Source organism: Schistocerca piceifrons, chromosome 3 (assembly GCF_021461385.2).
Source record: "Schistocerca piceifrons isolate TAMUIC-IGC-003096 chromosome 3, iqSchPice1.1, whole genome shotgun sequence".
NCBI lineage: Eukaryota > Metazoa > Arthropoda > Insecta > Orthoptera > Acrididae > Schistocerca > Schistocerca piceifrons.
This window is the reverse complement of record NC_060140.1, coordinates 232,625,916-232,698,004: the sequence shown is the minus strand read 5'-3', so window position 1 is coordinate 232,698,004 and position 72,089 is coordinate 232,625,916.

Genomic DNA, 72,089 nt, shown 5'->3' with positions numbered 1-72,089 from the left:
AACAAGGCCCCGGAAGTAGACAACATTTCATTAGAACTACTGATAGCCTTGGGAGAGCCAGTCCTGACAAAACTCTACCATCTGGTGAGCAAGATGTATGAGACAGGTGAAATTCCCTCAGACTTCAAGAAGAATATAATAATTCCAATCCCAAAGAAAGCAGGTGTTGACAGATGTGAAAATTACCGAACTATCAGTTTAATAAGTCACAGCTGCAAAATACTAATGCGAATTCTTTACAGACGAGTGGAAAAACTGGTAGAAGCCGACCACGGTGAAGATCAGTTTGGATTCTGTAGAAATGTTGGAACACATGAGGCAACACTGACAGGCAAACCAACATTTCTAGCATTTGTAGACTTACAGAAAGCTTTTGACAATGTTGACTGGAATACTCTCTTTCAAATTCTGAAGGTGGCAGGGGTAAAATACAGGGAGTGAAAGGCTATTTACAATTTGTACTGAAACCAGATGGCAGTTATAAGAGTTGAGGGACATGAAAGGGAAGCAGTGGTTGGGAAGGGAGTGAGACAGGGTTGTAGCCTCTCCCTGACGCTATTCAATCTGTATATTGAGCAAGCAGTGAAGGAAACAAAAGAAAAGTTTGGAGTAGGTACTAAAATCTATGGAAAAGAAATAAAAACTTTGAGGTTTGCCGATGACATTGTAATTCTGTCAGAGACAGCAAAGGACATGGAAGAGCAGTTGAACGGAATGGACAGTGACTTGAAAGGCGGGTATAAGATGAACATCAACAAAAGCAAAATGAGGATAATGGAATGTAGTTGAATTAAGCCTGGTGATGCTGAGGGAATTAGATTAGGAAATGAGATACTTATAGTAGTAAAGGAGCTTTGCTATTTGGGGAGCAAAATAACTGATGATGGTTGAAGTAGAGAGGATATAAAATGTTGACTGGCAATGGCAAGGAAAGCATTTTTGAAGAAAAGAAATTTGTTAACATCGAGTATAGATATAAGTGTCAGGAAGTCATTTCTCAAAGTATTTGTGTGGAGTGTAGCCATATACGGAAGTGAAATATGGACGATATATAGTTTAGACAAGAAGAGAATAGAAGCTTTCGAAATGTGGTGCTACAGAAGAATGCTGAAGATTAGATCAGTAGATCACATAACTAATGAGGAGGTTGTTGTTGTTGTGGTCTTCAGTCCTGAGACTAGTTTGATGCAGCTCTCCATGCTACTCTATCCTGTGCAAGCTTCTTCATCTCCCAGTACCTACTGCAACCTACATCCTCTGAATCTGCTTAGTGTATTCATCTCTTGGTCTCCCTCTAAGATTTTTACCCTCCATGCTGCCCTCCAATGCTAAATTTGTGATCCCTTGATGCCTCAAAACATGTCCTACCAACCGATCCCTTCTTCTAGTCAAGTTGTGCCACAAACTTCTCTTCTCCCCAATCCTATTCAATACCTCCTCGTTAGTTACGTGATCTACCCACCTTATCTTCAGCATTCTTCTGTAGCACCACATTTCGAAAGCTTCTATTCTCTTCTTGTCCAAACTAGTTATCGTCCATGTTTCACTTCCATACATGGCTACACTCCATACAAATACTTTCAGAAACGACTTCCTGACACTTAAATCTATACTCGATGTTAACAAATTTCTCTTCTTCAGAAACGATTTCCTTGACATTGCCAGTCTACATTTTATATCCTCTCTACTTCAACCATCATCAGTTATTTTACTCCCTAAATAGCAAAACTTCTTTACTACTTTAAGTGTCTCATTTCCTAATCTAATTCCCTCAGCATCACCCGATTTAATTTGACTACATCCATTATCATCGTTTTGCTTTTGTTGATGTTCATCTTACGTCCTCCTTTCAAGACACTGTCCATTCCGTTCAACTGCTCTTCCAAGTCCTTTTCTGTCTCTGACAGAATTACAATGTCATCGGCGAACCTCAAAGTTTTTACTTCTTCTCCATGGATTTTAATACATACTCCAAATTTTTCTTTTGTTTCCTTTACTGCTTGCTCAGTATACAGATTGAATAACATCGGGGAGAGGCTACAACCCTGTCTCACTCCTTTCCCAACCACTGCTTCCCTTTCATGCCCCTCGACTCTTATAACTGCCATCTGATTTCTGTACAAATTGTAAATAGCCTTTCGCTCCCTGTATTTTATACCTGCCACCTTCAGAATTTGAAAGAGAGTATTCCAGTTAACACTGTCAAAAGCTTTCTCTAAGTCTACAAATGCTAGAAACGTAGGTTTGCCTTTTCTTAATCTTTCTTCTAAGATAAGTCGTAAGGTTAGTATTGCCTCACATGTTCCAACATTTCTATGGAATCCAAACTGATCTTCCCCGAGGTCCGCTTCTACCAGTTTTTCCATTTGTCTGTAAAGAATTCGCATTAGTATTTTGCAGCTGTGACTTATTAAACTGATAGTTTGGTAATTTTCACATCTGTCAACACCTGTTTTCCTTGGGATTGGAATTATTACATTCTTCTTGAAGTCTGAGGGTATTTCGCCTGTCTCATACATCTTGCTCACCAGATGGTAGAGTTTTGTCATGAGTGGCTCTCCCAAGGCCATCAGTAGTTCTAATGAAATGTTGTCTACTCCCGGGGCCTTGTTTCGACTCAGGTCTTTCAGTGCTCTGTCAAACTCTTCACGCAGTATCTTATCTCCCATATCGTCTTCATCTACATCCTCTTCCATTTCCATAATATTGTCCTCAAGTACATCGCCCTTGTATAAACCCTCTATAAACTCCTTCCACCTTTCTGCCTTCCCTTCTTTGCTTTGAACTGGGTTGCCATCTGAGCTCTTGATATTCATACAAGTGGTTCTCTTCTCTCCAAAGGTCTCTTTAATTTTCCTGTAGGCAGTATATATCTTACCCCTAGTTAGATAAGCCTCTACATTCTTACATTTGTCCTCTAGGCATCCGTGCATCCGTGCTTCCTGTCGATCTCATTTTGGAGACGTTTGTATTCTTTTTTGCCTGCTTCATTTACTGCATTTTTATATTTTCTCCTTTCATCAATTAAATTCAATATTTATTCTGTTACCCAAGGATTTCTATTAGCCCTCGCCTTTTTACCTACTTGATCGTCTGCTGCCTTCACTACTTCATCTCTCAGAGCTACCCATTCTTCTTCTACTGTATTTCTTTCCCCCATTCCTGTCAATTGTTCCCTTATGCTCTCCCTGAAACTCTCTACAACCTCTGGTTCTTTCAGTTTATCCAGGTCCCATCTCCTTAGATTCCCACCTTTTTGCAGTCTCTTCAGTTTCAATCTGCAGTTCATAACCAATAGATTGTGGTCGGAATCCACATCTGCCCCTGGAAATGTCTTACAGTTTGAAACCTGATTCCTAAATCTCTGTCTTACCAGTATATAATCTATCTGATACCTTTCAGTATCTCCAGGGTTCTTCCATGTATACAACCTTCTTTTATGATTCTTGAACCAAGTGTTAGCTATGATTAAGTTATGCTCTGTGCAAAATTCTACAAGGCGGCTTCCTCTTTCATTTCTTCCCCCCAATCAATATTCACCTACTATGTTTCCTTCTCTTCCTTTTCCTACTGACGAATTCCAGTCACCCTTGACTATTAAATTTTCGTCTCCCTTCACTACCTGAATAATTTCTTTTATCTTGTCATACATTTCATCTATTTCTTTATCATTTGCAGAGCTAGTTGGGATATAAACTTGTACTACTGTAGTAGGCATGGGCTTTGTGTCTATCTTGGCCACAATAATGCGTTCACTATGCTGTTTGTAGTAGCTTATTCGCACTCCTATTTTTTTATTCATTATTAAACCTACTCCTGCATTACCCCTATTTGATTTTGTATTTATAACCCTGTAATCACCTGACCAAAAGTCTTGTTCCTCCTGCCACCGAACTTCACTAATTCCCACTACATCTAACTTTAACCTATCCATTTCCCTTTTTAAATTTTCTAACCTACCTGTCCGATTAAGGGATCTGACATTCCACGCTCCGATCTGTAGAACGCCAGTTTTCTTTCTCCTGACAATCAGGAGGTATTGAATAGAATTGGGGAGAAGAGGAGTTTGTGGCACAACTTGACTAGAAGAAGGGATTGGTTGGTAGGACATGTTCTGAGGCATCAAGGTGTCACCAATTTAGTACTGGAGGGTAGGGTGGAGGGTAAAAATCGTAGAGGGAGACCAAGAGATGAATACACTAAGCAGATTCAGAGGGATGTAGGCTGCGATAGGTACTAGGAGATGAAGAAGCTTGCACAGGATAGAGTAGCATGGAGAGCTGCATCAAACCAGTGTCAGGACTGAAGACCACGACAACAGCAACCACAAGAACAACAACAGTAAGCACTTCACAGTGGCAAAACATTGCCCTCATGTTTTGCTGAAAGTCTTCTTTGGATTTCAGATAAACCTTCAGATCACAAATGCAGGGTAAAGAATGCCATTCAGAATTGGAGTAAATAGAGAATGGGAAACTATGCTTATTTTGCAAAAGCACAAAGTGAACTGATTTGATAAATGTTGAAATCTTTTTGAGAATGAAGAGAACTGTAGCATCTAGCAACTAGCAAGTACATTATACCATGGGTGATAATCTTGTGTGTCTCTTCTACATGGATAAATTGGTGAAATGTGATACAGAGTTCACCTCACTCACTCAGTGATATGCCATTTACTGCTGCATATCTTTTGCGTTTATTTACTATTATTATAATAGCAGGTGGACACAGAAATGTAGCCTAGATTAATGATGTTACAATTTATGTACATTTTAGTTCGGACTCTACTAATTGACTGGAAGCAGGATGTTGTATTCATAGTGAGATCTTGCATGAAATTCATACACAGTTTTTTAGGATTTTTAGCTATGAATGGTTATTCAAATAAGCTCTTATTTCACTAAAAGTTTGTTATTTATAGTGAAAGTTGTATGTTATGTTACTAATGTCAAATCTGACAGTCCCACTTATTTAATAATACAAAAATATCTCTACAATAATGAGAAAGAAAAATGTTCGCAAATGATTCCTAAATAAGTTAAATAATGCCAGAATGATTACCCATTCTATTGACTCCGTGTAACTGGATGTTGCAGATAAGCTTCGTTGACATATTTCAACTGTGCATCTTCTTGTGTCTTCAAATAGTATTTTCACTTCTCTGTAGACAAAAATATTAAAAGTAACGTGGGCATAGCAATAACAGACAAATACTCGTATAAGGTTCAACTTTTGCTTACCCTACAGAATGAGGATTAACTATAAATTACAGTTATTAAGGTGTGATATTTAAAGCACATCAGAGGTTTCTTGCTTTCCTGATGCATGGAGATAGAACAAGAGTAAATATCTAAATGCTATTTTTGTATATAAAATGTGAAAACATTCACAAATTTTATTTACTTTTCTTCATTTTCAGGGTGGCTATCAACTTCTTTCACAGGAGGAACTGTCCGTAAAGATGTATCTTCAGGCTCCTCTTTACGATCTTGATAACTTGGTTTGTGGAGTCCATGGAATGCCTCCAAGTGGAAATTTTGGTTAAGGTTCTCTGAATCAATGTCTGAACTCAGACGCATCACTCCAATGGCTAAATGATCATTATCCTGTACAAACAAATGTTAATTGTTGTGATATCTGTTAGAATTAATAACATTATTATTATAATATTATATTTAGACTCATTGATATTTTAGGTCATACACACTTATCGATACTGAATTATAACCAGCTGTCCAGTCAGTTAAGCTGTCCACATATCCATGACCATGAACTATAATAAAACTGCATAGCACACCATGGTAAGGCTAATCAGCAAAACCCTAATCAGTAAACAGGTAGTGAGTATTATAAAGGTGCAAGGAAATTAAAGGTTCTATCAACGTGTGACAAGGGCAGATCAAGATGACTTAGAATACTGCCTCATTGATCTCACAAAAGACTTCATCTTAAAAGTTGGAATGTAGCAAAGAGGAAGTCTTCAATTTCTATAATACGGCTCCTAATACAAATACTGTTTTTCCCCCCTATTCTGCTCTCTTTCCTGCAGATATGTATACCATGCAATTATGTATTCTCCAAATTCTTTTCTAAACTATAATTTTCCAAATCTTATTTTTCTGTGTGTAGTTTTCAGGCAGCTAATAACTACAGTATAAATAATTCTTGAAATGTTTTCCTCAATGAAATACTAAAAATTTACAATTTGCTACAATGATGTGCACTTCAATTTCAATCCTACTAATAATTCTCTAATTTAAGATTGACATACTTTATCTAAAGGCCCACATTTTTTCCTCTGTAAAAAAACATCTGACCTTTTTCAAAACTATGTATTTAAAAAGTTATATATAAAAACAAAGATGAGGTGACTTACCGAACAAAAGCGCTGGCAGGTCGATAGACACACAAACAAACACAAACACACACACAAAATTCAGGCTTTCGCAACAAACTGTTGCCTCATCAGGAAAGAGGGAAGGAGAGGGGAAGACGAAAGGAAGTGGGTTTTAAGGGAGAGGGTAAGGAGTCATTCCAATCCCGGGAGCGGAAAGACTTACCTTAGGGGGAAAAAACCTGCCAGCGCTTTTGTTCGGTAAGTCACCTCATCTTTGTTTTTATATATAATTGTTTCCCATGTGGAATGTTTCCTTCCATTATATTTAAAAAGTTATCTTTATTCAAATTTATTGTTGACATAAGAATTCTAGAATGTTTGAGTCTCAGAATGCAGTACTTTCAAAAACCTTTGCCATAGTATTGCAGACCTGCCTTCTTCAGGTAGAAGGGCTGAAGGGGAAGGAAGAAGGATGAAGGAAAAGGACTGCAGAGGTCTAGGAAAAAGGGTAGATTTTTGGAAAGTGGCTCAGAACCACGGGTCAGGAGATAATTACTCTACAGGCTGAGAAGGAAAGTCTTTCCTTCTCATTCTGTATGGTAAGTCTCCCCTGACCCGCAGTTCTGGGTGACTGAACGTCTTTTACTAGAGCTCTATTTGGATGTCTTGTTTTGATGTACACAGCATGCTTGTTTTGATGTACACAGCATGATCATGTTGTGCTGTGTAATATGTGCAAAATAAAGTGTCGCATACTTATTATTCGTATTTTGTGGTTACCAGTAAACATTCATACGCAAATCCATTCCCATTACATGTTAGGGATTCAGCACCAGTGCTGTTTGCAGACGACACAAGTCCATTGACTGAAGTAAATAATGAAGAAGATCTTTCTGCATCTGCAAAGGATGTTATAAAAGAAGTGAACAAATGGTTTACCAGAAACACACAGATAGTAACAACACAGAAAACAGTACTCATGAATTTCCATACACATCAAAATAAAAATGCAGCACAGCCACTTATATATATGGGTAAGCTAAATACTAGTGCTACTACTGAAACTAAATTTCTTGGGATTCATATCAAAGAAAATGTTAAATGGACCCCCTCATATCACATCTCTAAATTCAAAACTAACAAAAATGAGCTATGTAATAAGAATAGTTTGCAACAATACTAGTGCTGAAACAGTTAGGGTTTTATACTTCATTTGTATACGTTCAATACTGAGGTAGAATATAATTTTATGGAGAAATGTACAGCAGATCAAAGCCATTTTCAGGAAACAAAAGGTGATTATAAGACTAATGAAACAAGGAATCAGCAGAAAACCATGCAAGCCTTTCTTTAAAGGTCTAAAAATCTTACCACTGTCCTGCATTTATATGGTGAAAGTAGTTGTGCATGTCAAAAAAAGGATACTGAGGAAAGAAAACCTTTTTGCTCAAAACAAAATTGTCCATGATTACACTACCAGACCACACAGTGACACCACATTATACCTAAAAGGTGAATATCATGCAGTAACAAAACTACATAACAGCTTACCCAGAAATATAAAACCTCTTTCTGAAGTATATAACTTTAAAAAGTCTGTGACAGCTTATCAGCTACAAAACTACTTTTATTCTCCCTTGCAGTACCTTATGCATGAAAACATGTAATTCATACATTTAACTGTAAAAGTACAGTGTGCAGTTAAATTTGTAATTATTCAATGTATGAATCCAATTTGCTATAAAAAATTTAATGACATTTGTCTGCTAGTTGTGAAACCAACAAATAATAAGATTTTTTGTCTGACTCATTCCACATGTTTACGATTTATGGTGAAATGATCCATGGAACATTATACTGTCTCACTAACTAGCTAACTAAATAACTAACACCTAGCAGTTGACAACTGACTTTATAAGAAAATGAATAAGAATTCAGAAGAAAGTGATTAACACATCAGTGATCAACAGACTGTAGTTAAAGTATTGCTGACACTAATGTCAATTCCTGAAATAAAGGAATCTTGAACATAACCATAAAACAAGCTGAAAAGTCAATAGATAAGATGAATCATGTGTTCAGCGACTTGTGACTGCTGTCATAAGTAGCAATAGACAAACCAACATGTCCTTTCTGATAATGAACAAAATCACAAAGTTTTAGTTATCATCTCAAAAAAATAATGTTACACATTTCATTTGTTCTTCATTTGTAAGTACATTCCTGCAGACTCATTCACATTGAAATCTCTACACCAAGTACTGTTGCATGCCACTAGAGGATCAAATCAAAATGTACAGCCCACTGAAAAAGTGAAGATGAGCTGAGCCTTTTTACTTTGGCACCTCTACTATTGAGGTATGCTAATGTGATATGGAGATTTTATTGTGTATGAGGACTGCAAATAAACAAAACAATAATTATACAATGGAAAGTCCAGGTTTGAATATCGACTATATGACTACCCTACACATTCCTTTTCATAAAAATTTAATTATGTAACTTAATAAAGAAGGGAAAGCAGAAAGGTGGAAGGAGTATATAGAGGGTCTACACAGGGGCGACGTACTTGAGGACAAAATTCTGGAAATGAAAGAGAATGTAGATGAATACGAAATGGGAGATACAATACTGCATAACAGTTTGATAGAGCACTGAAAGACTTGAGTCGAAACAAGGCCCCGGGAGTAGACAACATTCCATTATAACTACTGATGGCCTTGGGAGAGTCAGTCCTGACAAAACTCTACCATCTGGTGAGCAAGATGTATGAGACAGGCGAAATACCCTGAGACTTCAAGAAGAATATAACAGTTCCAATCCCAAAGAAAACTAGTAGAAGCCAATCTTGGGGAAGATCAGTTTGGATTACGTAGAAATATTGGAACATGTGAGGCAATACTGACCTTACGACATCTTAGAAGAAAGATTAAGGAAAGGCAAACCTACGTTTCTAGCATTTGTAGACTTAGAGAAAGCTTTTGACAATGTTGACTGGAATACTCTCTTTCAAATTCTGAAGGCGGCAGGGGTAAAATACAGGGAGTGAAAGGTTATTTACAATTTGTACAGAAACCAGATGGCAGTTATGAGAGTCGAGGGACTTGAAAGGGAAGCAGTGGTTGAGAAGGGAGTGAGACAGGGTTGTAGCCTCTCCCCAATGTTGTTCAATCTGTATATTGAGCAATCAGTAAAGGAAACAAAAGAAAAATTTGGAGTATGTATTAAAATCCATGGAGAAGAAATAAAAACTTTAAGGTTCACCGATGACATTGTAATTCTGGCAGAGACAGAAAAGGTCTTGGAAGAGCAGCTGAACGGCATGGACAGTGTCTTGAAAGGAGGATATAAGATGAACATCAACAAAAGCAAAATGAGGATAATGGAATGTAGTCAAATTACGTCGGGTGATGCTGCAGGAATTAGATTAGGAAATGAGACACTTAAAGTAGTAAGGGAGTTTTGCTATTTGGGGAGCAAGATAACTGATGATGGTCAAAGTAGAGAGGATATAAAATGTACACTGACAATGTCAAGGAGATCGTTTCTGAAGAAGAGAAATTTGTTAACATCAAGTATAGATTTAAGTGTCAGGAAGTCGTTTCTGAAAGTATTGGTATGGAGTGTAGCCATGCAAGGAAGTGAAACATGGACGATAAATAGTTTGGACAAGAAGAGAATAGAAGCTTTCGAAATGTGGTGCTACAGAAGAATGCTGAAGATTAGATGGGTAGATCACATAACTAATGAGGAGGTATTGAATAGAATTTGGGATAAGAGGAGTTTGTGGCACAACTTGACAAGAGGAAGGGACCAGTTGCTAGGACATGTTTTGAGGCATCAAGGGATCACAAATTTAGCATTGGAGGGCAGCGTAGAGGGAAAAAATCGTAGAGGGAGACCAAGAAATGAATACACTAAGCAGATTCAGAAGGGAGTAGGTTGCAGTTAGTACTGGGAGATGAAGAAGCTTGCACAGGATAGAGTAACATGGAGAGCTGCATCAAACCAGTCTCAGGACGGAAGACCACAACAACAACAACTTTATAACTACTGCTCATATGAGCTGCTGCACTAAATACCCAAGTATTAGCCTTATCTGACATGAATTTTTCGACAGAAGTGACTCAACCGGTGCAATAAGCATCTATGTAGTATGGTTGATAACTGTAGGCTGATCAGGCAAGTAACAGTCTTCATCAGCTGTGTGGATAGATGTATGCGTCATTGGAGTCATGAGCATGAGGCTGTTGAGATATGTTTCAGGTTGTCCAATGTGCAAACTTCTGTTGCCAGTAATATGCTGTGAAGCATATTTAAATGGAAGATGTTAAATTTTTGCCAGCACTATACATTTGCAGGAACACTTCTAATATTACAATCCCACTGAAAGCAGAATACAACACTGTATTTTTTATGAAAAGTGATGGAGTCATTCAAAATTACAATGTATCAATGAAGTGTATTATGTGCAGGTATGACTTGAAGACCAATGTATGGAAAAACAATAAGCTTAAGAGACTACCCTTCACTCCCATATCTCAATTCCATCGAGAATTGGTGGAACTTTCTACTATGGTTCATTCAGTCATTCAAAACATCCTTAACGCCCATACTGATTTGAAGGTTGAATTACACACAGCAAGGTTGACCATGTCACATCTTTACTACTGGGATACGAAATAAGCACTATTTACTCACTTTAAATTTGACAGCATGTCCAATGATATTATTTCTGAACTCACTACCTCTATACACTCAGAGACTCAATTCCTAAGTCTCCACTGCCACCCATGTTAATTTATTTACATATTTAAGCTCTATTCAGAGAATGTCCAATCTACTACAATGACCTACATGTTACCTAGTCTGGCAACATCATGAGAAAACATTACATAAGAATTTAGTGAATTGCCTAAATGATGATTAATAATTACAATAAATTAACCATACTTGTCAAAAAAGTTAGAAAAATGAATAATAAGCTGTACACCTCACTTTTACCCCACAAATGCAAGCTGCCAAGACCAGAAGGCTGCACAAAGAGCACACTTTTTGGTCACAGGGACATACCAGTGTCGCTGCTCTGTACCCAGTTTTCATTTCACATTGCATACATATTTTCTCAAGGTGAAAGTGGAGTGAACAAGAACACAATCACATTGTTTGCACTGGATGAAATTTGTTTCTGTCCGAAGCATGCACTATAGCGTCAGTCTTATTCCAGATATCATTCTTCCTCTAACAGAGCACATTTTCAATCATATACACTGCATAATTTAATGTTTGTCTTACCCCCCCCCCCCCCCCCCCCCCACACACACACAGTCTCACAAAAAACAGGCTCCCACAGTCTCACAGAACACAGCTTTGTTAAAGGCAATCTCGTCCAACAATCAGTCAATCGCCCTTTCACTGCCACTTTACAATAGCAAGCTCATGCAGTCAACTTTACTAAGTCATGACTAGTGTCACATTCCTGTTCACCTCAGTAAAAGAGAATGAGCTGGTGTGTAGGAGTGACAACAATGCCACCATTCTTAGACTTTCATACCCAAGGAACTACAACAGGAAGGAAAGAAACCGGTATAGCTTTGATGTAACAGCAGTGTCTTGATTTCTGCTGTATGCAACCTTCAACAGGAGACTTTTATGCACTACATTTCTGATCCCTACTTATTGCTAGCACTTCATTAAAACAATGGTAAAATTGATTGCTGCTGTTGTTGTTGTTGTTGCTGCTACTGCTGCTGTTGATGATGATGATGATGATGGTAATTGTGTAGATGGTAGTATGATGTTCACTGCTTCACATTTCGGTCTTTAGCACCACTACCAAAATATATGGAGACAAATGTAAAAGCTGGTGAAAAATAAAAAAATGATACTAAAGCAAATGCAAAATGGCCAATATGGAGAAAAATAAAACACAAAAGCAGCTATAAATCCTTAGCATAGCGTCCTCTAGCATGGCCACTGTGTTTCTTATGAATTTAATGAAGAAAACAATGGCAGCTGTTTTGGTAAGTTCCTCCACAGGCTGGAAAATTGACACAGCTTCCATCCATGTATCCAGAAATTGTCCTGTTTACCACATAAAGGTATATGGATCAAGGACAATTTCTTTAGCATTCCTCATGAACAACTGGAACATGTACTGGATTCGGTTCTGATTTGCTAATGCACTGTACAGCATAGACAATACTGATCTTTGCACCTACATGAAGAACGGACAGTTGTAAACTTCACTGTTAGTGGAACATACATCCCAACCACTCTTCTCAAAAATAAATTGACTATGGTGAAAAGCTGTATCTCTGCTGGCAGTACACCTACATCTACATGATTACTCTCAGTGGACTTCTTTCAGGCAATGTTCTGTTTTGTAGAGGCATACTAGTCGGGAAGCTGTTGATAAAGCATAAATAGCTGACCAGCCCCCACTGACAAGTTTGTACCAGGCCCAGAGAGAACAATGAAATATTAATGGTCAATAATTACCCCATATTAGTACTAAACTGTGTGCTCTGCCACATGTTCATAACAAACTTACATTACATTTTCTTGTCTGAAAAATATCATCAAAAGTATTTCAGTGCAGTATTGGGCCACATCCAGTCCTTCTTTCTTGCTAAGCCATAGATTGTCAAGGATACATCATGTAGGGCAGTTGGAACATTGTAGAAGGTGTTCCATGTCCTGGCCTTCACCACAGACACATCTATTATTTGCTTTGTCTTTCAGGCACTATTTAATTAGATTTGTTTGCCTGTTCTGGAGCAATTTAATGTTATCCAAATATTTCAGCTTGATGTACTGCCACTGGGCAACTCTTGTCAGGCAGCATAGTACTTTGGGGACTCATTTAGGTAGGAGGTGATGCTCATCAAAAGTATGTTTAAATTATTCCACATACATACCATGTTCTCACTACATGAAAAACACAACGAACATTCAAATCTCCTGTATTTTCTGCTATAGTATTATGTACATCATTCACCAACCATCTGATGTCCCAACCCCATTTCAGGTTTGTTTACATGCCATTCATTTGAGTTTGTGACCCACCTGGAAAGGTTTGTCTCTACTGTTGTGCTTGTGGCCTTTGATAATACTGTACTACTGTACCCACCCAGAGGGTACCATAAAAATATGGAGTCATGTTAAGTTCACTTCACTATAAAATGTGTCGGCATGCAGCACAATGCTGGACACAGCAGTCATGTTCGACAGGAGCTCCCAAGGCTTCGCTCAATGGCAAACACCCGTAGTGCTCAAGCTATTCCATTTGTCTGTCATAATGCTTCCACCTGGGAGAACTTGCACTCGTTACCATAGTGTCATTTCTGAAATATAGGTGACTCATATAAACAACTGCCCTGTCACTACAGTTGAGAGTTCAACTGTACTGTCTGAATGCCAGGAAGTATCTCCTTTTCAGCTCAAAGAGTTATCACTCTGTGCTATTCAGTCAATTCTGAAACAAAGGTAACTCATCAAGAACTATTCATCACAGCTGTAAAAAGAAAGACAGCCTTTCCATGTGACTGCTCAGAAGTCACTAGCTCTCCTCTTCACTCCCCACCCACACCCCAATCATATGGACCTTTCCATATTCAATGGCATCTTCAGCAATGATACTGAACAACAGTGCCAACCTTTGGCACGTACTGCCACCCCTCACCCCCTTCCCCTCTATTGCTTATTGAGGTCCCTTGATCAAAATTTAAGCCACAGGACAGGAACTTGACTTAATATGAGAGATAGAAGCATGTACAGTACTCCCCTTCTCCAGGTCCCACAAGAATACTGTCACCAACATTATAGATTTCTGAGTCTCAAGTAGCCTGTTGAATATGGGCAGGAGTTTTTTTTGTAACTGTTTCACTCTTTCAACTAGATGCCCAAAAATTCCTCACAAAATCCTGACTGTCAACCTGGTATGGGTTTTGCTGCCATCCCCTATTGAATTGCTGGTTCTGAATTTGATGTATTCTCAAAATATTCCTCTTTGACCCTTTTCACTGAACAGCCAATTGCTGTGGATCAATTTTTTCTGGCAAAAGGTCATTAATAGACCAAAGGATGCTCAGTTGGGTGGCAATCCTAAAGCTCAGCAGTAGCTCTGTAGGAGTAGAGTTAAGGCTCTCACGTTTTTCCATGTTAAACACAACCGTCAACCATGGGAGCATACAATCATATTTCTCCTGATCCCTACTATGGTAGATTATCAGTGCTGCCTTCAAATTCAGGTTCACATTTCCTACACATGAAGGAGTGGGATGCAAGAATATGTGATTCTATGCCTGATGCCCATGCCGATGCAAATATTTGTAAATCCACCTGATATAAAACATGTTGCATTATTACTTACAATGTATTGAGAAGATTCGAAAATGCAAAAAAATATTTTTCAAATCCTTGCATTGTTTTTGCTTTGGTGGGGTAAAGCAAGGTGAGCTGGGTAAACTCATCAACACACACCAGTATGTATTGGTGTCACCTTTTAGATCTTAGCAAGGGTCACACAAAATCAATGAATAATTTTTGGAAAGTGTAGATGTCAACCATCCCACCTTAGCATTTTATGTGACTTTAGACATAGCACAATCCTTACAACTACCTACTCTGGTATTAATATTGCTGTCCATCCTTTTCCAAATGAATTACTTTCAGATTTTTGCTCTAGTTTTAAAGACACCTGAATGTCCACCCACTGGTGACGCATGGAAATATTTAAACAACAAGGGAATTGATTCCTGAGGCATGACTATCTTTAAAGTCTTTTTATAATGTGCACGGCAAAAGAGGACATTACCTTTAACAATATGCAGTTTGACAACCTGTTTCTTCAAGATTTTATTCATAATAGCAACCAGCTGCTCATCCTTCTCCTGATATTTTCTTATATCTCTAAACAACTGTTTCAAATGTGTTAATATAAAGCTTATGCGGGGGTAATTCTTCAGTGACTACTTGGTTACCATCCTCCCACTCTCCCTCCACCCCTTCCCTAAATATGCAGCTGAAACCATTTGCTGTCTGATTCTAGGACCCTCTTATGTTCCAAACTTGAAACTGGAATGTCGAAATTCTAGTCATCCACAGAGAAATTCTGCCTACTTAATGAATCATTATCAATTTCCAAGATGAACTGGGCATGCTGCAGATAGTACTTAAGTTTCTCCATCCAAAATAGTACTGCTAGGGCTTCTAATTTGTATACTGAGTATGCCTTTTCCAGTGGGTTCAACGTTCTTGATGCATTGCCACAACCAGTGCTGTTACTAATGCTTGTTTTAGTGGCACTCAAGCCATCCCCTGTGAGGGATTCCACGCAAACTTATGTCCTTTTCTACACAATTCACTCAACAGTCCAGTGTTCTTGGCAAATCCTGAGATGAATTTGCGAGTCAGCAGGAGACTACTGGCCTCCTGCACCCAATCAGAATTGATTGTTATCCCTTCCAGAGAAACAGTATGCCCTAAGAACTGCATTAACTTACAAGCCAACTTCACCTTGACTGTATTTACAGTTAATCCTGCTCTTCTAAATCTCTCAAAAAGTTCTCTTAAGTGCTGAACATGCTCACCCACTGAACAACTACAAATGGCCAAGTCATCCAGGTATTGGTACACAAATTGAAACTTTATGTATGACAAAATGCCACCCAGTAATTGGAAGGATACTGTAGGACCCATAAACAGACCAAAAGGAACCCTATTTCCCTCACAGATGTTCCAATTGGTTGTAAATGCTGTGATGGGTGTAGAACTTTCTGACTGGGAAATTTTATACTGGGTCTGGCTAAGGTGTAACATGGTAAACACCCCTGCACTCTGAAACCATCTGAAGCAAGTATGCAGATCAGGCAGTTGTACCAAACATAATATCACATTTTTATTTAATTTGCAATAACCAGTTGTCACTGGCTGATATTCTCCATTTGACTTTGGCACTAAAAATATGGAGGCTACATATGTAGTCTTGGAAGGCCGAATAATACCATGTCCAGCATCTGTTTAATTAATCCTTTCAATAACTTTATTCTAGGAGAGATCAAGCAATATGGTGGTTTTTAACTAGAATATTACCTGATAATTCAATATCATATTCCACTAATGAGTAACTCCTAATTTAAGTGTCAAAAGATCTGGGAATTCCAGACACAAGCTTTTTATTTCTTGCTGTGGCTCAGGATCCAAGTGCCCCAACTGTATACCTGAACTCTCTTCTCTTGCCCTGTTATGACTTGTCCACTACTTGCTACTACCATGGCAGCCCAGTCCTCACGACTGAAAAAGGAAAAACTTTCCTGTGGTGTGAATATTATAAAAAAAACTCTTGTCCCCCAGTCAGTTACCAAACCAGTCATCCAATTATGTCTGCTCCTAAAATACCAGAAGTAGCCAACTTGCCAATAACCTCCATTCTCACTTTCCAAGCAAAATCTTTTGTCCTAAGCTTCATGAACACTACCCCATTTACCTTGATGACAGACTACTGGCCTTATACTCTACATTATCATAATCTATCGCTGAAATGAAACTTCTTGAATCTAGCAAAGTGCAAAGGAGTTCATCATTAATGTTGCCACACATAAATGGTAAGTTTTGAAGCTCGGGTGACATCATTGCATGGGCAGCCTTGAGCATCTGCCTCTTTCCTTTCAGCAATTGTGAGGACCCCTGCACCCCTTTCCTTTTCTCACAATTCCTACTTACATGTCCCACTACATTAAAATACCATCACCTTATCCCATTTTACTTGTGATCCACCTTTTCACTCCCTACCTTCCTGTTACTGATTCTCTGCTGATCACCCATACTACCAAACTGAAAATTCTTCCTATTCCAACTCAGGCCCTTTTCTCTGTCACCTCAATCACCTTCTGTTCCCTATTGCATCATTTCATTTTACTTCCTTTACTCCACATATTCAGCAGCCTGAATATTGTGCACCAACTCCTCCAATAGTAGAAAGGCTGTATGTATTGTACAAAAGACTGCTCTCCGCCTGTCTCCAGGCGGCAACCCATGGATAATATCCTGAACTATTTCTTCTCAGTATGTCACAAAAAATGTAACACTAATGCCCCTTTTCTTACTATTTCTGCATATTTAATAACGGTTTCCCAATTATCCTGTTCCCTTCCATATTCATTACACACGGTCAAGTCACATTAGGTGACCACTGCCTCTGTTCTGTATCAACATGCAATAACTACTCAAGATAGCAGGTGGCAGCACTAGCAGTGGAAGGTATATAAAGCATGTCAGAGGGATGCAGAAAACAGTACAGCCACTGTCAAAATGAGGAAATGGAGTAATTTATCTCATGTTCAAAAGGCACGGTCATTGGCTTTTGGGCCAGCAGTGGAAGCATTTCTGAAATGGTCAAGTATGCAAACTATTGTATGCCACTGTGGTTGTGGCAAAATGGCCATGGCTAAAAATGGTGCAGAGGCAACTGTGGTGCACCACAGGTGCTAGATGAGAGGGCTGAACTATGGTTGCAGAGCTGTGCAGGAGCAAATAGGCATGCAACTGACAACAAAGATAAACCAGGAGTCTACGAACAGTGAATCATTAATGACCGTTTAGTGAATGTTGCTGCATATGGGCCTCCACAGCAGGCACCTGATTCTTACATCCATGCTGACTGCTGTTCATTGGCGACAAAGGCTGGAATTTGCACACCAATACAACATCCAGACACCCACTGAGTGGTGACACATGGCCTTTTCAGATGAATCATATTTTATGCTCCATCAGACAGATGACCGTTTGCATGTACAGCATGAAATATGTGAAAACTAACAACCTGCAACAATTGTCAAAAGTGCCCGTGCCAGAGAACATTCCCTGTGTGATCTCTCATCATTCTGGAAGGCACAATGGATCAACACAAGTACCGTATGCCTTTAACCTTATGGACCATATTGACACCTAAATGCAGTCTGTTTTTTCTGGCACAATAGCATCTACCAGCAGAACAATGCAATGTGTCACACAGCTAGCAGTACATGTGCATGGTTCAAAAAGCACCAAACACGCTGGATTTAAATCCAATTGAGAATCTGTAGGGCCACCTTGATCAGGCTGTTCGTGCTTTAGATCCTCAACCAAGAAATCTAGCACAGCTGGCCGCACTACTGGCATCAGCATGCCTCCACAACCCTGTCAGTGCCTTCCAGAACCTCACTGACCTCTTTCGCTGTGCCTTGCACAATGGTCTTTGCTACAAAACGTGGTTATTCAGGCTTCTGACAGGAGATAACATTAACACGACTGGACAGTGTAAATCATTTACTGGAGTGCTCATCGTGGAATAAGTCTACATATTCTATTATAGTGTAGCTTTCCTGTACAGCACCCAACATCCATTCCAACAAATTACCGTTAACCTTCCCCATTAGTAACTTTAAGATGTCCGTATCCACTGTATCAACTGCTCTAGCTTTCTGTTGAAATTCTGCAACAAAATATAGAAGCCTAATAACTCCCCAACCTAATTCAATGATAATCTCTGCACACTTCCAAACATCCTTGCAATGGGTTTATTAGCTTGGCAAATGGTTTACCTGACATCACATCTCCCTCAGCTAACATTGCTCACCTTACCCCACTATGCTTCCAGTCTCACTCCATGCCTGGCATATACTTGCAAGCCAATCATCAATCCTTTTTCTGTGACCTTTCATTCGCTTTTCTTCCTCTTTCTCCATGCCCACCAGATTCTGCAAGTTATCAACGTAAATCGCATGTCTGGTTTGTTGGTCTCCTAATCTGATTATCTGTAAGCAGGCCACAATATTTAAAGGCTCAATAGTGTTCAAATGCACCTCCTTCCTTTCAGTGATCTCCCATTTTATTGGCAGTTGCATGTTTTGCCTTAACTGTCCTACCAGTTCTGTTATGTTTTCTTTTGATGCCATGCATATTCTTTGGAATTCATAAGACAGCTCACTTCTCCTCAGATAGGCTGCATCCCTAATACCCCTGACAGGCGTTCTAGAACAGTTAACAATTCAATATCAGATCACAGTACTTTTATTTGGGTTGTGCCTCTCCTCACCTATCAACCACGCTCTCTGGTACCACTTTTGGGGCAAAACTGAGACCCTATTGCCAGTAGCTGATTAGGAAAAAGGACAGACACAAAACCATGGTTCCAATAACTTCTTTTAAAAACAGTAAAATTTTAATTCTTTGAAATGCAAGAACCATTGTAGAATAACAAGATGTTATTACCAATTTAACAGAATTAAATAAAAACACAAGGAACTCTGCTAATGAAATCTTTATGGTGATCAGTTTACAAGAAATTACATTTTTATAAAAAAAGGAACAAGGTAAGTCAGCTACACACAAGTAATACTATTAAGATATTATTAATGCTGTCTAAAGCCTGAATATCAACCCTCAATTAAAACTCAAATTCTCTAAATGAAACAAAAACACAATAGTTAAAGTACAATCCATAAAAAGGTTACCCATATTAATAACAAATCCTTAGTATCATTCCCTCTTATAGAAATTACTTCACATTGACTTTGGAAGATTTGTGAGTTGGGATCTTATACTTTTGGTTGTCCACACTAACAAGAAGCCATGTCCATGGCCTGCCCCTTATACACATGAGCAAGACTGTTTTCTTATTAAAGTGCAGAAGTTTTGCTGAAACTTAATTACCTTAGGAACAATTCGAATTATTGTCTTACACACACCTACAACACAGATTCAGTACTCTCAAACAAGAAATAAAAACCCTCTAAATGCTTGCCATTATAAGAGCAAAGCTGCACAGATAATCATGAAGGTAATCACATATAGTTGTTAGTTATTCTAGTCTGACAAGGCAACATCCATATCAAAAAACTCCATAACTTGCACTGCCCTACATACTCTCACAAAATACCACTAATGTTTGACACACAGAAAGCAGCATGAAAATACAGAGTCATGTTGAGCCCACTTCAATATGTCTGCATCAGTATGGCACACAATGCTGGATACACCAGTTAATCTCAACAAACCTTTCAAGGCTCTGCTCAAGGGTGAACGCCCTTAGTGGTCACACCATTCCAAATGTCTGTCATAGTGCTTCCACACAGAAGAAGTTACACTCTGTGTCATACAGTAACTTCTTAAACATTGGCAACTCACGTAAACAACTGCCAAGATGCTGTAGTTGAGAGCATCATCCATACTCTCTGGAAGCAACTCCTTTTCAGCATGTAGACTTATCACTCTGTTCCATCCAGTCACTTCCAAAACATGGGCAACTCATAAACAACTACTCAGATGCCACGGCTGCAGCAGATGCTGGAGGACCAGGGACTGGTGATTGTGTGCAATGGAATTTGGTATGGTGGTACCGTATCTGTATTGACATCAATGGTCATCACATCAAGTGCTACTTGTTAAGTGGACACAGGGAACCCATCAGCAGGAGTCAGAGAGCAATGTGAGTTGTGTGGTATTTTGCGTGTAGTGGAAAAATAGTATACTTCCAGGCATAAGTTCCTATGCTAAACTTAACTGTCTTGATTCCCACAACAGGTCCTCAATTTCTGCGAAAGGAATTTAATCACCTCCTATATAGCTTCCCTGCTGGTTTAACAATGAAAAGAATCAATTATGATAAAATTATTTAATTTGATAGATAAATATCTTCTCACCAAGTGGCAGCAGCACTCACATAAAAGACTGCTGTGATTGGCAAGTCTTCAGAGCCAGTGGGTAAGTCTCCCCAAACCCACGATTCTGGGTGACTTTCCCAAAATCTACCCCTTTTCCTAGACCTCTTCAATCCTTTTCCTTCACCCTTCTTCCTTCCCCTTCAACCTTTCTGCCTGAAGAAGGGGCTTAGGCAACTGTTCTTAATACAGTTGGTCGGGTTCCCCATTGATTATTCACTACTTTCCTGAGGCATTGTTCCTGATGGCAACCTTTTGGTGTGTCTTCTTGGAATGATATTTGTATATCAGAGATCTGTCCAGTGAGACACCCAGTTATGTTTGTTTGTCTGTGGTTCCATCTGGAATCTAAATGCTGGAAGAGAAGCAAGTTTTTTTCACATAAATTATAGAGAACTGTACAATTATTACTTAAAGTCCAGTCACCTTTTCTCTGCAGAGCAAGTTTTAGTTAATTATTTATACCCTGATCACCTATCTTAATATCTGTTAATGGTAACAATGGCCACTGCAATGAGACTATTATTTTTGCTGTATGTATCCTTTGAAAATAACTAGTGGCCTCATGCATATTTTTAAAATATCAGTAGAAGAGAAACAGTGGCTGGATAATATAGCTTGAAACAGCAACTTTTTGAAGCAGGAGCTTTTGTCACAACTGTATAAGACATTCATTTGTAGCCTTTTTGAGCAGAGGGAAAAAAACCCTGCTGTTTATGAATATTAATAAATAAAAGAGTCTCGAGATGTAGTTTATGAAAGTTACTTTTCTCATCATTGTGCACACTGTTATTTGAAAATCTTGAAAGCTCTCCTTCAGATGTGATCTAGAGCAGCGTTTCTTAAACTGTGTTCTACCGAACCTTGGTGTTCCCTGGAGATCAGTCATGGGTTCTGTGAGAGTTACAATGCTTTTCTTCATAAGATTTGAAGTTAACTTAGAAAAAATAAAAAAATTACACCTCTACAGAATTTTAGAAAAAGACCATAACTACTAACTCTCACTGATACTTACTAATTTGGATGATGATGATGAGGAGGAGGAGGAGGTCCCATACTCTGAGGAGCGTAGGGGACGATGCGGGAGACCTGCACCACTGACTAGGCCACTTGGCGGAGGTAGTTTGTCATTGCCTTCCTACAACCGTAATGGGGGCGAATGATGATGATAATGATGAAGACGATACAACAACACCCAATCATCTCCAGGCAGGGAACATTTCTGATCCCAACGGGAATCAGACCTGGGACCCCGCGCATGGGAAGCAAGAATGCTACTGCAAGACCATGAGCTAATTTGGATAGTCAGTATTAATGCAACATCAATGGCAAATAAGATCATATGGCAATCTTGCATATGGGAAATTCATCTGCACAAGGCATGATTGTAGAAAGCCATTCAGAGTGCCACCATCAATAGTATCACAAGTCATCTGTCAAGAGAAATTTGAGACACACTATGCATTGTAGCCTTAATTTATATGGGGTGTCCCAGCAGGAATGGTCAATATTCGAAGATAGGAGTAGTCATGTAAAGCAAACAACTTCATATAGACATATGTCCTACTCTGAATGGTTTCTGTATTTTTTTTAATAACTCTAAAACCATGACCACCAGCTAAAATCTGCTGAAGTGCAAAATTAACTACATTATATTTCCTTCTAAGAAGGTCCCATTCATTTTTTATCCAGAACTAATGGTTTGGACAAAAAGAGCAAGGGAATATTGAAAATCTCAATCAATGTGCATGTACTGTAGCATAGGTAGTTTTTGTAGACCAATTCAAGGTAGTTTCCCAACTTGACAGACCTCAGCTCTTCTGCATCAAATTGTTCATCTCAACTTCCTCTACACTACTGTGGCACACTGTAAATGATTACAATGTAGTGAGTAATTCAGAAAGTAAATACGAATGTATATTAAATGAATTGTATTTTGCAAACCATTTGGAATAGTGCATATATCCAAATCGTTTTTTGCTTCAAATGATCATTTCTGTCATATTGCTGAATACTGAATGTTCCTCCTTTATAAACAAAAAAGAGTGTCTGCATGTTTCTTTGTTATAGTAATGCACAGTTTTATTACAAGCTTCAGAAAATTTTGTACACATCATCTAAAAACAGTAATACATTTTAGAAAAGTCCATATAAAATTTTGAAACTATCCCCCCAGCTTCCTCCACCTTTTCTCTCCTTACAGAAAATTATATAAAATGGAACACTTGTTTGAGTTTTTTATTCCATTGTTAATAATATCATCAATATGAATTTCATATTTTGCTGCAATATGGAGTGGTGGCTCAAAAAAGGCTCTCTAAAGCATTCTTTTGCAGAATGTTATTCTTCTGCTTCATCCTCAACTATTTCTTTTGTAAAAAGGTAACTATGGTAGTAATGAGAGCAATATCAATGAAATTGCCTCAGAATAAATTAGGATGACTTGGCATCTCTGCTATATGGAGAGTAGCAACTTCCTTCTCATATTATTACTAGGACAGTTAATGCTTTACAGTAATCAACTGTAGCAGTTACTAAGAAACCTAGGAAGTATAATCTAAGTTATAAATCTTTAGGATTCATGAACAGTAATGATAATTCTCTAGTGATAATTCTCTAATGATAATTCTCAGTATCACATATGCAGCAAGGTTCTCCCAAATAGATCTATGGCTATACTATTCTGCTCCAACTGGATTAAGGCAGGTGTCATAATGTCAACAAAGAGAAAGAGAGGACTTTCCTCCCTCAGCATGACTGACGTTGCAAAAGTGAACAATGTAAGAAGTACTTCACTCCATACAAAAGAATATTTAGAAATGTGCTGAATATTGCAAACAAATTACTCAGTGACACTCTTCTGAAATCTTCATATAATAAAAGCAAATTCATGTGGCAAATAATTCATGTAAAAACAGGTAGGAATAGGAATAGTGTTAGTAACATTAAACTTGATTACTAAGAGGAAGTAGCTCAGGAATTTAACTCCTACTTTACTGAAACTGTAGAAAAGCTGACAGAACTCACAGAACATCTAAGACAATTGCTCTTCTCAATCAGTCCTCAATACCTTCACGAACCTCCCCCCACCCCCCCCCCCCCCACCCCAACATCAGGAGCAGAGATAAGAAAGATAATCCATAATAAAATAAAGAAAATTATCAGCAAGAGAAGACATGATCCCCTGCATCCTTTTCCACAGATGCAGCAAACTTATTAGTGAGCCATTGTCCTGTAATAAATGCTTCATTTTCAGATGCAATCTTCACAAGAAAACTTAAAATTGTAGAAGTCATATCCATACATAAAAAAGGACCCAAAGAAGATCTCAGCAACAACTGTCCAGTTGCACTGCAGTCTGTATCCAGAAAAATATCTGAACATGCAATGGTTGCCAGACTAAAATCATTTCTTAGAAAAAAATAACATTATTTCTTCTACTCAATTTGGTTTCCAAGAAAATAAAACCACTGCTGATGCAATGTACAATTTTCTTGATAATACTCTATATCTTGTTGACAAAAATGCCAGCTATAAGCGTCTTTCTTGATGTTACAAAGGGCTTTTGATATGGTAAATCACAACCTACTTTTGCAAAAGTTGGATTCTTATGGGATAAGGGGAACTGCCCATGGCTGGTTCTGTAATTATCCCAAAGACCAAGAACAGTACATTCATATAAATAAACCCAATCAATCAGGAATCCTAAATGGGGTGCACTAATCTATACAAGTCATTAAAGGTGGTGAGTGACAGGGCTCAATTTTAGGTCCCTTGTTAATTCTGCTTTATATAAATTATCTCTCCTCCAACCTACCCACTATTAAGGCATTTCTCTGTGCTGACGGTATTAGTACTGAATCTCAAATACAGATGAATCTCTCCAGTCAACAGTTACATCTACATCTATATTTACATCTACATCTACATTTATACTCTGCAAACGACTGTGAGGTGCACGGCAGAGGGTACATCCCTTTGTATCATTATTACAATTTCTTCCTGTTCTATTCACATATAGAGTGCCAGAAGAATGACTGTCTGAATTCCCCTGCTTGTGCAGTAATTATTCTAATCTTATTCTCATGATTCCTATGTGAGCAATACACTGGGGATTGTATCCATTCCTAGAGTCATTATTTAAAACCAGCTCTTGTAACTTTGTTAAGAGACTTTCTCGGGATAGTTTATGTCTATCCTTATTAGTTTTCCACTTCAGTTTCTTCAGTATCTCTGTGACACTATCCCATGGATTAAACAAACCTGTGACCATTCACACTGCCCTTCTCTTTATACATTCAATATCCACTGTTAGTCCTATTTGGAATGGGTCCCACACACTTGAGCAATATTCTAGAAACAGTCACACGAGTGATATGCAGTGACTCATAACCATATGATACCATGTTTTTTTAAGAAATCTCGTGTTAACGAAGAAATAAAAAAACTAACAGACTGCTTCACAAAATAACAAAGTGCTACCCAAATTCAACATTTGTCCAGCGAGATTTCAGAAAACAATATTTCATAAACAGTAAAGATCTCCTAAATAGAGCAGGACAACTGTATGTCTGCGCTCAAATTATGAAAACAATAAATAACCTCAATGATTAACACAAGCTGTCTGGTATCCTCACCATAGCAGTAACTGAGCAAATGGAAATTTGCAAGGAAACGTCTAAGATGAGAGAGATACCTAACATACCAGTACCAGTATCTGAAGGAGTGGTAGAATATGGGGTACCAGCAGAAATGTCAGGAACATCCAGCAGAGTTGAAGAGGAAACAATTTCTTCAGATGAGAAAGCCTACAAACCTAGTGTAAACTCATGTGCACCTGAAACCTCCAAGGATAAAGTTGTCAGCACATTCCACACACTTAATGCCTCATGCTCCCTTGTAACTAGGACTGCAACCACACCAACAGCCAAGAACCATTCTACTATATCCAGAAACTCATCAGCTGCTCTGCAGACATCTCAAAGGAAGAGCCTCAGGATAAGAAGAGCTGCTGTGCGTGGTGACTATTTTTTATGGGATCTTTGCAATTCAAAGAAGAAGAAAAGGCAGAATATTTACAGTGTCAGCAACAAGAAAGTACAAAGGTAAATAGTGCAGCAAATCCACTACATGAAACTTTAAGAGTTGTATACCAAAATGTGCAGGGGGTAGAAAGCTGAAATAGAAGTTCTATTAACTGGCTATCTAAAAGACATTAACATACTATGCATAAGTGAGCACTGGGTAAAAGAAATGTAAGCGTCTAGCATAATTATTCCAAATTTTGAAATTATTTGCTAATTTTGTAGAATCAACCATAAAGGGGGTGGGACAATTATTTATGTTAGGACAGGGGTAGAATCAAAAGAAATTAAATGTAAACTAAAATGGATAGAAAAAGATTTTGAATAAAGTATATGTGAGCTAACCAAATTAAAAATTACTATTGTGTGTTTGTACCGATCGCCATTGGGCAACTTTGCCATTTTTGTGGAAAACCTTGAGGGACTACTGAATGAACTTAAACATAATGTAATTGTTCTTGGTGATTTTAATGTTAACTTTAAGAATGATTGTAGTAAACAACATCAACTGTGCAATCTGTTTTTGTGTCATAATATGATGGCAACTGTAAATGAAGTTACCAGATGCGGAATAATGTCTGAAACTATAATGGATTAAGTATTTATACACAAGGACAAGTGTGAATATAACACTGAAGTAATTGACACTGGTTTCTTGGATCACAAGGGTATCAAATTGAGTTTAAATGTCACATCTTACAAGGACCCTGTTATCAATAACAATTACAGAGCAAGCAGATTTATAAATGATGACAGCATAAGAATTTTTAATTACATTCTGGAAAATAACAACTGGGGTAGTGAATCAAGTGGTGATGTCAACACAAAGTTTGACTCATTCCTTGAAAGCTACAAATACTGCTTCGATGTTGCCTTTCCTATAAAAAGAGTCAAAACTAAACATAAAACCAAAACATGGGTTACACAGGGGATTAGAAAGTCATCAGACACTCTCAGAAAGTTAAATAAATCAGCCAGGAAGAATGTAGCACTGAAAGCACATGTGAAACGTTATAGAAGTCTGTACACAAAAATAATAATTGCAGCTAAGAAGCTTGATAATGATTCATATATTGAGAAAGGTAACAACAAAATGAAGTCAACTTGGGAGGTAATAAATAAAAATATAGGTAGACACAAAAGAAAAGATAACAGTTTGTCATTAATAGTGGGGGTAAAACTGTTAAGGACCCACTTCAGATTGCCAACATATTTAACAAACATTTCACAAATATAGCCATAAATTTAATTAAAACTAAATGCGATTCCAATAGCAAGGTAAAAATCCCCATGAATAACGTGACAATGTTCCTTTACCCAGTAACTGAATCAGAGGTACTAAATGCTACAAATAAGTTAAAAAATAAAATGTCATGTGGGAGTGATGGGATTCCTGACAAAGCCATCAAGCAAAGTGCAAGAAACATAGCCTCACATCTCACTGAAATTATAAACGAATCTTTTAAGACAGGGGTGTTTCCATCAAAACTTAAAATGTCACCTATAAAGCCACTTTACAAGAATGGTGATAAATATGATGTTAGTAACTTTAGGCCTTTATCAATGTTGTCAGGTTTCTCAAAAATAATAGAAAGGATAATGTATCATAGACTATACAAATTTCTTATTAAGAATATAATATTGGTTAATGTGCAAAATGGTTTCCATAAAAATAAATCAACTGAAACAGCTATCTTCAATTTTTTGCAACTTGTTCTAAATTCCATAAATAGAAAGGAATTAGTGATTCTTGAGTTTCTCCCAGCGTATTTGATAATCAAAATATCCACAGGAATGCTGCCAGTCTATAGTGTCCAACGGGCACAATAATTCGGCGATCATACATGTCGCCATCATCAGGTGAACTGATGGACTGAGCTCCTGGGAACGTGCCGGCATGGAGATCCGTACGCTATGGCTGCTCAGAGGGAACTGGGTTCGGTCACAGCGGCGGCCGATTTAAATACCCTCCGCCCGCGGCGCGCTCCCTCCACCGTCCGCGCCCCGCGCCACAGTCGCGCGGTGGAACAGATTGCGACGGCGTCTGAGATGACGTCGGTGTGATGGCTCTGTCCGCCATGGTCGTCACAACTATACGTTTGCTCGATTTACTCTTGATTAACCCAATCGCTGGTTCCCAAGCCCAAGCGCGACCGTGGCGCTGGGCGCGGACGGCGGAGGGAGCGCGCCGCGGGTGGAGGGTATTTAAATCGGCCGCCGCCGCTACCGAACCCAGTTCCCTCTGAGCAGCCATAGCGTACGGATCTCCGTGCCGGCACGTTCACAGGAGCTCAGTCCGTCAGTTCACCTGATGATGGCGACATGTATGATCGCCGAAATATTGTGCCCGTTGGACACTATAGACCGGCAGCATACCCGTGGATATTTTGATTAGAAAGGAATTAAATTGTGGATTTTTATAGACTTATCAAAGGCCTTTGATGTCATCGACCATAAGTTTCTGCTTAGGAAGTTATATGCCTATGGGATATGTGGAGTTGCCCACAAATGGTTCGAATCATATCTGTCCAACAAGTATCAGAAGGTTGAGATAAGCTATGCAGATAGAACATATTCATCAAGATTCGAGAGAGTTTTGTACGGAGTAACACAGGGATCTGTATTAGGGCCATTACTGTTTTTAATATTGATCAATGACCTACCAAGTCAACTATCTGAAGCAGAGGCAGTACTGTTTTCTGATGATACAAGTTTATTTGTTAAAGCAAATAGTGAAGCTGACTTACAGGAAAAAGTCACATTAGCAACAGATGGTTTAATGAAAACAGACTCATTGTGAATGCCAAAAAAACAATGTGGATCAACTTCAGACATATTACAAATAAGATAAAAACTAACCTTACAGTAGAACTGGGTAAGTGTAAGATTGAACAAGCATCATACACTAAATTATTGGGAGTATGGTTTGATGAACACTTAAGATGGGAAAAGCATGTAATATCATTGAACAAAAAATTAAGTCAAACATGTTATATACTTAGAATGCTTAAAAGCTCATGTAATATTAAAACAGTGTTATGTGTTTATTACTCATTCATGCACAGTTTATTAAGATACAGTGTACAGTTTTGGGGGAACAACAGTCTAACAAAACATTCATTTAGACTACAAAAGAAGGTAGTCAGAATAATAAAAGGTATAGGATATAGAGACTCTTGTAGGCATGCTTTCAAAGAATTAAAAATCATGACACTACCATCCTTATACATATATGAAAGCATATGTTTCTTAAAAGAACATGAGGAATTTTCTACACTAAACAGAGAATTTCACAACTACGAAACAAGGAATAGGAATGATTTCCACAGAGAAATTCATAAAACAGCTATGTATCACAAAAGTGTACTATACCAACCCAAAATCCGCTACAGTGCTCCCCCCAAAGAACTAAAAATAATACCAAAACTGCACATATTTAAAAGAGAATTAAAAAACATATTATTGAGCAATAGTTTCTACAGTATTGAAGAGTTTATGAATCATTGACAATAAAAGCACACTTAATATTTCCCTGACATAATAAATATGTGTAATTGCTCACATTTAAATGCTTGCTGTTTCTATGAAAGTGTGAAACACTGTTAATGTATGAATGGAAATAATCTTTTTGTACATTGTTATCCTACTTGTATATTTTTATGTTAATGTTCTTATAGCTCTATTGAAAATGTAATGCCTAATTGACAAATAAATTCAATTATAAATTTTCATGTACATGTATTTTAATTTGTAATGTTTTATTGACAAGTCCTATGTCATTTTGATGATGTACTACAAGGGCACTAATAAACTGAATTGAATTGAATGTTTTCTCATCTTGTGAAGTGCACAGTTTTACATTTCTGATTGTTTAAAGCAAGATGCCAATTTCTGCACCACTTTGAAATCTTATCAAGATCTGACTGAATATTTATGCAGCTTCTTTCAGATAGCACTTCATTATAGATAACTGCATCATCTGCAAAAATCCTGATGTTACCATTAATATTGTCTGTAAGATCATTAATATACAACTTTAACAGCAATGGTGCCAACACACTTCCCTGGGGTACACCCAAAGTTATGTCTACATCTGAAAATGACTCTCCATCCAATATAACATGCTGTGTTCTCCATACCAAAAAGGTCCTCAATCCAGTCACAAATTTTCTTGATACCCTATATGATCATACGTTTAATAATAAGCATAGGTGCAGTACTGGGACAAATGCTTCTCAGAAATGAAGAAATACTGCATCTACCTAACTGCCTCAATCCAAAGCTTTCAGTATGTCATGTGAGAAAAGTAAGTAGGGTTTCACAAGATCGACGTTTTCGGAATCCATCCTGGTTAACATGGAGGAGGTCATTCTGTTCAAGATACCTCATTATGTTTGAACACAGAATATGTTATAAGATTCTACAACAAATTGATGTCAAGCATATTCGGCAGTAGTTTTGTGGGTCACTTCTACTACCCTTCTTGTAGGTGGATGTGACTTATACTTTTTTTCCAAGAATTGTGCACAGTTTCTTGTTAAAGGAATCTACGATAGATTATAGTTAGAAGAGGGGCTAACTTAGTCACAAATCCAGTATAGAAACCGATATGGATTCCATTGGACCCTGGAGTTTTGTTCAGTTCTAATGGTTTCTCAACACCACTGACACTAATACTTGTTTCAGTGGTACAAGGACGAAACTGGGGCAATTCTCCTGGGTTTTCCTTTGTAAAAGAACATTTGAAAATGGAGTTAAGCATTTCAGCTCTTGCAGTTAATAGAAATACAGTCCAGCTAGACTAATCCCCAATGACTGAGTGCCTAACCTTCAATATCATTTAGAACCCAAGTCCCCAGGTTCCAACAGTAACACTAAGTGGAAGTACTGCAGAATTTCTCAATTAGATAAAATTGTTAGGAATTCACATCACTGATACATTCACATCCAAAAACTACACTGGCGTGATTATTTCCGGGCTAAGCAACGTTTTTTTATGCTCCAATCAGTGAGGGATGAGCTAAATACAAGCACAGTGACATGCATGTATTATGCTCTTTTCCATTCAGTACTACACTACGGAATTATTTTTTGTGATCATGGTACTGAATCGGTGAAATTATTTATAGTGAAAAAAGCAATTACAATAATCATGTATAAACAGCAAAGAGAGACATGTAAACCACTCTTTAAAAAGTTAAACATACTGCCTCTCCCTAGTGGTATATTTGAACAGCTCTGTTTTATTAAACAAAACATCAATAGAATGCACAGGAATATGAACAATCACTAACATGACACAAAGTCAATAAAACTGTTAAGACTAGTTCCCCATTCTACTAAACTGTATAATAGTAGTGTTAAATGTAAGGGAATCAATCTGTACAACCACCTCCGAAAAGTAGCAGAAAGTATTCGAGGACCAACAAAATTAAAAAGAAAAAAAACTGAAGAGCACTCCTAACAAAGCATTGCTTCTACAACAAACAAGACTTTCTTGAATGTGATCTATAATACACTAAATTATATATTTTGATTATCTTTCAAAACTAAACAGTTTTATTAGAAATAACCTATTGTCCATTAATGAAGTTTTGCTGTTTATTATGACCAGCATTATTATTTCAATTTTTTTCTTTATTACTATGAATACATACACAATATATCTTTATTGTGACATTGACTATAAGAAATAATGTTACGTATATATATATGTTCTCATATCATCTGTTTTATCATATTCACTGTAAGAAAAAATATGATGTATATATAGTTCACAATAAGAAAAAATGTTATGCAAATATGTATGTTTTCATGTCATCTGTTTGACTTGTCCCATATCATGTTGTACAATTCCATACATTGAATGACTGAGTGGATCAATAAAGGTAAACTGTGTCATCCTTCGGAAAATTTTCATGGCTTGCTTAAAGATAAAAATGTTGAATCTTGTCATTCAATATAATAGAGAACTTTTTGAAGTCCAAACATTTATGATTCATGTGAGGTACCAGTTTACAGGTGACCAATACAAGAACTGGATATCTGCTAAAGAATGTGTTGCCATGAAGAAAATCCAGTGGGTGGTGGTATCATTTCAATTGTTCAACTCAGCAAGACCAGACAAAATTTTTCCAGGACTACTGCAACAAGCAGGAGAGGAATTAATCAGACTCCTATCCAGACTGCTTAAGAATCAATCTCACAGCAGGAGTCATTCCAAAGCTTGGAGGAGAGTGGTGGATGTTTTCATTTCAAACCCAGGATAACTAATTGTTCTACTGCAAAGGATATGAGAACAGTCACTCTGTCCTTCTTTCTTTTAAAGACATTAGAAAAATTGGGTAATACACATATAAGGGAAAGGATGCTGACTGAGTTTTCTCTACCTGAAAACCAACACTTTCAAGAAATTGCACTCTGCATTTTCTTGGATATTGAGGGGGCTTTTAGTAATATGCTCTTCAAATTCACAGTTAAAGCTGCAGAATAGTATGGCGCCAAGACCAATACATGTACATTTAACAAGACCACACTGAGTAGACAAAAAACAGCAGCCACAATGATGGATGTGAAAGTCGTGATTGACATCACCAGGGGGTATCTGCATGGTGGAGCTTTCTAACCATTACTGTAGAACCTAGTAGTGAATTAATTAATTAAAGGGTTAAATGTTAGAGGTTACTTTTGTCAAGGATATGCAGATGATTTAGTCATAGTAAAACTTGGCAAATTTGCAAGTACAATTAGAACATTGGCACATTACACTCTGAACATTGTGCAGACTTGGTGTAAGTAACAGAATCTAAGTCCAATCTTGGGCTTGAAGAAGAGATGAATTAAACTCATGATAAGTTTAATGACAGGCCATGCAAACTTCAAGAAACATCTATACATGATGAGAACAGAGAAAGAAACACCTTTTGTTTCTCTAATTAAATCAAATCAAATCTGGACTCACAGTTTTATTTTAATATTTAAGTACCAGCAAGAAAATACATCTGAAGGATATCCTTTTATGCAAATATTTTGTTACTGGAGTAGAAATATTTGGTATGTTAAATTCTTTTCCAAATGATTGCATGATTCATAGGCAGGAACTTGCAGCAAAACAAAACAAAACAAAACAAAAATTCTGAAGTTATAGTAATGACTTAATCAAGTTGTCAATATCACTAACTTCATAAAATCTCAGATAATGAATACTCATTTATTCAAAACACAACAGAGGATATGAGAAGTCATCTTTTACATAATGAGTTCAGACAGTTGTCTCAAGGAAAGATATTAACCCATATTCTTGAGCTGAGATAGGAGGTGTGAGCTTTATTTTTAGAACCAAAGTTTCAAATTGAAAGGCTGGTTATTTGACAGAAATTGACTGCTTAAAATTTCCTATTTAAATGACTTTTTTACAAATGTCAATTGACATAATTTAATTCTTCCTGGCAACCTAGCAAATACTTGAAAAATAAATTCTTCCTTACAGATTAAAAAAAGAATTTTGGACAATTTGTATGCACTCCAATGACTTTAGATTTGCTTCCCTACAATAAAAGGCTTTTTAATAGAGAAAGGGGTTTGAATAGGAGAGACATTTATTGAAGTTATTTAGCATTTGAAATGCTTGAGTGAATCTTTTAATCAGTATTGTCCGATTGAACATCAAAGATAAAAAATAACTGTGGATTAAAATCATTTATATTATCGATATACAACCTTCAATTCTGTCAGCAGAATAATAGGAAGCTTCTATTAAAGTGACATCTCATTCATCATTGGAAGTATAATTTAAATTAATATTGTTATGAAATTCTGGCACAATTCATGAGATGAACATCTTCAGTAGGCACAAAAGGCCATGATGGTAATTTTATTTGCAACTGTGTATAGGTATGAAACAGTGGTCTCAACTTATGTGTTGACAGAAAATAAATACCACAACAGACTTAATGCCTAATTTGTCATAAGAATATAGTTTTCATCCATAAAGCATAATATTAAGTATGTCTGCAAAAATAAGAACCAACATCATACATCTCATTAAAATTCTAATTTAAGAATCCTGTTTGATTACATTATTTTAAACTTATTTTAAGAACTTTTCGGTTAATCTGAAATTACTTTTTATAGCAAATAAATGTTATTTGAAATAACTCTCATTTTGTTGCAAATAATTCATTTGAAATTGTTGAATTAAATAATGCTATGGAAACAAACCAGGGGTCCACAATAAACAAAGGACTTAAAAAAGGGTTCCACTTACTGAAAAACTTAAGAAATGTTGATACAGAGAATGCACTTTATAAGTTATATAAATTAATAGACAATAGCACCCATAACCTACATTGTAGCAGAGATAATAATGTAATAATGTTGATTAGGGTTGTTAGTAATACAGTGAACTTGCAGAAACTATGTTCAGAACTTAGTTGCATTAGATCGTGGTTTTATTAAATATTTTGCCACTGAGATGGTTCTTTGAAGGCAGCCGTTGCCAATTACTTTATGTAAGTGACTTAGTGCTACATGTATAGGGATCACACATCTAACTGGTCAAGTGTTTGCAGTACTATTTATAGTGACTATAATAATCTATTGATATTTATTTTATAAATACTGACCTCAGCAACAATCAAAAAACTCTTATCATCATCTTGATTACATAACTCAGCAAAATAATACTCTCCATACGTATCATGTATAAACTCAATATCATTAAAAATTTCCATTAAATCATCATTGTCATCTTCCCTGAAATATTAAAAAATGTCACACTTTTAGATGTCATATGCAACATTTGTTGAGATGGAAATTAGAACGAGTACAAATGACAGATGCAATACTTTTCTTTGGTGTGAGTTTACTGACCAAGAAAATAAAATATAAAGCCAGTAAATCATTAACAATATCTATGGCTCTCAATTTCTTTTTAATGATCTGTCATGGATTCCTGTTGTGGAAAACTTTTCTTTTATTGAAATGCTTCAGTCTGGTTATTTTTCTATATTTTGGCAATTATTGTATAATTTGTGTGAAATATGAACATTAGGAGCCTTTCAGATGATCAAAAATGTCAAGTTATGGTTCAATTTATCAAACTGATAAATACCTCTTAAAGTAGTTACCAGTAAAGTATCAAAAAATGGAAAATCCAGGATTGAATGCAACAATATACGCGCATTCACACACACAAACAATCAACGCAAACACATCTCACACACATGTGAGCACAGTCTCTGGCAGATGGAGCAGAAAAGCTCATGCTGCCAGGGACTGTGGTCATGTGTGTGTGAGTTGCATTTGCCTTGAGTGTGTGTGTGTGTGTGTGTGTGTGTGCACTTGTGTTGTCTATTTTTCACAAAGGCCTTGTTGGTCAAAAGCTGACTGTCCAGTGCTCTTTCTGTTGTATCTTTCTGCAACTCAGCATCTCTGCTATGTGCTGAGCAGCAACTATCCTTTTCATAATACTGTACGACTGAAGTATTTCATTTCATAATGAAATCTGTTCATATAAGAGCTGTGCTACTGGCAATTAGTAATCATTATATTATTATTATTCATACAAAACACTAAAGAAACTAATTTGCTGTCAACATAACAGAACTACATGAGAGCCGATGTCTGAGCAGTGAACGAAGGACCTTCTTTGTCATACAGCAATATAGGTTTCCATGACCAGTGTAAATTTCATTAACATTCTTCTTGAAGCATTGCCACATGAATATGCAAAATAGAAAAATAGGTAATATATGGCCATATTGGAGTGGACTCCTTCAGGACAGATGGAGGGTACTTGCACATTTGCATCTCTACCTGGATTGCATGATTACTGATATCAGTAATCTAAAGCTTTAATGGTCCCAAAATATCAATAGTCTGTTAAAATATTCAAAGATTCAAAAGCTTACAAATAAATGGTAATCCACTATGAGCAGACATTTTACATTATTTAGTATTTTAAGATAGGCAGTGCTGACAATGTAGTTTGTTTAGGCAATCATTAGTGTCCACTGAGGTTGCACCTGTCATCTCTCACAGTTAAGGTCGTCAAGATTGCTGGCAACAAATATGTTGGGAGCCTATAGCCATCCTCTCTGTGAATATTGTTGGGCTGTTATGATTTCATTCATTTCTCTTATGGTGCATCTGCACCTGATATACAAGCACTCCAATCTCCTAGAACTAGGATTTGCACACACATGATGGGTTTTTGTCATTGCTGATTTGTTGTGCTATCCCCTTTGCACATAGTATCCATATTCTCTTATGCATATGTTAAATGGCTTCAATGTTTCCCTGATGTAGACAGCACCACACTCAGAATATGACTGACACATATCTGAAGTTCCTTGGTTGACACTGATGTTCTGGATCCTGCATGACATTGGCTCAATGAGTGAAGCATACTGCTTATTCATTTGCCGATGTATGTTGTATAAGGTAAGTACATTAGCAGAAGCTATTTGTCAGTGTCATGTTCTTTGTTTTCATTTCTACTGAACTTTGTAGTCCAGTCCTTATTATCATTTTAATATCGTGAGGCTCAGACACTACTACATAGTTATCTCTGTTCATGTTTGATGTTATCCTGGGTCATTAAACTGATGCAACTGAGAAAGCATGACATTACTTTAATAATCTATAGCAAAACATCAGCATTAATATAAATTCTCAGATGACGTGAGTGCTTGCAGCTGTGGATTTGACAACATACAACACAAGCAGTGATAGATCTCATAAAATGTAACAAAATTAATAGAGAATCAATAGAGAATATGACTGTAGCTTCTGTGTTATGTCCTATTTGCCAGACAGCTTCGTAAGAAAGCTCCAACGGGTTACTGAGCAGCTTCCTCACTAGGGACATATTTGTAAACCATCCAAACTGCACAGGTAATGATGCAGTTACTCTATTTTTTGCAACTGTGTAAAGTTTCTACATCTACATCTACATCCGTACTCCGCAAGCCACCTGACGGTGTGTGGCGGAGGGTACCTTGAGTACCTCTATTGGTTCTCCCTTCTATTCCAGTCTCGTATTGTTCATGGAAAGAAGGATTGTTGGTATGCTTCTGTGTGGGCTCTAATCTCTCTGATTTTATCCTCATGGTCTCTTCGCAAGATATACGTAGGAGGGAGCAATATACTGCTTGACTCTTCGGTGAAGGTATGTTCTCGAAACTTTAACAAAAGCCCGTACCGAGCTACTGAGCATCTCTCCTGCAGAGTCTTTCACTGGAGTTTATCTATCATCTCCGTAACGCTTTCGCGATTACTAAATGATCCTGTAATGAAGTGTGCTGCTCTCCGTTGGATCTTCTCTATCTCTTCTATCTACCCTATCTGGTACGGATCGCACAATGCTGAGCAGTATTCAAGTAGTGAGCGAACAAGCGTACTGTAACCTACTTCCTTTGTTTTCGGATTGCATTTCCTTAGGATTCTTCCAATGAATCTCAGTCTGGCATCTGCTTTACCAACGATCAACTTTATATGATCATTCCATTTTAAATCACTCCTAATGCGAACTCCCACATAATTTATGGAATTAACTGCTTCCAGTTGCTGACCTGCTATTTTGTAGCTAAATGATAAGTTTTATTTGAGTCAGATGCATTTCATTTTATTTAAAGCAGATCAGCATTTTCACTCCTACATTATTTCCATGCATTTATATAAACAGAGGAATTTGGTTTTTAGCATACTGCATGTACTGATACACAATATTTTTTCATGTACATGTCTGCATATCGGTATCAGCAGAGATCAGTGTGCTAAAAATGGAATGCCTGTGTATAGAAGAACACATTAAAGTACTGTAGGAACCAAAAAAATGTTCATCAAAGATGCTTTAAATAAAGTGATATGCATCTTGGCCAAATAAAGCTTTACATGGTACCAAAAACTGGAATAACTCCCACACTACTTGTAAAATTGTGATTGTGAAAGAGAAGCCTCAAAAACAAAAAGACAACATATAACTGCAGAGGTATTTTTCAGTGATAGCAAGCAGGAAAATTCATCTCCCAGTAGCTGATCATCTATCACCAGTGGGCTGTTAATTACCAGCAATGCACAATTCTTGAATAGCCTTCCATATATTTTCTTCTTCTGTTCACATGAAATCAGTGATTTTTAAGGCATATAAAAACTATGAATGATGACACTGGTAGTCTTATGAGCTTGTCAGATCTCCTGCTGCGCTCAGAAGAAAATCACTATAAAATTTCCAAAACATTGGTCACTTTAGGTATTTTATTTTGTGATGTGCTCTGTATACCAAGAAGGATTTTAGTGAAAAAGTCTGCTTTGTTATTTTGAAGATCCAATACAAAACAATTTCAGCATCAAGACTTACCATGATAAAATACTAAGAAGCTTCAAAATCATTTCAAGAACTTTGAAGATGAGTTAAAGACACTACATGTAAAGTAAATAAAATAGATTTTATTCGAAAGAACTGTGTGCTACAAACATGACACAAAGTAAATAACGACAGAGGCCATTTTGAAGATCTCTCATGTTTACTTCACAGTACATTTACTGAATGACAGATTTTAAATTGATTGTAAAGATCTGTTTGAGTTTAACTTTGATTTACTGTGTTGCAATATGACACCAAAAACAAGAGTCAAGCAGACTTTGCTTTCTTGTCTCAGGTTCAATGTGGAGTCAAGAAAATTGAAAAATCCATTATTAGCCAGTTTTTGTACAAACTGTCTGAATATCTAGATTCATGGCATCAGAATTACTGTTACCTACATGGCAAGTGGTAGTGCTCATTGAAAAGCTGCATGACATATAGTAACATATATTAAACAGAAGTATGTTGTTATAGACTTACAGATGTGAGTGATCATTGTTCATTTATCTTATTCTTAGTCAGCCCTTCCTTCTTGTGGAGTCCAGTTTTTCTTTCATTATTGCTTTGGAAAATCTGTCTTCCTCTTCTTATGTTATAAGCAGGGTATTTACTGAGATTTGAAACTGTTGACTATATCTTTCACTTGTATAAGGTGCTATGGTGCTTAGTTATGTCTTTATCTCCAACCGTTTGCCTCTCTCTCAGTCGTATATGTTTCCCAGAATATTTTTCATTTCAAGTCTCTTATGTTGTTTATATCCACTTCTGGCACCTTGTATTCTTATCATACATCTGTAACAACTGGTCATACAAGGGAGTAGCGTACTCTTAACGTTGTTGTTGTTCTATATAAAGAGTTCTTAAATAGCTGTAGGTTTGCAACATTGGCTCAATTTCCTGCCTGCATTATTTCTGCAACACAATGTCTCAATCTATTATCACTAATCAAAGGACACCTAGCTGATGCCTTTAAAACATTTGTTAGAGGGCTCCAGGTCATATGGTGTTCTTTTGTCCTTAGAACTGGACATTATCATTTGTTTTGTCAATCCTCACCACATCTGTGGCACTCAATAAGCTACATGTGGCTCCCAGATCATACCAAATGGCAAGCACCTCAGGTGGCTCAGTCTCTGTTGGTTGGGCATAGGTTTCGTGAAACCAGAGTTTCTAAGCTGACTGTCCCCTCCAACCATAAGCACAGGGCATATTTAAGCGACCACCATGCGGTTCAGCAGTGGAATGTTGTTTGTCACTAGGAATAGGGATCCTGGCTTAACCACCTGGAAAGTGAGGTTGATACAGTCCTCGGTAAAACAAAAACATCAATCTGTGTCCCAGTAAGGTGAACTGCTGTTGAAGCAAAACAGTTGTTAGTGGGAAACATGTGAAAAACCCACCACACTCAGTTGTATGAGATTTACCAGGGTACGTGAGGCTCCACTTGGGTGGACCATTACTCCACCAGCTGCTCATGGGATGCCAGTGGAGTCTACTAATTCTACAAAGTGCACTCCAGACAACTGGGTGGACCACAGATGAGCAGTTACATCCAATCAAAAAAGAGAACTCAGTTTTGTAGCCTCCTGCAACATGGTAAAAGCAAAGTGAATTGTAAACTGAATAGTAGCAATCACATTCGCACATCTGAGAAGCTGTTCCTCTTTTTACATTCAGAACACATTAGAGACAGTGATAAATGACTGCAAGAATGTAAAAGGATGGAAGTTGCTTCAGTCTCTTTTCAATGTCAACACAGTAGCAGGCAGAACGTCTTCTTCAATGCAAGAAACTGGGAGAACATACAGTTATTGTTGAAGAGGAAAGATATCATGCCATGCTGTAACATTATGTCAGTTGATGTAAGTGAGCCCCAAAAGGAATGGTCTGACAAGGGTGTTACAAAAGTGAGGTTGAAACAGGTAAAAGGTCACCTGGAAAAAACTGATATGTTTATTGTAAAATGTATCTCACCAGTATCGGCAGCATATATAAAGACTACTTTGCTCTCTCTAAAAGTACAGTCATTCTAATTTCAATGTGTTGATATAAACAACAATGCTATGGGCAACAAGTCTTCAATTGTAAATGCAAAGTAACATGTGGTAGACCTGGTGCAACAGACAATGACAAAGGAGTCATGGGCTCACTACCTTCAGACTGTACAAATTTATTGGGAAATTATGGTCCTTTGAGCTATGAGTGTCCATGGGTCTTTGAAGAAAAAAGGAGCAGGAAATATGGGTAGCAAAATGGATTTCTTATACTGAAGTGATAAAGGCCTACAATGCACAGTTGAATCTTGCTTTTACAATATCCTTCACTTCAGTTGCAAAGAAAATAGTACTGAAAGTAGATGGTTCCACTCACATTGAAACAAGTAAGGTCAGCACAAACACCTGTGCTTGCACATACATCTGCTAAGTCGGACTTATACAACAGCAAAAAAATGTTTATACAACATTAAAAGATATAGAAAATACTAACATTCATTTTAGAATGTTTCTAAACATGGTTATCGGTAGCACACCACATGCAACACCAACATGACTATTAAGTGATAAACATAGAAAGAGAAGAAGGGGCAAAAACCAATAAAGATGACTACAAAATTGTCAGAAGGCCTAATGACAACCCACCTAATGAGTGATGGAATTGGACATAGGTCTGTTGGAACCAAAAATCCTTCTATAAATCCCCTGACAATTACAAAATCTCCAAATTTATTTAAGGGAAAAGGTAAAGGGAGTGATGTAGACAAACTGCACCAATGAAATGGTTCCCATTCTATAGTGGAATATGAGTGAATTCAGGAATCACATGGAGAAACTGAGATTTGGAGCACAGGAGAAACCCTGTCTCTGTGTCTTCAGGAAATCAATTTCAAAGAGTCTGACACCTCTGTGCTGAGGGGTTATAGTCACCACAGAAATTACAGCCTGAATGGGAAAAGAGCTAGAGGTGCTGTAGCCATATTCGATGAACCTTTCCCCCTACCAGCTCACAAGCAATTGCTGTAATAGTGCACATTCCATATGAAGTGACTAGATGTTCTCTGTACCAGCTCCTCAAGGAAGATCTAGAGGTAAACATTCTCAAGAGCCCTATAATACAACTACTCCAGCCATTCCTCCTTTGTGAAGCATTTAATGCACACAATGTGCTACAGGACCCGGGATCCTGGCTGACTAAACTGTGACCCTTTCCCTAAAACTCTCCAGTCCTTTTCCTTCACCCCTCTTAGTTCCCTTACAGCTATTATGCCAGAAGAAGGAGCCACTGGCTCTGAAAGCTTGTGTGTGTGTGTGTGTGTGTGTGTGTGTGTGTGTGTGTGTGTGTGTGTGTGTTATCCTGCTGCTGCTGCTTGGTGAGAAGATTTCTTACCTATCCATTTACATTATAGAGTTATAACTAGGCTGGGCATCCAGGACAAAGACTTGGGACCCCAAAGTACAAGCAAAAGATAGGAAAACATGATACAAAATGGAAAATAAAAGTGGAAAAATAGCAAATACAATATGCATCAACAAACATTCACAAATGTACACGGCATCATGGTATTCAACAGTTTAAGTCCAGAATTAGTGCTTTGGATGTGAGATAAATGGATTTTTACCTGTTTAGACTGCACCAATAGCTCACAGCCAATTGACAAGAATATGACACATGCTTACCTTCCATCAGTGTATCACACTTTCATGGGAGGACATAGACAGCTGCATGTAGATTGATAGGCTTCAGTCCCCTACCCTAGAAGAAAGCATTACTTGGCACCACAACATATTTGTTGTGAAGTAGACAGTTGTGTAGGGAGAGCTACAGAAAATTGTGTGTATCAACTAAATAGTGCCCATTGTCAATTCTATGATCAATAGAATGTCTCTGGTTACTCACATTGCAGTCACTACAGAAGCCTTGATGCAGCAGTCATTTCATTAATGTACTCAAGCTCTCTGCTGACCAGTCCTGTCATGATCTCCACATTATCAGGACTATTTGCTTACATGGTGTAAGTGCTCCCACTGCCAGGGGCTTTCAGAAATTGATGGACTCATTTTATAATTGTATCATGAAAAAGTGATTGTGTGAAAAACAAACAAATGATACCTCACAAAATTCTTTCTCATTATCAACATGGATGTATCAACCAACAGAAAAAGGCAGGCTCAAGATTCAGCACATGCCCCACAAGTAAGTGTGATTTTCAATGTAGTGCTGCTACAAATGTGCACCATGATAACACCAAATAAACAAAAACTCCATCCCAAAAAGGCCTTGAAGTCCCAATGGTACTGACAGGCAGCTGCACCATCCTCAACTCATAGGCATCACTGAACACAGGTAGGGAGAGGCATGTGGTCAGCACACTGCTCTCCTGGCCATTGTCAACTTTCGTGACCAGAGCTACTACTTCTCAGTCAAGTAGCTCTTCAATTGGACCCACATGGGATGAGTGACCCCACTTGTCAACAGCACTCAGCAAACCTGGACAGTCACCCACCCAAGTGCTAGCCAAACATGACAGTGCCTGAATTCAGTGATCTGAGAGGAACCAGTGTTACCACTGCACCGAGGCCATTGACATTTGGTAACACCATGGGTTCAGCCCATTTGAGGTAAAAATGAAAGTTGTCTTGTGATTTCCTAGTGGTACTTCTCATGAGAAATGTATTATGACTTCATATCTTTTATAGTTTGTGTGTTACACATTGTCCAGACTGTTTATATAAGTTGGAGAGGAAGGGGGAAAGCAATGGACATTCTGACTAGTACAGTAAATGTGAAGTCATTGGCTTGATTCTTACACTACATGATTCATTTTCAATCCCCAAATTACATTGTAAATCTGTAAGAACTACACAAAGAGCAGAAATTAAGTGAATTTTATTAGATTATTTGAGAACAATGTATGTCAGCCCAATATCTGTCAAGTCTGTTGATACACTGACAAACCAAGACAGTATTCCAATGCCTCTTCCTTAGACTGGTCAGGTTCATCCTACTGGTAGTTTTTCTGAGCACCTCCTTGGTGTGAGTGTTCCAGTTGAAATGTTGGTCTAGTGTGATGTTTAGATATTTCTGTTGACCATATTCATTTGAAAACCAAAGCTAGAGGTTTGGATTCTGTAGTAATAAATAATTATTAGGGACATGTGAATAGGTTCCTGCTTTTGCTGCAAATCACAACTTTTCTCAATTTCTTAACCCACAAGTTCTTCATATGGAAACATCCACAAAATCATTAAACATGTCATTGGACAATGAGACTAATTCATCAAACACTAGTTTCATAAAATGCAATGTTTATGTGTTGATACTATGCATGTTCGCTACGGTCTGGAACTGCGTGACCACTACGGTCACAAGTTCGAATCCTGCCTCGGGCATGGATGTGTGTGATGTCCTTAGGTTAGTTAGGTTTAAGTAGTTCTAAGTTCTAGGGGACTGATTACCTCAGATGTTAAGTCCCATAGTGCTCAGAGCCATTTATGCATGTTCAATTATTTTCGTCTTGGCCCTAGTGCTTAATTCGAATGTTTCTACCTCTTTCATTCATTTAGTCCCTAGTTACCTAGATCCACATGCATGCATGCATGCTTGTGCATATATGTGTGTGTGTGTGTGTGTGTGTCTGTGTGTGTGTGTGTGTGGGTGGCGTTTCAGGCCCACATGTGTCCATTTATATGTCTGATATAATATCTTCAAGTTAGTAGAACAATTTGTTTTTAAGTCATGTTCTCTATTTGTTTAAAACATTTTTCAACTCTGCTATCATTTTTTTGTAGGCTATGTGGAAATTTTCTTCAATGGTGGCAACTTTTGTTTAGGCTGCCGATGGATGTAATATCAAGTTTTGTTCTATGTTTGTACAATAATGTTTCTAGATCATTAAATAGCCAACGTATGGGAAAGTGAGACGTTATATTTTAGAGTTTTGAGGTAGTATATACAATGATCTACAAAACTATATCAAGAAATTAGCACCTTGCCGCATTTATCTGTTGTGCAAGTCACAATTTAAAGTTCTGTTTTTCAAAACAATTGAGAACATCTCTAATTTTTTTGGCCACCCTGTGCTATGATGGCATGATTTAAAAACTTGTCCCATTGGCATTTCCAATGTAACACTAAATCCATCAAACCTGTCACACAAGAGTAACAGATACAATAACTGAGCGTAATAAAAGGTCAAAGAGATTTGTTATTCGTGTAGTAATTCAGTACAAAGCACTACAAAAAAATCAGTGGAACATTTAAGGCATTACAATTGCATGTAAACTCTTTCGAATGCCAATATCAGAAATAGCTAGTAGCAAGAATAGCAAGGATTATTCGAGAAGTTGCTGAACACAGCTTTCAGTATCTGTGAAGAATGACAGGCACTGAGTGTAAAGCACCTAACAAATGAATAACACAACAAAGAAACACTTTGACGATCTTGGGGATGACAAGAAGCTGACAGAACTAGTAACTGGACTTGACACTTTTTACACAAAAATTGACATTATTTATTTGCAACAGAATATAAGTTCCAAATCATGAAGTAAGTTATGGATGCATACAGAACAAAACAACCTCTGTTAATATCAACCACTTGCAACAAAAATCTAAAAATGTGGCAGTTAGTTTTACAATGTCACTCTGATGAAATTCTGCTTCTGGTTTCAGCACATTTGATAGGTCTGCACATCAACTGGAACTCGCCACTTTATTCTTTGAATGACTCCATCATAGTACTGGCCTTGTGACTCGTTGAAAAATGCCATTGCTGTCAGGAAACATGATTATCACAAAGGGGTGTACATGGTCTGCAACTAGTGTATGATACTCCTTGGTATCATGGGGCCTTGCACGAGCTCCACTGAACTCATGGCTGCCCACATTAATGTTCTCCACAGCACAATGGAGCTGCCACCAGCTTGTCACTGCCTCACAGTACCAATGTCAAGGAACTGTTCCCATGGCAGTCAAAGGATTCACAACCTCCCACTGGCATTATGGAGAAGGTATTGGGAGTCATCAGACCATGCAATACTTTGACCCTGCACTAATGTCCAGTGCCAATGGCCATGTGCCCATTTCAGCCATAGTTGCTGATGTTGTGGTGTTAACACTGGCACACCCATTGGTTGCTGATTGCAGCAGTCCATTATTAGGAGTGTTCAGTGCACTGTGTGTTGAGACACACTTGTACTCTCCCAGCATTAAAGTCTGATGTTAGTTCCACCACAGTTCACCACCTGTCCTGTTTTACTATCTGCCTGGGCTAAGACGTCTGACATCTGTAATGAGGGGTGGTCGCACAATCCCACGATGTTCAGACATCATTTCACCTTGGTTTTGCCTCTTGTTGAAGACACTCACCACAACTGTCCTCAAACATCCAACAAGTCATGTAGTTTCTGAAATGCTTATGCTGAGCCTCTTGTTGAAGACACTCACCACAGCTGTCCTCAAACATCCAACAAGTCATGTAGTTTCTGAAATGCTTATGCTGAGCCTCCGGGCCATCACAATCTGCCCTCAAACTCTAATAGATCATGTGCCTTCCCCATTCTGCATATGGAAAGCATGTTCACTGACACTACATGCACCATGCGTGTGTATGACTAGCAGTCATTCCTCGCCAGGTGACTCTGCTATCCCCTGGGTGGGTTTGTATTGATAACAGGTCAGTGATTATAATGTTCTGGCTCATCAGTGTAGCTCACAAATATCAAGGTACTCTATTGTACACACAGCTGACTAGATAATCTGAAGTACGTTTGAGTGCTGCACAAACTTCTTACACTCTACACTGATATGGGAAGTGTTAACCGGACTGGCAATACTATCAACAGAAAATGAAAGAGTATAAATTTCTTTTCAAAACTATGCTTGAGAATTTTGCAGATACAAAAGCAGGAAAAATATAATTTAAATAACATAAAAAATTCCACTCACAAAGCATATAGCACATATAAACAAGGTCTGGGATCCTGTGCTCAATTTGTTATGAGCTTGGTGGCCATTGCATCCACTAGAGGTGGGAAAAGCTGAGAGAATTTGCACCTAACAGAACATCAAATACCATAGTGTGCATCGGGAATCAGACTCAACTATAAACATGGGAAATTTTTGGAGGATTCTTGCTATTTTAAACGAAGTGTTGCCAACTAAAGGAAGAAAAGCTAAAGATTGGTCCGGCATGTTCTCCTCTTTATTCACTTCCTGCTTCTTAGTTTTAAATGTTAGTGGCCTGTTGACCTGCCAGATGGAATACCCATTTTTTGCTGAATACTGTCTTTAGATGGGCAAGTTCTTGAGGTAAGCTATCTAGATCTGAGACAGTATGAGCTCTACAAACAAGTGTTTTAAGCAAACTCATGGTTTGCGATGGGTGATCCTCCGAAAACTTCAGGTAAAAGTGGTTTTCCGCCCACCATCAAAGATTGTGGACCTTGTGGGACCAGTTAAAGACAATCTGTTACTATGAAAGGCCAGAATTTACAAGATACCGTGCCAATGTGGTATGGCTTACATAGGTCAAACCACATGCACCATGAAAGAACACTGCACTGAACATCAACATTACACCCGCCTTTTGCAGCCAAGCAAGTCCGTTATTGCTGAACATTGTATTTCTACTGGACATTCAATGAAGTATGAGAAAACAATGATTTTGTCCACAGCAACATCTTTCTGGGACTCCATTATTAAAGAATCCGTAGAAATACGACTGGTGGAAAATCTGTTAAACCGTGACAGTGGCTACCAGCTGGACAGTGCATGGAATCCCACCATCTCCACGATTTGCTCAAATCGAAGATGACACAGTGCATCGATGGCCATGGCAAACAGCAATGCAGAGGGCGACTGAGTTCTGCTATTCCACCAGCGAGGGCGCTGCTGGCGGGCAGTGTGGTTCATCTATCAAATTTTCGACGCATGCGCAGAATAGTTACAGTACTCTATATATTGCAGAACGGAGGACGTTTTTGCCAGTCTGTGACGGCTCACCTGAAGATGACTGGCAGGTGCCCAGTTGAAATTTCGTGTGAAGTATTGAACGACGACTGGCTGCAAGCCCAAAATTTGTTTGAACACTGCTGTAAGTGGTTCTCCATGTGGCAAATATGGGTAAATTTACAATTTTTTTAAATACTTGCAGGGGTTTAGCAGATAAATTTTAGCTTTCGGTGTATTCCTCCAATGTGAAAAATTTCAGGGTAGGTTTTGGCATGTCAGATTGGATCATGTGCTTGTTAACTATAGAGAATTTACTGCTTCATATTTTTGGGTTCCCAAAACAAATTACTACGTTTTTATTTTCTGCCTTCATTTCCCTACTGTTCACTTTTAACTATTCTTAATTTTTATGTATTCTTGTCTTTCAATTTTTCCATCTATTTTTTGTGCTCCAATTCCTCTCCTTGGTATTTTCCCCTTCGCAGTGATTTGTTCAAAAAGCTCATTGTTGATGTTTCATCACAATTGTGTCAAAAACTAAATAAAATCCTTTATCTAAATATCATTGTCCAAACACTGAACTAGAAAAAGAGTGGGCTACTTTTCCTGCCATCTTTTTACACATAGAGGCCTTTCCAGTGCCATTTTATAACTATTACGGTATCTTTAATATTGAAACACAGATAATTATTGTCTACTTTCTTTGTGACTGTTGATCTTTAAGTTATACTAGTATCATTCCTTCTACATAAATTAATAAATGGCTCACAGAAATGTGAGATTAGTGTATTTTTAAAGGATGTACTCACATTGCAAGACGAATATTCAGTTTTGGAACATGCTTTTGCCTCGTGCTCAGGAACAGCCACTGTGCTCTTTGCTTTTCACCCTCACAGGAAAGAGGATATATGCGTACAAAATGCTCATCAAATATATCACCTGAGCAGAAAATGACAAACAGAACAATGTGTGATTAATACATATGACATCAGTTTCAGTTCCAAACATTGTTTCATTGACAACAGGGGATTCATATTATTTAATCTCAAAATATTTATACAGAAAAGTGAGCAATAATGGTTTCTTGTAAAGTCCATTAACATGCACCTTGCAGAACATTATCTAAAACCTTGGTATTCTACAAGTATGAGGTGTATGAGAACGATTTTTTATCTACCAAAGTTTTTATTTTTTTCAAACAACATATTGTCCCCAACAAAGTAGCTCCACTTGGCAGCTATGCACCAGTGGAATCACTGTTCTCAGTTTTGGTAGCAGTGCCAAAAGGCTTCAACTGGTAGGGCCTTTAACATGTCAGTCACATTTGTTTGAAAGTTCTCCAGAGTCTCAAAATGATGACCTTTTAAGACATTTTTCAATTTTAGGAAAAGAAAAAAGTTACAAGGACTGAGATCAGGTGAATAGGGGGGCTGTGGAACAACAAGGGTGTCTTTTGAGGTCAAAAATTCCATGATGGAAGTGGCTGTGATATGGGATGTTGTCATGATGCAGCTTCCACTTGTGTACAATGTCTGATCTCACTCAATTCACCCTTTTCCTGAGCCTTTCAAGGATATCTTTGAGAAACCTAATACCTCTACTGTCAAAAAAGCAAATTAGCATTGCTTTGATCTTTGATTTGCTCATTCGAGCTTTTTTGAGTTGAGGTTGCTTAGACGTCAGGTTTCATGGCACCATTTTGGTACAAACCTATCACATGTACAAAACTTCAGTCAAAATTTGATGTATAGTGAAAATGTTTAAGTTTAACAGACCACTCATTATCCTTAATGTTAAACATCAGTCTGATCTTACAGGAGCACACACATTTGTTGTTTTCGACAGTTTTTCACGTTGAAGGCTCTCTGAGTGAGGTTCATCTTCAATGTGTTCTTGGCCTTCAAAAAATTATTTATGCCAGTGAAAAACCTGTGTTCTTAATAAGGAAAGTTCCCCATAGGCCCGTTTCAACTTTTCAAAGGTCACACTGGCAGATCCTCAAGTTTAACACAAAACTTGGTGACATAACACTAAATTCCATTGTTTCATTTCAGTAACACACAACAAAAACACAACTTCATTTATGGTACTCTCAAAAATTATGTGATGGCTGTAAGAAGCTGAAACTCAGACTGAGCAACTGGAAGGAGAGAAGATACTAGTCTATACAAGAAGAACAAAGTAGTGTTGTCAGTCTCATTACTTATCTCACTCACTCTTTCTTCTCAGTACATCTATTCTTTAAAAGTATGTAGCTGGAAAACTGGTTTCAAATGACTTCTGATACATACCATCAAAATTATAAATCTCTTTCATCCCCTTTCCTTATCTAGTGCAGCCTACTCACTCTACCTTCATCTCCTCTGCTTTCCTTTCTCTGTCCATCTCCTCCTCTTTCCTTTCCCTGTCCATCTCCTCCTTCCTCTCCCCACTGTCTGTTTCCCCCTTCCCCTCTGTCTGTCAATCTCCTCCTCCCCCCTATCTGTGCTCATCTCCTCCTTCCCTCTCACTCTGTCCAGCTCCTCCTCCCCCTTCTCTCTTCATGTTATCATGGTCATCCCAATGGTAGTTGGTAGTTTTTATCTGCACAGTATTTCTTTCTACATTGTAACTAATATGTTTGCTGAATTTGGTTGAAATTGTTCCAGGGGTTAGGATGAGCATTTTACCAATGACTTTGCCATGTAAGCACATTTCAAATATATTGCACATATACTTAACATTTTTCACGTGTATTTCTACAGATATTTCACCTGAATCTCTAGCGAATTTCAACCTACAGTTTCATTTGCAGCCAGCTCAACATCTTATCTACTGAACTGTTTGCTGTATGATATACAGAACATAAAATCCCGTCTGAGGCCTGTGATCATTTTTATGTTAATAATTGGCAACCAATGCTGTACAATTGCAATAAAGTCATGAGATGTTCAATTGACTCTTTTATTAGAACATGTTATGCATTTCGGGATTACACCCATCTTGAGGTACCACAAACTTCAACTCCTTCCTAACCAACCAGACGTACAGCCTTGACAACTCAAAGAATGTGTCGAATAACGTATGACTATGACACAACCAGTCTTGAAGCACATCGTATGTCTGAAGATGGGCGTAATCCCGAAATGGGTAACATGTTCTAATAAAACAGTCAATTGAAAATCTCATGACTTTACTGTGATTGTACAGCATTGGTTGCCAATTATTAATATGTTTACTGTAAAATAATATATTTTTAATACATACAGTGGCACATGCAGACACTGTCTGTGAAATATGTTGCAAGTAGAGCTAGTAGTAATTAAGAAATAAATTAAATCGTCATACATCATGCCACAGTTTTTCACACATCTCAGTATTTGATATCATACCTCCTGAACTAAGTGTCGTACAATGATATATTTAGTTGTACAATGATACATTTGTGTAGGTACATTCAGCAGCAGATATGAATACTGTCTGCAAAAAGTGTTGCAAGTAGAGTGAGTAGCAACAAAGTAATAAATTTGAATGTCTAGTGTGATACAGTAGTTTTTCATGCATTTCAGTGTTTATGACGTCATATCTTCTGAACTGTGTGTTGTACAATGATGCAATTTTTTGTGCATTCAGTGATATATATGAATACTGTTTACAAAATGCTTCATGAACACAGTTAGAAGTAAAGAAGTAATAAATTAAAAGTCACTCTTCATGCAGCTGTTTTAGTGCATGAACAGTGAAAATTTAGTAAGCGATAAACTTTTTTCTTTTATTGTTTTGTGGGACTTCGACTCTGTCACACATACGTCATGATCACTTAAGTTGAATTCTGCCAATGTAACAAGCAGCCCAATCAGTATTATCCTGCCTGGGCTGTGACCCTCCACAACCTTAGTCGCAAGTGCCATTTTGTCACAGTGAAGTCAAAAGTGTCATGCACAGATGTCATGGTTTGCTATGCCCCAAGGAAGTCTGGCAATGTGCCCTCCCTTGAAGAAGTTTTGTCCACTGCCCAGTTGATTGAGGTCTCACACAATCCTGCTCAGCAGCTGGAAACATGATGCAATGTCGCAGCGTTACACGGTGGCCCAACTCTGGGGAGGGCAATGTCGGGATGGTGAAAGCCGGCTGGTCCAGCAACTCCTGCACAACATGTAAACAGCCTTCCACTCAGCGCTCCCTGTTGCCTTTGTGGGCATCTTTTTACCCCTAACATGATAGATGAGAATGTCCCTTGGGCTGGGCTGTCTGTCATAAGTGTCATAAAAAAGGTCACATTGCATTAGTCTGCCACTAAACCACACAGAATGCAGTATCATGGAGCATTGACAAGGATATGCAGGAAGGGCCATCATTAGGGCCAGTTCCCAATCAGTATTATAACAAGGTTTTTATTGAGGTTTTGGTTCTCTAGCAGCAGCTGCACCTGCAGCTTCCCTGCTTAATGCCCAAATGTGTTGAGATCTTGGCTCTCCACTACAGTCAATGGTAAACAGGTGCCTATGGGGATATGGTAAACAACAAATACCCTTGCTTGGCCAATTCATAGCTGGCATTACCTATAGATCAGTGACTTGTTCTATTACCCTTACTGTTGTCCATGATGCTAGTTAAACAAACATTTTCAGGTTTGATGGCTTTTAGGCCTTTGGCTTTTCAGTCACAGACTCCATACTGTTGGCATCTGCTGCAGTCCCTTATCAGTCATCCTTGCTGCAAGAGCTGAAAGCTTTCCTAGGTAAAATTGCCTATTAGCACTGGTTCTTTCTTGGGGCATCCACCATTGCACGCCCTTTCTACCCTCTTCTTCGCAAGGGTGCTTCCTTTCTCTGGTCTCCTGCGTGACAAGGCATTCTTCACACAGAAGGACTGCCTCAGGTTGGCACCGTGTCTAGCTGCTTTTAATCCCAACAAACCACTGGTTTTGCCTACGGACACATTGCAGTATAGTGTGGGGGAAGTCCTCACCCATCAAAATGAAGATGGCTTAGAGCAGTCCCTGGCATTTGCATCCGAAACTCTGTCCAGCAAGGGTCCACTACTTTCAGGTCGAGAAGGAGGCTTTGGCCATTGTGTATGCAGTCACCAAATTTTACATTTTGTTGTATGGCACAAAATTCCAACTCATTACGGACCACAAGCCATTAGTTTCATTCTTTAGTCCGTCCACCTGGGTCCCAGATATGGCAGCCCCAGACTGCCTTGTCCCTCTCCAGATACCACTATGACATCTATTTTTGCCCCACTGGACGCCATGCCAGTGCATATGCCTTATCCTGGCTGCCCGTTGGTCCAAACTCCAAGTTTGACTGGGAGGAGCTCATGTGTTTTCATTTGGTTACTGCCTCCTACAAGGGTTAGACATGTTTCTGATCACTAGTACTCAGGTTACCAAGGCCACAGCACCTGACCCCATCCTCAGGCATGTTGTCTGTCTTGTCAACCAGAGTTGGTCATCTCATCCTCCAGGCCGCATCTTCTTCATAACTACTTTGTATTGCACCATCATCTTAAATAGTTCCCGGAGTGGTTATTCCTGGGAGTCTGCAGTGGGAGGTCTTACAGCTGTTATCAGAGGGTCACTGGGGTGTTTCCCACACCAAAGCCTTGGCTAACAGATATGTATACTGACCCGGCACTGACTGGGAGCTGAGCATTTGGTTACTGCTTGTATCCAGTGTGCTAGTCAACAGGCAGCTACTAAGGCCTCATTCTCACCATGACCTCCAGCAACCCAACTCAGGGAAGCATCCCTATGGACTTTGAGGCTCTGTTTCAGAATATGTTTGGACTGATTGCCATTGACACATTTTTGCATTTTCCATGCAGGGTCTAGTGCCCCTTGACCACTACTGAAGTCACTATTCAGGCTCTCACAAAATTTTTTCTGTCAGAGGTCTCCCAGTTACTCTCATTTCTGACAACATATCTCAGTTTCTGTCCCTGGCATTTAGTGATTTCTGTGTGCAATCAGGCATTTGCCACTGTCACTTCCCCCCTTTCACCATCAGTGTAATGCAGAAGCTGAGCATGTAGTTCACACCTTTAAGACCCATACGAAAAGTTATCCGCTGTATTTTCCCACTAAGGCTGCATTACAGTTTTTCTGACAGCCTATAGAATGACTCCTATTGGTTCCTGTAGCCCTTCTGTGTTTCTCCACAGATGCCAGCTGTCCACGTTCTCGCTTGCTGTCATGTTCTGCTGCACTGCATTTCCCACCAGGGAGAGCAGTCTGGACATTACAGTGAGCTCACAACAGCTGTCCCTCTATACCCTCCAAAGTAGAGACTGGGAGATCCAGAACCATTAAATTCAAGTTGGAGTCGGGGTAGACACCCATCCTCTCATCCCAGCCATACCACCACCTATGCTGGTACCCCATTCACTGGGTTCCGTCCATGTATCAGTGTTCTGATCTCCTCTTTTCTGCTTGCATCAGCACCTCCTCCCTCTTCACAGCCTCCAGCAGTGGCTCTGGTCTTTCCCTGGCCAGTGAACATGCCCCATGATGGTTCTATGTCTCCTATAGTGCTTCGTCCCGCAAAGGAGTCACCTCCATCTCTCAAACTGTCGCCAAAAATCGCCAGGGATCCCAGCTTGGATTGCCCATCACTGTGCCTGTCATCTCATGCCCCGACAAGGAGGAGTTGGAGAGCTCTTCATGCCGACTGCTTTTACCCATATTCTAAGGTCTCCAGTGACCAGGAATTACTCTCCCCTCACATCTCCATTGATGTGGATGCCATCTTCCAATTGTGGTCATCTGCACTGTGCCTGGGGAATCAGTGATGTTCCATCCCCAAGGGGAGGGAGGTGGAGGGGGGGGGGGGGGTGATGGAAGGTGTAGTGAGTGACCTGTGTAGCTTTCACATCCGCAATTACGGTGCCCAATTGTACAGTGTGCCACAGAAGTTAAAAGACCTTAGCACTGGCAGAGGCCTCCAGTCTTGGATGCATGTGAGCCTCTCCACAGTGCACTGTACCAGCTGGCTGACAGCTTACATATTTGGGCCCAACAAGCCTCACTCTCATTCCTAGGTTGACATTCAGCCTGTGTTTCTCAGACTAGTAGTGCACCCACCCCATCGCAAGTGTCTTCTTGTACAACTATTATATACATAATAAAGTTTTGTGTCCATTATGACTCTGTGTTCTTGTGGTTAGTACAACAAACTTGTTCATTAAGCAGCCTCATTACTTTCTTATTAACATCTCAGACTTCATTCTCAAGCTTTATTAGTTTATGCAAAGAAAGGTTTGCTGAACTAAGGCACTTTAAATTTGCCAACAATATCACCAGATGTTGCCTTACCAATGAACAATGTCTCTAAATGATGACTCACAATTTTTTTCTGAGCTGCTGATCAACAGAATACCACTGTTTCTAACTGCTTTGGACCAGCACTGTTGTTTCATGAAAAAACAGTGAATGATACATGTGGTGTCACCGCCAGACACCACACTTGCTAGGTGGTAGCCTTTAAATCGGCCGTGGTCCGTTAGTATACATGAGACCCGTGTGTCGCCACTATCAGTGATTGCAGACTGAATGCTGCCACACGGCAGGTCTAAGAGACTTCCTAGCACTCGCCCCAGTTGTACAACCGACTTTGCTAGCGATGGTTCACTGACAAAATACGTTCTCATTTGCCGAGACGATAGTTAGCATAGCCTTCAGCTACGTCATTTGCTACGACCTAGCAAGACGCCATTACCAGTTACTATTGATACTGTGAATCATGTACCATCAAGAGTGACATTCACCATTAATGGATTAAAGTTAAGTTTTCCACCAGCTACGTCCGTTTTTCTAAATTCTAATTTCCTTGTCCTGTTCCAGACCTCACGCCAGCCTGCGTGAGCTAAAATGCGTGCCTTTCGGCTTCCTCTAGTAACACGGTGTTGGCTCTCTTGCCAACCACAACAATACATATTGTTGGCCACTGTGGCTGAGTGGTTCTAGGTGCTTCAGTCTGGAGCACTGCTGCTGTGGTCGCAGGTTCGAATCCTGCCTCAGGCATGGATGTGTGTAATGTCCTTAGGTTAGTTAGGTTTAAGTAGTTCTAAGTCTAGGGGACTGATGACCTCAGATGTTAAGTTCCATAGTGTTCAGAGCCATTTGAATGATACACATTATTTATGTCATTCAGCAGCTAATTTTTGAAATATGGTTGCTTCAGTTATAATACTGGAATTTAGTTCTAGACAAACTGAAAGCTTGTGGAACAACTCCAGGAAACACAACCTCAAAAAGATTGTGAATGCCTTGACATGAAATGCCTGAATAGTTGGAACAAACACTTTTTAATATCTATATTGTTTCAGCAACATTGGCATGTCCTTGATATCATATAACTTTACTGTTGGAAAACATGGTGATGAACTGAACTTCACAGAAAATGCTGAACTACATGATGCAGAGACCGAGCGAGGTGGCACAGTGGTTAGACACTGGACTCGCATTCGGGAGGACGACGGCTCAATCTCGCGTCCAGCCATCCTGTTTTAGGTTTTCCGTGATTTCCCTAAATCGCTCCAGGCAAATGCCGGGATGGTTCCTTTGAAAGGGCACAGCTGACTTCCTTCCCTAATCTGATGAGACCAATGACCTCACTGTCTGGTCTCCTTCCCCAAACAACCCAACCCAACATGATGCAGACATAAGACAAAAGCTGTGTTGCCATTTTCGTACAGGTTAGTTGTTTATACCTTGATGTCATTGCATATTGTTTCACAGACTGAAAAGCTGTCTTCTCCACATTTATGACAGTATCTCACATGACATAAAGAACTTTATGATTACTGTGTTTTCTGGCCTACTAACACATCTTGACTTGCTTCCATCCCCATTGGGGAACCCGTCATGTCTCAATCCTTGTTGGAGAAACTGTCATGTCTCAAAGAACATTTGCCCACTGTCCTTGGGATGCTACACCAGTGCAATAGGTTGTTACAGAAGAAGATACAACAACTGGAAACTCTGATGTCACATTCTCACAAGACCTTGGATTGCATGAACATTTTCATTTGCAAAGCTTATCACATTCAAATTCGCATACACACTGTTCCTCCAAATCATTTTTTTAATCTCTCTGTCTGTCTGTCTATTTGCTCTGCTACCAGGCTATCCAAATCACCTTAGAATACACAAAAATTGACAACTAGAAGTGAGTTCTAACAAGAAAAAGCAACTAAAAGTGAGCGCAAGGTAAAATGGTGACTGTCAAATTTGTTAGTGACCATAGCCTGAAGAATGTTTCAAAGTAAAGTTTGTGTCAAGTTTTTCTGTCATAACAGATATTCCATTTTGGCTCTTACTCACTTCAGTTCTAAAGGGCAACTCATAATATTTGTAATGTATCAGATGCTTAGTTGCTGTTTGTAAGCAGTTGGAAATCATCCTGACAACTGCCAACTAATTGGGTGTCTTTGGAGTGCTACTGAAAGTCCTGTAACACAGATATCAAAGGTATCTCAAGTACTATCATCTCCCCTGAATATTGTCTCTCCTGCAGGAAATAGGGGATCTTTCAGTACTCATCCACTTGAATGTGAGTGGTGTGTCAATGATAAATCTAAGTAGTGCAGGGAGAATTGAGGATACTGCATTAATGAAGCTGTTGTCTTTCACTGAAATTGAAAGTGAGCCAATAAGACTCCATTTGTTGTAAAACATGTGAGGCCCTTGTCAAGGGGAGGCAAAAAAAGATAGAATTTATTAATTGCTGGCAGTTCACATGTAAGGTGAATAATGGTACCCCTTAGGGAAATGGGAGCAAAGGATGGGTAGGAAAAGTAGGTGCACTCACAGTGTATGCCTGAGGGCCTCAATCAGTACGTGTAAGAGCCTGTTCTGGCAGCCACTGAAGGAACAGGGTGTAAGTAGCTGTAGACTGTGGCTCATGTTAGAACAAATCAGACCTGTTGTCTGGGCTCAATAGTCATGCTTGGTCATACATCTTCCAGTGACTGGCAGAGAGGGTTGAGAATACCATCCTTGCTCACGGAGTTTAAACAAACCTAGCAGTCTGCAACATTGACCCAAGAACAGATCACACTGCTCTGGTTCTCCTCAAGTGAAGGTTCTGTAACAAAGTAGTTTGTTATTTCCTGTACTTACACCATAGGGTTGAGAACTTTAGGAGCTCCCTAAATAGGTCAGGTGTGCATTACACATCAGAGAATGCCGCCCAGACAGCTGATATGCATGGAGTGCAAACAAGGATATTTTTTTAGATGAGGCAACTCTCCATCTAGTCTAGATAATGTAGGAGACCCAGAAGTATGAGTGTGTAAGACCCAAGGAAATGCCCTCTACAGGTGAGAGTATTAAAATCCTAGTGGTTGATTGCCGAAGCATTGACAACAAAGTGTCTCAGTTTGAAGTGATCCCAAAAAGCCATGAAGCTCACCCAAAGCTGGTTAAAACCCAAAATTGAGGGCAATGAGATTATTGAAGCATATAACAAAAGAATACGCTTATGGGAAATGCAGATGGTGTATGTGTCACAACAGACAAGAAATTCAAATCAACTGAGATAGAAATTGAAGCTGCATGCAAGAATGTTTGGGCACAACTCAGTATCAGGGCTGGGAATAAAAATATCATTAGATCCTTCTATTGAATGGCTGACTCACCTCCTTATGTAGCCAAAAACTTTAGAGAAAACCTTAGTTCACTAGTGTGTAAGCTACCCAATCATACTGTAATCATCTGAGGATACTTTAATAATCCAACAATCAATTGGGATGATTACAGTTTTATTAGTTGTGACCATGGCAAGGCATCTTCTGAAACATTACTACATGCCCTTTCTGAAAACTATCTAAAACAGATGGTTAAGAACACCCCCTCATGATGGAAATAATTACATACAATGGCAACGAACAGACCTGACCTCTTTGAGGATTTCCACACTAAAATTGGTATCAGGGACAATGAGACAGTTGTAACAACAAGAATTATCAAAGTATAAAGGCCAACTAAAGCAAGTAAAAAGATTTATATGTTCAGTAAACCAGATAAATAAGCAGTATTTCAGTGAGGCACTCGCAATTTTCAGTTCAGGACAGGAGCATGTAGAGCAACTAAGGCTTAACATTAAAAAAAAATACAGTGGTTGATCATACAATGGTTTGATGTGTACCAAGTACAGCAATTCACAATGGGAGTGACTCTCTGTGGTACACAGTCACTGTAACAAAACTTCTAACACCGGAGACTACCATGTAATGCATGTAGTTAGGTACGTGTTCCATTGATCAGTCTCACGGAACCCATTATGATGTGGAACGTTATAGAAGGACTTATCCAGGAAATATGATTTCAATTTATTTTTGAAACTAATACCCATTTCTGTGCCAAAGATAGGTTATGTAGAGGACAGCATAAGTATTTCTTTCTTCTGGTATTATAATCATGAATGTCACTGTTGTTTTTAAACTGGTCTATGTTGTTGAGAACAAAGTCCATTATTGAGTGAATGTACTGTGAGGCTATTGTAAGAATTCCTAACCTTTTAAACAGATGCCTACAAGACATGTGGCTATGAGCCCCACACATTATTCTAACCACTTTCTTTTGAGCAGTGAATATTTTTTGCATAAGTGTTGAGTTACCCCAAAATATAATTCTGTATGACATCAGAGAGTGAAAGTATGCAAGGTATGTTAGCTTTCTAATTTCTGTATCCTCAAAATTAGCAGTTATTCTGATTGTAAAAGTTGCTGAACCTAGTCACTTTCAGAGATCAAAAATATGAATTTTCCAATTAAGATTCTCATCTCTATGTACACCCAAAAACAAAGCATAGGTATATAGATATGGAGATGTTAAATGGAATGTGTTTAGCCTTTAACAGAGCAATGCATGAAGCCTTTAATGATTACTGTACCAGAATTTTGTCGAAAGATCTTTCACAAACCCCAAAGACATTCTGACTGCTTGTAAAGGCATTAGTGGTACCAAAGTTAGTGACCAGTTACTCACTGATGAGAAAGGAGCTAAAATGAGGGCAGCAAAGCACAAGTGGAAATATTAAACACAATTTTCACATGTTCCTTTACAAAACAGAACCCAGGAGTATTTCCCAAATTTAATTCTCATAGCACTGAAAAGATGAGTGAAAGAGGTATCACCACCAGTGGCATTGAGAAACAGCTGAAACTGAAAAAATTAAACGACATTCCAGGGTCTGATAGAATTCCTATCATAATCTATAGCTATCCCCTCTTTTAACTCTAGTCTACCATAGATTTCTGGAACAACACACCACGTTCAGTAGTTGGAAAAATGCACAGCTCTCACCCATCTACAAATAGGATGACAGAAGCAATCCAAAAAAACTTCTGTCAATACCCTTATCATCAATTTTTTTTAGAATCTTAGAACACATTATGAGCCCAAACATGATGAGGTGTATTGAATAGAATGACATCCTATATACCAACCAGCAAGAATTCTGAAGACATAAGCCACATAAGCGGTAACTCTCCCTTTTCTCACATCATGTGCTGAAAGCCATAGATGAAGGCAGACAGACAGATGCAGTACTCCTTTATTTCAGTACCACACATATGCATATTATCAAAAGTGCAATCGAGGGTATCAAGCAAAATTTGTGATTGTACTGAGGATTCTTTGGTAGGGAGGATGCAGCAGAATTTCTTGGTTGGACTATCATCCACAGTTGCAGAATCACATTTGTTTGTGCCCCAGAAAAGTGTGTTGGGACTATTGCTGTTAATGTTGCATGTTAATGACCTTGCAGACAATATTAATAGTGGCACATCCTGGCAAATTAAAACTGTGGGTCAAACCAGAGTTCAAAGCTGGGATCTTTATGTTTTGTGGGCAAATGCTTTACCAACTGAGCTACACAAGCACAAGTCATGAACAGCCGTCACAGCTTTACTTTTGCTAATACCTCATCTCAACTTTCCAACTTCATAGACGTTTCCCTCCATAACTTGCAGGACTGGCACCTGTAGGACAAAGGATATTATGGAAATGTGGCTTAGTCACAGTCTGGGTGGTGGTTTTCAGAATGAATGTCTGCTTTACAGTGGAATGTGCATTCATATGAAAAATCCTGGCAGATTAAAACTGTGTGCTGGACCAGAACTCGAAACTAGAACCACCGCCTTTGGCGGGCAAGTACTCTACCAAATGAGCTACCCCAGCATGACTCATCTTGTTTCATATCAGTGTACACTCTGCTGAAGAGTGAAAATTCATATGAAATATTAATAGTAACCTCTGACATTTTGCAGATGATGTGGTTATCTATGATGAAGTACTGTCTGAATGAAGCTGCACAAATATTAAGTCAGGTCTTGAAATGATTTTAAAGTGATACAAATATTGGCAACTTGCCTTGAATGTTCAGAAATTTAAAACTGAGTACTTCACAAACTGAAAATAAAAAAAATATATAGTACCCTATGGCTATCATATCAATGAGACACAGTTGCGATTGGCCAAATCATACAAATATCTGCATGTAACAATTTGTAGGGATATTAGACAGAATGATCACATAGTCTCAGTTATAGGTAAAGCAGGTGGCAGGCTGTGGTTCATTGGTAGAAAACTAGAGAAATGCAATCAGTCTAAAAAAAGAGACTGTATATGAAACACTTGTGTGTCCCATCTTAGAAAACTGTTCGACTGTGTCAAACCCACACAAGATAGGACTAACAGGGGATACTGAATAGACACAAACAAGGGTTACACAAATGACTGGAGGCTTATTGAATGCATAGAAGCATGCCACAAAGATGCTGAAAGAATTGAATTGGCAGATTCTGGAAGACAGATGCTAACTATCCCATTAATAGCTACTTACAAAGTTTCTAGAACCAACTTTTAAGCGATGAATCTATGAATATATTACAATAAATTACATATTACAATTACAAAATTAGACTATGAACCATGGACCTTGCCATTGGTGGGGAGGCTTGCGTGCCTCAACGATAGAGATAGCCGTACCGTAGGTGCAACCGCAACGGAGGGGTATCTGTTGAGAGGCCAGACAAACATATGGTTCCTGAAGAGGGGCAGCAGCCTTTTCAGTAGTTACAGGGGCAACAGTCTGGATGATTGACTGATGTGGCCTTGTAACACTAACCAATACGGCCTTGCTGTGCTGGTACTGCAATCGACTGAAAGCAAGGGGAAACTACAGCCATAATTTTTCCCGAGGGCATGCAGCTTTACTGTATGAACATTCCGAAGGTAAAATAGTCTCCCATTCGGATCTCTGGGCGGGGACTACTCAACAGAATGTCGTTATCAGGAGAAAGGAAACGGGCGTTCTACGGATCGGAGCGTGGAATGTCAGATCCCTTAATCGGGCAGGTAGGTTAGAAAATTTAAAAAGGGAAATGGATACGTTAAAGTTAGATATAGGGGGAATTAGTGAAGTTCAGTGGCAGGAGGAACAAGACTTCTGGTCGGGTGAATACAGGGTTATAAATACAAAATCAAATAGGGGTAATGGATGAGTAGGTTTAATAATGAATAGGAAAATAGGAATGTGGGTAAGCTACTACAAACAGCAAAGTGAATGCATTATTGTGGCCAAGATAGATATGAAGCCCATGCCTACCACAGTAGTACAAGTTTATATGCCGACTAGCTCCACAGATGATGAAGAGATTGATGAAATGTATGATGAGATAAAAGAAATTATTCAGGTAGTGAAGGGAGACGAAAATTTAATAGTCGTGGGTGACTGGAATTCGACAGTAGGAAAAGGAAGAGATGGAAACGTAGTAGGTGAATATGGAATGGGGGTAAGGAATGAAAGAGGAAGCCGCCTGGTAGAATTTTGCACAGAGCATAACTTAATCATAGCTAACACTTGGTTCAAGAATCATAAAAGAAGGTTGTATACATGGAAGAAACCTGGAGATACTGACAGGTATCAGATACATTATATAATGGCAAGACAGAGATGTAGGAACCAGGTTTCAAACTGTAAGACATTTCCGGGGGCAGAGGTGGACTCTGACCACAATCTATTGGTTATGAACTGTAGATTAGAACTGAAGAAACTGCAAAAAGGTGGGAATTTAAGGGTATGGGACCTGGATAAACTGACTAAATCAGAGGTTGTACAGAGTTTCAGGGAGAGCATAAGGGAACAATTGACAGGAATGGAGGAAAGAAATACAGTAGAAGAAGAATGGGTAGCTTTGCGAGATAAAGTAGCGAAGGCAGCAGAGGATCAAGTAGGCAAAAAGACAAGGGCTAGTAGAAATCATCGTGTAACAGAAGAGATATTGAATTTAATTGATGAAAGAAGCAAATATAAAAATGCAGTAAATGAAGCTGGCAAAAGGGAATACAAACGTCTCAAAAATGAGATCGACAGGAAGTGCAAAATGGCTAAGCACGGCTGCTTAGAGGACAAATGTAAGGATGTAGAGGCGTATATCAGTAGGGGTAAGATAGATACTGCCTACAGGAAAATTAAAGAGCCCTTTGGAAAAAAGAGAACCACTTTTATGAATATCAAGAGCTCAGATGGAAACCCAGTTCTAAGCAAAGAAGGGAAAGCAGAAAGCTGGAAGGAGTATATAGAGGCTCTATACAAGGGTGATGTTCTTGAGGACAATATTATGGAAATGGAAGAGGATGTAGATGAAGATGAAATGGGAGATATGATACTGTGTGAAGAGTTTGACAGAGCACTGAAAGACCTAAGTCGAAACTAGGCCCTGGGAGTAGACAACATTCCATTGGAACTACTGATAGCCTTGGGAGAGCCAGCCCTGACAAAACTCTACCATCTGGTGAGCAAGATGTATGAGACAGGCGAAATATCCTCAGACTTCAAGAAGAATATAATAATTCCAATCCCAAAGAAAGCAGGTGTTGACAGATGTGAAAATTACTGAACTATCAGTTTAATAAGCCACTGCTGCAAAATACTAACACAAATTCTTTACAGAAAAATGGAAAAACTGGTAGAAACTGACCTTGGGGAAGATCAGTTTGGATTCCATAGAAATGTTGGAACACGTGAGGCAATACTGACCCTACGACTTATCTTAGAAAATAGATTAAGGATAGGCCAACCCATGTTTCTATCACTTGTAGACTTAGAGAAAGCTTTTGATAATGTTGACTGGAATACCCACTTTCAAATTCTGAAGGTGGCAGGGGTGAAATACAGGGAGTGAAAGGCTATTTACAATTTGTACAGAAAGGAGATGGCAGTTATAAGAGTCGAGGGGTATGAAAGGGAAACAGTGGTTGGGAAGGGAGTGAGACAGGGTTGTAGCCTCTCCCCGATGCTATTCAATCTGTATATTGAGCAATCAGTGAAGGAAACAAAAGAAAAATATGGAGTAGTTATTAAAATCCATGGAGAAGAAATAAAAACTTTGAGGTTCACCGATGACATTGTAATTCTGTCAGAGACAGCAAAGGACGTGGAAGAGCAGCTGAACGGAATGGGCTGTGTCTTGAAAGGAGGATATAAGATGAACATCAACAAAAGCAAAACTAGGATAATGGAATGTAGTTGAATTAAGTCAGGTGATGCTGAGGGTATTAGATTAGGAAATGAGACACTTAAAGTAGTAAAGGAAGTTTGGTATTTAGGGAGAAAAATAACTGATGATGTTCAAAGTAGAGAGGATATAAAACGTAGACTGGCAATGGCAAGGAAAGCATTTCTGAAGAATAGAAATTTGTTAACATTGAGTATAGATTTAAGTGTCAGGAAGTCATTTCTGAAAGTATTTGTATGGAATGTAGCCATGTATGGAAGTGAAACATGGACAATAAATAGTTTGGACAAGTAGAGAATATAAGCTTTTGAAATGTGGTGCTACAGAAGAATGCTGAAGATTAGATGGGTAGATCACATAACTAATGAGGACATATTGAATAGGACTGGAGAGAGGAGAAATCTGTGGCACAACTTGACTAGAAGAAGGGATCGCTCGGTAGGGCATATACTGAGACATCAAGGAATCACCAATTTAGTATTGGAATGCAGCGTGGAGGGTAAAAATTGTAGAGAGAGACCAGAGATGAATACACTAAACAGATTCAGAAGGATGGAGGATGCAGTAGGTAGTGGGAGATGAAGAAGCTTGCACAGAATAGAGTAGCATGGAGAGCTGCATTAAAAACCAGTCTCTGGACTAAAAACCACAACAACAATAAACTTCCACATTTGAAAAATTCCATATCATCCTACCCCTCATATTTCTTCCCAGGAGATTTTTTTTCTGTTTCTTAACATCAGAAAAGCACTTGATGGGAAGAATATGTTTGACTAAAATGTGCAAGTACTCTCCAGAGTTGGAATCTCTTCGGGCAAAGTGGATCAAGCTCAGTGAAGATTACAGTGAGAAATAAATTTTGTTATGCAAAACAACACTGTGTCAGATTTTTCAGACAAAATTTTCACATTTACCACCAATATCAATCATTAACAAAACTTCATGTTTCATCACAATTTACAAAATTTGTTGATCCTCCTTCACTACAAACAAACATAACTCCAAGTACCAGTATTTTATTTGTAATTGCCTAAAAGCAAAATGTATATTACTTGGCCAAGAGTATAAAGTGTTTCAGATCAGTCACTGCACTCTACAAGAGCAAGACAGACTCTTACTACAACATTCAGTATGCATGATGAAATTTTGGCAAGCGATTCACATAATGTGATAAGCCATGTAGTGTGTTCTTATTGGCTGTGAGCAAACAGTGGAGACACGTGTTTGCATTCACTGGCCTTCAGTTGATGCATGTACTGGACCTTGTGCAAACACTCTGTTGTATCTACATCATCAAATCCTTTGTTCTGTTGGTGTATGATATTGCATTCAATCTTCACAAACAAAATACTGAGAACAGACCATTACAATGCTAATTCTGTACAGTTTTCAATCCTAAGACCAGCTTTATGCCATCCTTCATCTTTTTCTATCTTGTGCTACCCATCTTATCATCATATAGCTACTAGTTCAAAGTCTGTCTGCTTTAGCTGAGTGGTAATGTGCCTGCCTACCATGCAGCGGGCAAGGGTTTGCTTCACGGCCAAGATGGAGATTTTCTGTGCCCATGGACTGGGTATTGTGTTGTCCTCATCATCATCTGATTTTCATGGATGTGCAGTTTGCCCAGTGTGGCATCACCTGAAATAAGACTTGCACCCAGTGGCCAAACATCCCCGGACAGGGCCTCCTAGTCAACAATGCCACATGACCATTTCATGTTTTTTACTAAAGCAAATAGACCTCATAACTGGTTTTGAATTGTCTACTTCACATTGTTGATTTATTGTGGTCTTCAGTTTGATGGCTGATCTGATGCAGTTCTCCATGCTACTCTATCATACTGTGCAAGCCTCTTCAACTCCAGATAACTACAACAACTTATATACTTTTGAACCTGCTTACTGTATTCATCACTTGGGCTCCATCTACAATTTCTAATCCCCCCTCCCCAACTTCTCTCCAGTACTAAATTGGTGGTCAAGTGAGGTCTCAGAATGTGCTCTATCAACTGATTCCTTCTTTTAGTCAAGATATGCCTCAAATTTCTTTTCTCCCCAATTCTATTCAGTATCTACTCAATAGTTACATGATCGATCCCTGTAATCTTCAGCATTCATCTTCATATATCCCTACAATTTATATCATCTACTATTCTCAAGATACCATTATTAGGTGTCCAGTAGATGGTTGTTTCCTTTGTTAAGGTTTTCTTTATTGGTTTATTAACTCACCTTCTTATAGCATATTTCTCCACTCTGAACTTTACTTTGCATTTCATTTTTAACATTCTTTTGCAGAACCACAATTCAGTTGGTTCTATCAGCATGTATATGGGCATCTTCTTACTCCTTACATTTGAAATCTTTCTGGATGACACGAAATTATTCCAGTGACTTCCTCTCAGGATTTCTCACAGAACTTTAACATAACTGTTGAATTATCAATTTGTAATACACTTATTACTGCGTAACTTCTCATGTATAATATCATTTTCTAAAAGAGTCCAGGAAAAAAAATAATTATTGATTCTACTTCTGCTACCAACTCCATTTGTGAGATAATTTTCTTGAATTGTTAGCTGTTTCATAAATCAAAGATTGACTGCAAGCACTAGGTCTATTCCTAATCACCTGGTTCACAAAGAAGGCGCTCTATTCATCTATTAGTATAATAAAAGTTAGTTCTGATGTAACATAAGAGGCCCTTGTGGCTGTTACATAAAATTGTTTGAAATTATTCGTCTCTTTCCATGACAATCTTTTACTGTGTATTTACTTTATCAGCTTTCCTCATGTGGTTCAAGTTTTCATGTTTGGTTTCTGTGTTGGAAATTATTCCCATGATTACTTGCACATGCTGAATTGACTTTTATTCACAGTGACACAATAGGTTTGTAGGGGATACAATCCATGAGGTAACCTGCAGAACATGACATGACAGCACTGTTCAACATAGATTTTAACACTTTGTTTGAAGAACATTTTGAAGCAGTTGAAGTATCAAAATCAATGCACAAGGTTGAAATACCACGATACAACTAATTTGTTTCATCCAAACAAAAGTTCTAAGTAATATTAATTAATTCAAACATCAAAATAAATGAATTGATAACTTAAAGAGATACTTTGTCCTGAAATTATCCAAGTTCAGATTTGTGAGCTATGATAAAAATGCAATATTTTGTAGTAAATTTCGTTTATGTATGTTTTTAGCCTTTCTAATCCCATGTCATCCCAGTACAGTCAGTATGCCCCATTTTGCGCATGATTTGCTCCCGAGCAAATCACAATCTGTGACAGCCCCTGAATACTATTTTGCTCAATTGAATCATGCTGAATATTGGCCTTCTGTGCCTTTGGAAATTATAGAAACATCTATTTGACACTTTTTAATTATGATGTAAGCCTTGTCTGATGGTGAAGGAATGATGTCACAAGCCATTACAATAAAATAACCCATCTCAACTAGCAGTTCCAACAGTTTGTTTCTGCTAAATAGTATGCTGGTAGCTCTGACCAATGACCACAAGATAAGTATAAATACCTTCATGACAGTCATGGATTTTAGAATCTACTGGTGGCTCAAAATTAATAAACAAGACAACAATGTATAGATCTCCAATGGTGGTTTGTCCACAATTTGTTTTCACATTATTATCAGCTTTTACAATGTGTTGCACAAGAAAAACTCCTAAAGTGAAAATCCATTGAACATCATGGAAAATGGAGTTTGCCTACTCACAGTGGTTAAATTTTGATACCTGAAAGTTGTTACTAGCATTCTTCATACTAGACATAACAGAGCAAGCAATTTCTATGGTTTTTATTCTTTTTGAAAGTGAACTATTGATTCATGTGAAGTCAAGGAAAGTGTTACAAAGGCTAACACTGACATAAAAACAATACAGATACTGGGGAACAGGAAGAGAGTAATGTAAATTTAGGTGAACATATTATTACTGTTCAAGCAAGACCAGCTAACCTTTCTGATGATTAAATGTTTATTATGGCCTCCCTCTCCCTCAAATAATTAAAGACTGATAATTAATGCTTGTCATATGAGATGATCTATTGTATGATCGAAAATGTTAATGCTGTTAAAGAAGAAACTGATTCTTTACATGCAGCTTAGAGAAAAGCGTTTTGTGAGAAAGCTGACAATCTATCATTCAAAGTGAAGAAGGTAGAGAACAGGATGGCTGGGGTGGAAACTTGTTTAAAAGCTGATACTCATGCTATAGGGAAGGAATGCTCTTTTGTACAGCTCAGTAGTGGACAGAAATCTAAAAATATTCATGAGCTTACGGAGTTGAAAAATCACAAATTAAAATCAGAAATCTTGATAGTTGAGTCAAATGTAGAGATTCTCAAAGTGTTGTCACTCGTAGTACACAAGCCCAAATGGGTGAAGCTCTTAATAAAGCTGAAGGCTTGAATAACTTTGTGGTGTGAAATATTGTCACGTCAAGACCACAATCAAGTCCAAATCTTAAGGCAGGGTCCTCAAAGAAGTATAACACTTAGCACTGAAAGCAAACTTGTTGACACCAACATATAGCCAGAACAGAACTGTTCTCTTGTATGGGGAGTGCTGCTATTTATACAAACACAGAATCTTTCAGAATGTGCAGACAGTACAAACATAAGAGATTTTGAGAACCTTGTAGAAATAACCAATTCTAAATAATGTATAATTTCTGAAGGTTAGGTTTGAACTGGGAACCCACAGCATGCCAGCTAGCAACATTAATTGTTATGTCACATTGCATGCAGTACAGCTCATGGCATTGCTCTCTCTCCTCAAGAAATAGCAACCTGCTATTTCAGAAGTTCTCATGGGACTGACTGCAGCTTCTTGGATCTAATAGTCCCTGGAGGAGACTCACATTCTGGCCATGTTGTCTCATCCTCTTCACTGTTACAGGAAATGAACAACGCCTCTGGGCTTTTTTCTAGATGTTGAAGGGTCCCAATCCTTTACTTCATTATGTGACACTGACAAGCAACTAAGGACACAATACAGCCCAAAGTAACACTTGAGTAACATTTCTGATAGTCCCACTTTCTGCACATAATAAATCTCCCATGCTGTATCTCAATAGATGGTGCTTGGTGTTATAAAGTTCTTTGTCCTTCACCTGGGTGTCCAGTATCTATTTGTGAGCCAAATTTCTTACTTCTTTGGTCCTGGTGATGAAAAGCTTCACATAGTCATTCTGAGTACCATCTGGTGAAATGGGAACATTGTATCCACTGTTGTTTCGGCCTCTTGACAATGGAGCAGAAGAAATGGTGTGACGCCTGTAGTGTCTTGCTGGGCTGTGTTGTATACAAATGTCACAACAGGCAGAATTCAATTCCCATCTCTCTGTTCACCATCAAAGTGCATTCAGAAAACATCTGCCATCTTATTAAAGCATTCTGTGATGCCATTTGTCTGTGAGTGATAGGCAGTTGTCATCCTGTGGGTGATGTCACAATACGAAATTACTTCTGGTACTAGTCTTGACTGATGAAGTTTTACATGATCAGAGATGGGCAAAAATGGTGCACCATGCTTCAAAATAAAGTCTTCTACAATGAACTTAACAATTTCTGGAACTTCAGCAGTCAGCACAGCTTTGGTGACATACCAGGTGAGGTAGTCAGTGGAGGTTACTGTCTATCAATTCCTGCTGACTTTGGGAATCCCCCACAAGAGGCTGATTCCAATTTGGTGGAATGGTGTTGCTGCAGACAGAAATGGTACCAGATGCCCCTTAGGTAACTGTGGCACAGGTTTCCATCATTGGCATTCCTTAGAGTGGCCCACATAATGTTTAACAGACTGGCAGAGACCTGGTCAATGATACCTACATCTGATTCTACTTAGAGTCTTCATGAATCCCATATGACCCGATGTAGGCAACTTCTGGAAGCTTTTTCCATAACATACGTGACAATAACTTATCCTTTAATTGGAAACAGGTTACCTGTCTTATTGTACACAAAGTGGTCACAAACCTACAACCATCAACCAGTGAAGATCTCTATGGTATCTCAGACAACATCCTGAAACAAATAATTAACATAATTGTTGCCCCTCTTACCTTTCTGATCAATAATACCTTTAAAACTGGAAAATTTCTTGAGGGCCTGAAGGCTACTATTGTTGTCCTTATTTATAAAATAGGGGAAAAAAACAAACCTGAAAGTTATTGCCCAATATCTCTCATACCTATAATATCCAAGGTAATAGAATGTTATATTAAATTACAACTTTGCAACTATTTTGATGATCATAATCTTATCTCTTCATCACTCTTTGGATTTAGACCAGGTTTGTCTACAGAAAATGCAGTAGAAACTCTTGTAACAGACATTCTTGATGGTTTTGAGAACAATTCCTACATGTGTGCCTTACTACTAGACCTAAGCAAAGCATTTGATACTGTGTCACATGAAATACTCATAAATAATCTGGAGTGCTATGATATCAAAAATAATGAACTGACACTAATTGGATCATATTTGACTAACAGAGCTCAAGTGGTCATGGTAAATAACTGTCAGTCAAATGCCCTGCAAGTAGTTAGAGGAGTGCCACAAGCCTCAGTGCTTGGGCCATTCTTTTCTTAATATACATGAATGACTTGCTTACTTTCTTGCCTGACAAGCCAATAATATATGCTGACGACACTACCCTGATTACTGTGAGCCACAAATTGGAGGAGGTGAAACAAAAAACAAAAGCTAGTCTTGAAAAGGCTGCCATATGGCTCCACAGTAACATGCTAAACCTAAACAATAGCAAAACCGACATTATGTTTTTCTACCTGCACAACATTAATGAAAAAGTAAATGAACCTGACTCAGTAAGGCTTCTTTGAATCCACCTGGATCCTAAACTGACTTGGAACTGCCATACCAAACAGTTACATGCCACACTATCGAGAGTAGTCTTCTTGTTAAAGAAATTAAAAACATCAGTTAGCAAATAACAACTTTCAACTTATTGCTTTGCCTTCTTTCAGTGTCACCTCCAGTATCCAATAAAACTATGGGGCAGCTCTCATGGTGCTCAGACAGTGTTCATGTGGCAGAAGAAAGCCATAAGAGCAATTACAAGCATTACAAACCAAGAATCACGTAAAAAGCATTTTAAAGACCTCAACATCTTGACTGTACCTTCCCTTTACATTAAAACATGTCTTTTCCCTACAAAAAATCAAATACATACACTACCTTGCAGAACAGACATCCATTCGCATGAAACTAGATACAGAAATAACATAGATGTAGATTTTACAAGACTGTGTAAGGTCCAAAGTAGGGATAAAATTATATAACAAGCTATCACCACCAGTGAGAGACTTACCATGTGATACCTTCTGTAAGCATATTCACAAATTGTTAGTTGATAAGTGTGTGTGTAGTATTAAGGAATTTGAATGTGTATAGTATAATACAGTATTAAGGAATCTGAATGTATATAGTAAAGCTAAACATGTAAACTATCAAATGTGATCATCTTTTAAGTATGTAATCGTCTATTTCAACTTATGTTGGCTAATGACAAATAAATAAATGAAATTCTAGATAGCTGGCAGCAGATGAGCTGGACAAGGGTCCATTTCCTTCCCACTGGGTCACAGTTCCTCTTATATAATGTTCCATTTATTACCTGGAATTCTCGTCTGGTGAGCTCCTCCTCCTCCAAGGCTTCTATGGCTTTTAGCAGTGCTGGGTATTCCCCTTGTTCAGCAGTAATGGCATTTATTGCAAAAATGACTGAGAGATTGTCAATGCAGATGAGTTCCAAGAAGAGACTCCTCAAAAGGCAGTTGGCTTCCTTGTGTTTGTCCACTATTATATACCACAGTGATATTATATTCCTGGAGACTCTCTAGTTAACCAAATGGATTCTTCAGGCTAGTTCAACTAGCAAAGTGATTGGTGGTCCATTACAAGGTGAATGATTTGCAAAATAGATACAGTTGGAATGTTTTGGTGGCCCAAACAACTGCAAGGCACTGTTTCCCAGTTGTAGGGTACTTCATATTGGACTTGGAGAGTACCCTGGAAGTATATGCTATCATAATTTCAGCTCTTCTTCTGGAATCTGTGTTAGAATTGCACCTACCCCATACCAGTTAATGA